The following is a 72,089-nucleotide window of genomic DNA, read 5'->3' as shown; positions in this document are numbered from 1 at the left end:
GGTCCTTTGTAGTAATGGACTGTAATTTGTCTACTGATTAAAGTCCACAGAACTAAATATAAAAATAAAATTGTATGGATCTTGCCACATCACCAATCAAGCGTATACATAACATATAGTCAGAATTATAATCTTTATTTTAACTCTAAAAATGAGAACTGGTATTAGGTGTGCAAGAAATGTCAATCATTTACCATATTGTGCACGAACCAAATGACTTTTATTATTTAAGCCAAGTTTTGACTTTTAGGTCAGCAGCTAATTTGGTATAAGTATCTTAGTGTTGAGGAAAATTACACTGGACTAAATTGTAATCGGTATGATTCCTTTAAATATTAGTTTCTATACATTTGGTAAAAATTGGAGATGAATTTGTCGTAGCCTGAATGTGTCGCAGCTTCTATAAACTGCCGTTAGATTAAATTTTTACCGTTGTCAGTCATTACATCTTTTTTGTCCAACAGGGTTTAAATGGTAAACTTTTAAACATCTTAAGGTTTATATATATTATATATCTATCTATCTATACTAATATTTGTGACTGTCGTTTGTCTGTCTGTTTGTCTGTCTGTCTGTCTGTTCGGGGTTGGCGGCTAAACTAGGTCTGCCCCGAGTCTGAAATTTGTGGTATAGGGGTAACTCGGACCGGGGAGTAACATAGGCCAGGTGGCGTTAGTCTACCACTTCCGGTTTCGGGGTTATGACCCCGAGCGAAGCCGGGCATTCTTCTTATGTAATATTTTATATTTTAAATATTTATATACCTAACAGATTGATTTTATTTCTAAATTTATTTACAGTGATAGTGTTTTTATTTATGCGTATAATTTGTTTTGTGACTAGCAAGTCTCGAAAAAATCACTATATGTTTGGCACAACAATCCCTGACTTGCCATTAAATTCATTCATTCATCATTCATTCATTCGCTTCTATAAACTAGATGGTGGTATGGTTATTTTAGCGATGGAGTCTTAGTGTTTAAGACAGCTAAGTTCCTGTTTCCTGAACTTCATTTGAGTAATAAGTAGTAAACAGACTGTTTACATTATGTTACATGTGAAGGATTAATATCCTACTCCTTGTCACATACAACAGGGGAATCGAAACCACGCAAGGGTCGCCTGTTCAACCTCCTAGATTTTCTCCGGGTCCTCAAGTTTCCTGCAACCGTTAAAGACTCCTACTCGCAAGCGAATTATTGAAATAGAATTGAACCATATGTTAGTCCCGAAATGACCTAGTTTCTCTCTCTCTCTCTCTCTCTCTCTCTCTCTCTCTCTCTCTGTATTATAGTTGTTAACCCAGTTCATAATAGTACATACATATTATACACATATTATGCCAATGACGTCTTCAAAGCAAATCTTTTCATTAAGTGTCAAGTATACATAAATAATAAATGTATTTTCATACTATTCAGTTGGTTCAATACACGTGTACGTATACAATTATGTGCAGCTTTTGTCAATCGTGGGTAAGGTCGACATGTGACGTTGAGCAGTTGTACTTTAAATTGTTATAATTGAAGGTCCATTCATCCATAAACGTAACGCCAACTAAGGAGTTCAAGTCGTACGTCGTTGAACTATGTGGAGTCAAATGTCACTTTCTAATTTAAAAAAATAGACTTCCAGAAAATATCTTTATAGATAACTACTAAAGTATCAGTATGCATATAATGAAAATGATTGGGTGTTATGCTTGTACTGCTCCTGACAGGTGTTTATATATATAGGTTCAGGAGTATGTAGGTTGAGAATGGGTGTGAAATAACTTTATTTTACGTTCGTTTCCACCGAAGTGATATCGCAGACAAGGTAGAGAATCAAATTGGCAAGTATAAGTTCAATAATAATAAACATAACAGAATGAAATATTTCAGACAAAGATCGAATAGTAATAATAATATCAAAAGTCAAACATATATCTGTTAATACATATTTGAAATCAGCGAAACATACTACAGATATTGATTATCCTATTAAATATAAATGAATTAGAAATATATACATTATTATACTTTAGCTACAATCAAGGCCAGGGCAAATAATTTGAAATCGTGGAAACCCTATGGATTAACTCTGGGTATAGTGGAGTAGAACGGAATGAGTACACTGGGGATACCAAGGATGATTCAGAATATGGAACAGTGGAGGCTATTCATACTGTACATTCAGAACATTGAACCATGGAAGATCTTCAGACTGTGCATTCAGAACATGGAACCATGAAGGATATTCATGCTGTACATTTAGCGAATGGAATCATGGAGGATATTCATACTGTACATTTAGAACATGGAACCATGGAATATCTTCAGACTGTACATTCAGAACATGGAACCATGGAGGATATTCGTACTGTACATTCAGAACATGGAACCATGGAAGTTCTTCATACTGTACATTCAGAACATGGAACCATGGAGGATATTCATACTGTATATTTAGAACATGACACCATTGAATATCTTCAAACTGTACATTTTTGACTAGAGTACTAAAGATTAGCATATTTACAATGTACCAAACGACTTTCATTTTAGAAATTGATACGTAGGAGAGTGGGAGGGGCGGTAAGATATCTTTATATTTAATCCAAAATCTCAAAAAGTAATAGAAATAGATGCGTGTGCTACTGAAAGATAGCTAGTATCTCGTCATAGATTATAAAAGTATTATCATAAGAAATACGTCATAGATTATCAGTATTTTATTTAATCATCATTGCCAGATAACATTGATATTTAGCGCATATATCATCATATTTTTAATTTGTCAGTAAATATTAACTTCCGATCTACATCTATAAATAGTTAAAACCCTTTAAATCCGTCGCGGATCGTGGTTTTCCGTTTAGCCAGCAGTTGCTATCGTCTTTTAAAATAGTATGTTACATCATCTTCTTTGAAGCGAAGCGCGAATCCGAAATTTGACTGGATATTCCTTCGAATAAATAGTCGAGGAATGTTTTGGAGAAAAAAAAAACCTAACATGGTAGCGTTTACAGTGTCGGAGAGACGGCATATTCGTTGTTTGTATTCGTTGTTTCATCCGTTTGACTAGCCGAGCAATTTCATGACAAGTTTGAAATAAAAACATCAAAACTTATTATGACCTTTTCATGTTTATAAGAATTGTGATCCAACGGGTTAACTTATGGACAATGATGACAATAATATACTCCCACATGTGGTGGTATATATAATATACATATTATTCATCATTATCTGGAAACGGTTTGTTCTTGATTATAGACACTGAACATTAAACATATCAGTACATATCAGCAATATTATTAAATAATGTATGATGAAATTAATGAAAAAAATGAGGCGTTTTTACGCATTCTGTTTGTTTTTACAAAATAAAAATCAGAAATATTTCGAAATTGATGCGCCGTTAAGTCATCGGTTAAGGTAGGCAAATTTGTTTGTTGTAACTCTAAATAAACATGCAGTTGAATGATGTGCCGTCATAGCGGTGCCATGGAAACTTGTCTCACGTCTGGCCTTTACGCAATTTTCAAATTACGAGGTGCTATAGTTGCATCTTTCTCACATTTTATTACGTTTGATGTTCTAGCCTCTATATTTTCATTCTTGTTTTATGGACTGTTTATTATTTTTCTTTATTTCTTTACTCCTGTCGACATTATAATTACAAAATCGTTTAGACGTTTCACCAAAGTATGAATAAAAGCAGTCAAGGTAAAAACAAAGAGTAGAATGGGTGGAATTGATTAGCGATTAATTTATTTCACGACAGAGTAAGCGGAAGTCTACTTTTTTACGAGTTTTTGACTGATGTCGATGGTAGAACACAAAATAGATTTGGCTTTATCTATATATAGCAGCAGAATTTTCAACGAATACAGATTGTCATTCCACAAAATATAAAATCCAATTGATATGACAATTTTATTTTTTTTTACCAAACTCAAAGAGGTCTAGTGAGTGTGATTTATGTAGTCTGGTTTGATTCGAATATACACCTCTAATTGTTATCTATATTTTACATAATTGTATATAGAAACACATATTTCACATTGATATGGCTTAATCAGAGACATGACGTAACTTTCAAACTAAAAGAAAACTGATAATGACATTTTTTAAAAAAATTAAAAAAGCCGAAAGCTGATCTAAATAATAAACGCAAAATGTTAAATATTTACGTTGTTTGGTCTTTGTTCCTTTTAAATATAACAAATCCTGAGATTAAATAAATTATTGTAGTTATAGACTGCAATAACGAAACTATGTCAGCAATTTGGTAGTATTTCGACATCTTTCAATTTTTTTTAGGCCAAGGCTGTTTGGAGTGGCACACCCCCGCGTTCCACAATGTTATACTTGATTGAACCTTTAGCGATAATATTACAGAGGATATAGGCTATACTATAGTGTATCAGTTTATCTTTAATAAGGAGGAGATATCTCTTCAACATCCTTAGTTTCATACATACCATTCTTCCTTATGTGTTTACAAAACGGGCATATAAAGAAAGATAGTTAGGTCAAACCAATCTTAACCCAATCTATACAATTATATTTTCCAAACCTTGACCTGTGGATTATTGCACCATAGACAAATAATTTAGGTCTAGTGTAACTATAAAGTTAAATACTAGACCACAAATTATTCAAGGGGGATGGGACAAGACTCAATAACCGGTTTGCATATAAGGGCATATAAATTATGGGAGATTAGATAAAGAGCTGGCAGTTCTCACTATAATAGTTAAAAACTAAATAATGTAAAAGGAATTTGCTGACAATTTCAGTCAAATTGGTCCACTCTGAACTGAGAATTTAGCGATTGAATTTTGGGCCTAACCGCGATCATCATTACTAAAGTCGGTGTTATAAAAAAAACATAGTCTCGATTATCCATTTGTTAATTGAATCATCAATGAGCGTTGAGCAGCAGATGGGGGTTCTAATCCAGTAAATATCGCAGACAACTCATTAACGGGGCCCCCAGCAACACCCGGATAGTGGAAAGTATAATGGCTTATCTGTGATTCGCAGAGATTGAGGGTAGTGACCAATGACGAGCTTAGGGCACTTGACTTACGACTAATCGAGATGTATACCATACAGGACAACGGATTCCACTTATCATCTTTGGAAAGTTACTATGAATGTATAACTGGATATGTTGAAGCTTCGTCTTTGATAACATTACCCTGGAAGTAGATGGTAAACATCAACTAATTAGCCAGTCATCGTTCACATGGTAACCCGAAAACCAAAGAAACCAATGTTAATTTTAAATGCCAATAACTTATGTTAGAAATGATGTAATATGTTTTTAAAAGTATATGGTCGTAAACTCTATTAATTGCATTCTAACATAACCGTACCCATAAAGAATTTAAATACATACTGTATGAAGAGCCGCCAAGTTCGATTCTATTAAATGTCATATCGATTTAGTTGGGGTGGTGGGGGGTGTAGCAAAAAGGAGACCGGCTGATTCACATGCCCCTGATACGAGTGACGCAGGCATGAGCTGGGGATATTGCAGAATTCTGATGGCCAGAAAACGGTTTATAACATTTCAGTTTACAGAAATGATACATTGTACCCCAGTGAGGCAAAAAAAAAAAAAAAAAAAAAAAGCACAGCCCAAAGAAAAATATTTGACTATATTAAATACAATTTGGACATTGTTTCTATTTAAAAAAAACACCCCCAGAAACCCTGGTATTAAATATAAGAAGCAATGGAAATGGGTCAAGGCTTGGGTTTTCGTTAATTAGTAAAGTCTAAGGTTATTTTGAATATATTACACTCATTTTCTTTGTGACACTGATAATGCCTCTTTAAAAGATTTCAGCTACGCAAATTACAAAATGAAATGGAATGGGGTTTAACGTCTTACAAACCAACCGAAAACGGGTGTACTCCACGTCTATGCTATAGCGGGTGAGGGGATTTTGCCCGGACAGGGGCGTGTACATCATCGGATTTCAATTGTCAGATTTTTTTTATATCACGTGGACGTCCAACGCCTACCCTCCGGCATCCCTCGCCCCCCCCCCCCCCGCCCAATTACAAATATTGTGTTCAGGTGCTCATGCAAAATTAACGGTAACCACGTCCCTGTATCCTTGCCCGACAACCCGTCTTGCACCAGTGATGAAAGTCCAGAGAAACTTTAATTGGTAGAGGTAAGAATCTTAGTAGAATGGGCCTGTGTTCAAGAACCAGATTATGGACTGAACTTGTTTGTGCGCCAAAAGTGCCAAATTGGGTATGTTCTTTCAGAAAGTTTATTCTAGCATAAATACATCCCATAATTAAGAGAAAAGGTTGTATAAGATGATAATGTGACATTATTTAGAGAGTACGGGTGCAGAATAATCTACCTAATAGGTTCAGACTCCACCAATGTGCACCATATCCGAGGGCGCTCTGAAATGCTGTCATGAGTCAGTCGAATTGATGTAACTCGTCCGCACATATAATTGTTACAAAAAACCCACCTCTTATTATATTTACTATTTCTGGAAGATGCCAACGTAAACAAATGAAGCAAGAAGTAATAGCAATGCGTCTATCATAGTCGTGATTTAAGTCCATGACCTCACAGAAATGCGCGCGTAACGTCAGTCCGCCAAACGTTTACGTAGAGCACAAAATCTGATTATTTTAAGGTGTTTTTGGTCCAATTACACATATTCCTTTGTAGTAGAGTTATTTTAAGATCTTGTTAGTTCTAAAAACAGACATCACCAGGACTAGCAATGAGATCATAAATAATAACCTGCTTCGTCCATTCATAAAGTCAATTTGCCTTAGGCCCATGACGACTTCCAACAATCGAACGTCAATGCCATACAAATCTAAACTAAATCGCCAAGCGCAATGTAACAAAACGAAAGACATACGGTTATTGTCAGAGGCTCCATTGATGGTGTCTAAATATAAATAAATAATGCAATCTTTACACACGTCAGAATAACGTTGTTGAAAATAAAGGATTATTTTCTTTCCGCCTATTTATTTACGTATTATACTATTAAAATGATACAATTGAAACCCACACTTAAAGGAAGTTATTTATTCGAACAACCATTTAAGTAAAGCGACAATTTTATTGAAGTGCATGGTCATGTCGGCATTAAATATAGGTCATTGGTATGCTATTAATTTGTGTCTAAATTTATACTTGGGGTTAGTATTATAGTTCATTTTTAAATGAATCGCCCCGCTCCACCCCTTGATTGCTAAATCAGCAAACATATCCAATCATTGACTCATTAAGTGATAAAATATTGTTTAAATTACAAATGGATCCGTTGAAAGCTACACAAAGTGAACACATCAGTTAAAGGCTACACGAATGGAAATTCATTTTAAAGTTGTAAAGCGTAAATCAGAGCGCACTACTACGAAATAAAATAAAAATCTATTTGATAAAAACAAAAGCATGTATCTTTAAAGAGTATCTTTAAAGATACCACAAAAAATATCAAGATTTTAAGAGAAAAAAAGGTCAGTGTGCATGTTTCTTTTTTTGAAAGGAGTGGATAAATGATCGAGTGGTAATCAAAAAGATAAGTACGAGGTAATATGGACCAAAAACCTAGTGTGGCGTCACCATCGCCATCTTCGAATTGGATTTCAAACGATGCGCAAAGCGCTTGTGATCTGCAGTTCCAGATCCAAATAAGTAAATAAGTAAAATACTGAACCGTAAAGTAATGCCTAACCAATCGAAACAAAAAGAAATCTCAAAGTTCCTTGGTGTATGTATAGTGAACGTTAAAAGGTACGTTAGACAATCACTTAAAAAAAGAATAAATTATGGAGGAATGTTCAGGCCATGACGTCAATTTGAACAGTAAACATAATATTATTCAAGTCAAACAATACACAAGAAAGATCCTAGACCAAGCCGTCTGCACCCCTTCTTTCAAACTTTGAGAAACAATCGTCCAGGATTAGCGTGCATACTGCGTAGAAACTGCAGCGTGTGTCGTCCAATCATAATGATATTGCTGACCATGTGTCATATACATGTCACTTAAGATTTAGCCGGTATGTTGTTATCCGCAATTTAACTTACGTGTTTATTGTTTACTGTTTAAATTAGAGCGTACCATTAAACCACTTAAACGATGGGCTGTATGTCATTTGATGTAATATCTGTATTATATATATAATATGATTATCTGTTGATCCTGACGGCGTAAATGTTATTTGTTTTTGTCTTTTTACAGCGCGATCACCTTTCCTTTGCACGCCAAATGTATAGAGATCTTTAAAACACCGAGACCGTTCATGACCAAATCGCGGCATATTGTTTTCGGCAAATTTACAATCTGGAGAATCTGGTCAAATCAGCAACCTAACATTGTCTGTACCCACAATTCTAAAACATATTATCCCGGTTGGGACAGAAAAGAGGACGTTAAACCCCATTACATTCATTCATTCTGTTTGACCATTAAACCTTAATGTTTATAATAATAAAATGCATGTCAATACCAACGTAAATCTGACCCGGTCAACTAATTCACAAATGTCAGATGTTCCATCAACATAGGAATGTAGAACAGTAAATGTTAATACACGACCAAACCCCCCTCCAAAACCACGTCATTCTGTAAACGTCTTAAAACACATGTACGTAAGGACACCCGTGATAGTGAAGCTTATTTTAAGAACAAAAATGTCAGATCAGTTATTAGAATCACAAAACAAGTACTAAATATCACGCCGGTTCTTCCTTTTCTGATTTCTGAAATAACCGACAGCGATAACCACATCATTAATAATATGACTACGATATTGGCTTGCGGATAAACAGCTAATTATAGGAGGTGTTATGACACAGACGATGTAAAAAATGTCGTATGACTTTAAGTCTATTTACTATTCTTAAAATTGGCGTGATGGTTATGAGATCAGTGGAGTTGGTCACTAATACCGATGTATAGTTAATATAAATAGGTTACGATGGGTTAGGTATCTTTAACTGTAAAGGGACATTTCATCTAGTTTCTGGTTCTTGCTTATAAAAGATATCAGATGGAATAAATGAAACTTTAAAAAAAATGTGACATTAGGCTGAAGTATACCTTTTTATCATTTGAAAATATGCCATTTCCTTATTTGAATATTTTATCCCGATTAAAAGAAATAACATAAAAGATATCAAAATGTGCACAAATTTATAAGGACTAAAAAATTTTCTTTAGAAAGTCATGACAGAAATAACTCAATGATTTTATCTGAGATAATGCCAACCTTGGCTTTGTCAAAGGCCCTTGAAGCGAGCGTTAAAGGATATTATACATGTATAATATTATAAGACATTGCAATTTGGTATATATTTAAAACTTTTTAATTATTATTTTTATAAACAATATGTTATTCAAGGCATTTGATTAAGATTGGGGAACAGGTTTAGGCTATGTATACCCCCCCCCCCCCTCCCCAGTGGTTTTTGTTCGTTAATAACCTATTATAAGCGCAGGGTCAAAACGTTTCTATTAATCCCTCATTAATTAATATTATGATACTTTATTTTTCTAGTCAAGTTATTCGGTACTGTAAACAAAGCATACATTGTGACCCCGAGAACAAAATTTCCAGTGAATTTTTTCAGTGAATGAAGAGTAAGAATGAATGATTAAAACTCATGTGACGAGCTCGTCGTGTAATACGTCAGAGTTGACAATGGTGAGTAAACATTTCGTAGAAAAGGGGTGGGGCATATACAAACATATATAGAAAAGACTTCACAATGTCATGGTTTAAAGCGGTACCCGTTTGGCTTGGTTACTAACTGCTGTACTCCTGTCACCCGACCTCGGTTAAGTATCTGTAACTAGGTTCCAGTTTTTCATATTAAATTAATAACTGGCGTGAATTGATTAATTCCACTTGTGTTATTTCTTTTCGTTATCGTGATGTAATCAATTTCTAATTTTTACCAATATTATTTGTTTTTCAGTTAGCATTTTAGTCGTACTGGATACCGTATTCTGCAGGGCGTATCATAAACTTTGTGACTCTTCAAACGGAAAATGGTATTAGGTGTTCTGGAAAGTGTAACCATATCCAGCTGGGGGATGTTTTGGACCCTGGTTTCGCAAGTCGAAAGGCTATACAAACACTTTACTTACAAAGACATCAAAGTTAAATTATAACTTTAAAAAAAGCAAGACGCCGAGCCAAACCATGTCCCATGTTGAACTGCGAGTATAAAGACGGTTAAACCTATAGTCGTAATAGTTATAAATATAAATGACATATATATTAACACGCGAGACAAGTATACAACGGCGTTTTACACACACGCTCGTGGGGTATATGATGTTGTTTTTAATTGACTCATTTTTTCTAAAATCTAAATTCACTACAAAATAAAGATCACGTTTACAGTACATTTATAGTACATATCTCAATGTCATTTAGTTATTAAAGAGACGTCAAGTCAGAATAAAAGTTTAACGTAGAGTTTAAAGAAGGCAATTAACTAAAAGTACACTTAGCCCCGACACCAATCTAACACATGTTGGTCAAATAATTAGTCAAATTGATAAAATCTAACTTAATATGCCATTTGAAAGTTAAATTTTGTTTAAGAAAACGCCTCGTATGTGCTAGGTTTAAACTGCTAAACAATCAATACTTCGTAGGTTTCGCAACCATGACATTTTGGAGAAACCCAGCTCGGTGTTTCATAACATACCTACCGTGTACACGTGGATTTTATAGGTTAAGCTACCAAGTTGATCAAGTGTGACATATTTTTTATACAGGTTATGCATGGCTATATGTTGTTACACTAGTGGAAATAGAAGACATTGCCATAACATAGGCACTAAAATAGACACTAAAGCTAACCTCTTCCAGGTAAATGTACTAACATTCGGTTGAAGTCTCCTGTTAGTAAAATTCCACTTTGGGAATCATACTGAGAATAAATTTCCACCGGACATGGACTGAAAACTGTTTATACTGCTTATAAAAGTTTTCCAGTTTCTACTGAGTGATAACGGGACTGGCGTTTAATCTTATTTTAAAGAAAAGGTGTAATTTTTTTTATCAGCGACAGTTACACACATTGTACACACAGTTCTATTAAAGTATAATTATGAATTGTAATATAAATAAATTAGCAGTGTCGTATCAATCTATGATAGTTCGTCTTCTTTTAAAAAAGAAAAAAAATCCAAATAAAACAAAAAACATTAACACCGTTATTTTTAGTTTTATGATCACAGGTAAGGTGTGCTTCAATGTGCTACAAGCATACTCAAGAATAAGATGTTGTCCTAAATGCTACCAGATAATATATAGTAAGGAAAATGCAGTTTGTTTACAGTTTGTTTCAAGAAACGAATAATTCCTGATGTTTTTGTTTTCGTATATTTATTCAAGTTATTTTCCTCCTGACGATTTTCGTTAAACAGCTGAACAGCTGAACCTTGCAAAATTACAAGTCCAAAGATATATATATAAAAAGTAAATAAATGAAATGAGGTTTAACGTCCTACTGTTCTGCTCCTATGCTGGGCTAATGAAGACGGACATACGCTATACAGTGTGCTATGAGGGAAATTTTGCCCGGGCAGCGGCATTATCGCCTACTCTTATATCGAATTCCAACTGCCAAGGGATCTTTTACGTGCACTCTAATGAAAAAGTAAATAAATAGAACAAATATATATTAGATTTTCCGTAAACAAACAATGCATCCTTGAAAAATATATTTATTTTCTTAAAGTTCGGAAAACTGTTAGCGACTGTGTGGGAAACACATCACTGACATGGTTTTACTAAACTGTAATAAGCCACTATATAATATGATTGTAATAGATCTAAACAAGAAGAATTGGAGCATGTCACGGTGAACGCATGGTATTGATTGGACATACCATAAACACATATGGGGTGTATTTCCGTAAGAAAATTTCCATTATAGTTTTTACCGCAAATGATAATGACTGTATAATTGTGACAGATTTCGGACTCACAGAGACTGTGAATTTTAATTTGCTAAGAATAAAAATAGCACGATAACATATGGTGGCTGAAAGCGTCCATTTAGATCGGCGGGTTTCTAGATACAACGCGAGAGTCGCCGTTAAGCCAGCACGACGAAAAAGTTTATAGTTAGTTACATGCGCAATGGCTACATTTTACTTCTTGTATATAAAATGGAGGAGCTTTTGGATGAGTTAGGACTTGTAGGCTAGCCTACTTTCTGCCACAGATGGAGCAACATGTGGCAAACTTTTGCACAAAAGCATGTATGAGGTTTACCATGAAAAACTTGAAATACACAAGCTGGAAGTAGGGACAAGTAAACATGCAAGTTTCGGTCCTACATTGCAACCTAACCGACCTCTCAAAATCATGAATATTCACCAAAACCTGGCAGAAAATGTATTTTCAAACCCCTTTCTTCGATTCTACACCAAAAATCGCCATGCAAAAGGGGGGAAAGGGAGAGAAAGACTAAAAATAACTTTCGCCCTACATTACGGCGTAGAAATATTTGGTGATCTGTGTGCGTAAAATGTAGCCATTGCGCATGTAACTAACTATAAACTTCCGAGGCGAGAGTCGCCGTTAAGCAAGTCGCCGAAAAAGGCGCCGATTTTTTCGGCGACTTTTTCGGCGCGTGGCTTAATGGCGACTCTTGTGTTGTGAAAGTCGCGGGTCGCCGATAAGGTAGTACGACGAAAAAGTCGCCGATCGGCGCCTTTTTCGTCGTGCTGGCTTAACGGCGACTCTCGCGTTGTATCTAGAAACCCGCCGATCTAAATGGACGCTTTCAGCCACCATAATAACATTTTAAATTTTAAATGTTTCTATTTTTAATTAGAAGAGGTTTCGCTTTAGTTTTTATATTTTACGCTGACATTTTATTGCTTTAAATCTTCCTAGTGCAAAAACGGAAAATTTGACCTTTCGAGACAAAAAACAATGGTGAATTTAGCAAGTTTACATTTTTATTAAGTGATTACTTTCGACCATTTTCAGCATGTTTTCATGATATAAGAATGGCTGCGCATTCACTTTCAGTGCACATATCTAGAAAACGCCCCGACGGCGGACAGATTACAACTCGGCATCGTATTCTACACAAAAGTTTACTCTAGAAAAGTTGGGTCCGGTTTTGTGTCCATTTGATGTACACTCCCGTGCGCTGAACCTGCGGTCTATTTCCTTATAAGGTGAAAGAACTATAACTATGATCATTTTTAAAGTCTTTAATATGGATCTTCATATTCTTGCCGCGTTAGAGTTAACACCTCACCTTCTATCATGACTTTTCTGCAGTAATTTTATAGACCGTTTTATACTTTTGGTAAAGAAAGAAAGAAAAAAAACAACCGGATTTTAACGTCTACTCGACACAAACTAGGTCATTTCTGGACTAACATATGGTTCCATTTTATTCCAATAATTCGCTTGCGCGTATGCTCTTTAGCAGTGGGAAGAAACCGGAGACACCTTTTTTGGTAGACAGGATATAGTTCTCACAGTATCAAATAGATAAACTTTTAATTAGACGTGTTTCAGTCAATCCATATTATTTTTATGTATTTTTAAGATGATTGAATGATAATTTATATTAATTATAATATTGCTGACTTTCTGAGAATAGGAGAAGTGATTATAGATCCGCTTTAAAGGGAATTGCTATGGTTGGTAGCGTTTACATGATTCACCATGGGGATAGCCTTCTAAACTCAATTTAAAAAAAAAAAAAAAAATGTTTCCCAATTTCTAGGTACACGAATTCGTGTTTTGTAGTCTTAACTAAAATTCTCGTTGGCAAGAACAAGATAAGGGGAAATTTATATGCCTCCAGGCGAATGTATTTTCCTTGAAATGAATATGTTTATAGGTCACATTTAACACTAAAACAAGTGCAAGCCGACATGTTTTCAAATGTAAAAGATTTATTACTTTTGAGATTTGAAAAAAAGGAAAACCTCGTTTCGCAACAAATGGTGTCGGTCCAGTCACGGGCTATTGTCCCATGTCAATATCTATCACTGCAGACACATCCCCCCCCCACCACACCACACACACACCACTCAAAAACGGTTCAATTTAAAGTCATTTTTGATTTTGAAGTCGGTGCAGAAAATTAGGACATTAAGCCCCATTTCATTTCACTTCCCGTCCAGATACCAAAGTTGATTTGACTCCCAATTGTTTTTTAATGTGAACTATTTGACTATGTTTAACCTTTATTTTAGTATTAGTGAATGGGCGACGAGACCTAAAACAATTGATTGGACAGTTGCAACAACATGTGGAAAAACATTAGATCTATTTTAGCTTATGAACTTCTGATATTTATGAAAGGAGGCCGCGAATATTGTAATATGGTGCTGGAAATGAAATCGGGTTTAACATCGTACTTTTCAGCACCAACCGGGATAATGAAGACGGCCAATACCGCGCTGGGCAAAAACACCCCCCCCCCCCCCAAAAAAAAAAAAAAACAACAACCCAAAACAACCCGGGACGGAGGATGGGACGATAAATATAGGTCCCGTGCACTATTGACACTTGGCATTCAATGAAATGAAAAGTGAGTAGGCTATTGGTCCTGCGTTCGACCCCCTCCCCGCCCCCGTGTTAGCGTATCTTGGGTGGGGAGTCTTCTCAACGGTTTCCTCCCACAGCAAAAACCTCTGCGCATGGGTTGAATTTACCAAAAGCCTAGGTTTGTCTGTGGTATCACTCAGAGTTGAAGTGGACGTTAAATCTCCGATTAACCAATGATGAAATGAACTTGAAACCGCCCCAGTCCGGGCAAATTGTTTCACATACCACACTGCAAGGTGTATTATAAATGATAAAGTCTGTTGGTACACGAAAATTTTACATGGTATAGCGTGTCCTGTTACAGGCCCAACACGTAACTGTTCAGTATTTATTTAGTAATGGAGGAGTTATCTCCCATTATTTGAAAAAATTGAACAGCTGATATAAAGTGAGAGAGAAATTGGGATTAACGTTCAATCGACACAAACTACATGTATGTCATATGGTTCAATTTTATTTCAATAATTCGCTTGCGCGTAGGAGTCTTTAGCGGTGGGAGGAAACCGGAGGACCTGGAGAAAACCCACGAGGTTGGACAGGCGACCCTACTCCTTGTCACGTACAACCGGGAATTCGAAACTACGCCAGTTGACTCAATGACAGACCTTATGATACAGCGCGCACGCACTAACTAAATGTTTCTTTTCGTTTGAAAAAAAAGAAGAAAGGCATGACTTTTACATTGTGACGTTATAGTATTGTTTTCGTTTTCGCGTATGACGTCATGTACTGTTCGTTTAATTTTTGTCACTACAGCAACGAAGTTGATAGCTACAGGTTTTTTTTTTTGTATTTGCTGCATCTAAGTGCATAAAGAAGTGTAACATTCCATTTAACATGGCTAAGAAACCAAAAGCCGAGCGAAAAGGCAGTCCAACAGAAAGTGGACGAAGAAAATCATTTATCGGAGCAATGGCTGTAAGTAAATTCTCATGATACGGTCTTGTTTCACTTGACGAATAGACCATAGATTCTCTCAGTCTATGGATATTTTTCTCTCAATTTTCTTTTCCTTGTTTATAGCATCTCGTTTACGATGATAGGCCAATAAAATACGAGTTAGAAATAAGGAATACTAATATACATTACTGAAAGATGCATTATTATGTAAGAGCCAAATCTGTATAATGCAGATCTTTCGTTTGGCCTCAAGTAAGATAAATCATAAATTAGACATTTATTCGATGGTTTTGACATTTAACGGATTTGAACACGATTGCCAGTTAATAAATTAGGTAAAAAATGGATACTCGAGACTTTGTTTATTATCGTAACAACGGTAGCAATAACACTCGAGATTAGTCCTACACTGTTCTTCAAACGGCAATAACTTCGCTCAGAATGACGTAATTTGACTGAAATTTTCAACATTTTCCCTTTTCATTATCTATTTTATTTGACAATTTTAGCTAGAATTGTCATCTCTTTATCTCTAAATATTATCTTTGAATAATAATGAAATATTTTCTCATTTCTATTTTTGTTCAGGATGACAGTAAAAAGAGAAAAGCCAAGAAGGGTGGGCTTGACGAAAAGCTCACAGAGGAACCTTATAATCCTCTTCTAGAGTTCGTGCCACTGTCAAAGAAGCTGCTATTACCCTGTGCATTTTGGGATTCAACTCTAGCAAAGCTGCGTATCAAACAAAATGTGAGAAATGTTCAAGCCCGCGATGTTGTATCCAAACCTCCACCAAAAATGGAATCATTCAGTGTGAAAAAGGTTGTGAAAAAACCAGGATCAATAGTAAAGAAATACGCGGTCGCTCACCCAGTAGCATCGGAAGATGACCTCAACTTGTGGATTCCCAAAGGCCACGAGGGCATGCAGTTAGACGGAAGTGGAGGCATAGTACCTTATAGCATATTGGGTAGCGTTGATGAATATTTGGGTGAAGCCCAGAGACAAGGTCATCTCGTATCCACACCAGTCACACCAAAGCCAAAATCACTTCAGAATGTGAATAATCACACTGAAACAAAGCGCCATAAATACTGCATTGCCAAAGAGTTCAATCAAGAGCGAGCTCTTTCTTGTTTCGATGAGTCTAAAAAGGAAAGACAAAAGTTGGGAATCTTTATTTCACGTATAACAAAACGAAAACCCCAAGATCTTTCAATGGGGGCTAGTCAGAAGAATATTGTTCTTGGGGGGAAAATCAATTATGCTCAGTCTGTGGATGTGTGGGCTTGCGAGAAACGAATTACGAAACCAGTTGGATTCTGGAAGCAGGAGTTGCAACTAGGAGACGAATTAAGGGGGTTTCATATCTCCTTGACAAACACTGAGAAGGACCATCCACCAATTAGGGAACTCATTGTCACCCCTGACTTAAGTCGCACACGAGAGATCTACCAGTCAGGAAATCGTCAAAATGCATCAAGTAGTGTTCCAGATGTCAACAACTTAGGTGTTTTTGGTACTACTGTAAACTCTTCAACTTTCAGTGATATACCTAAAGCTAACAAATCCACTAAAACACTTGAACAAAAACCACAAATCAATCCATTACCAATGGTGAAAAACAAGATTGCTACAGGTCCTGCTTTGGATATAACTGGAAAGATCATCAGGTGGTCAGAGGATGACAAACTCGTGCCGGTAGAACTTGGAATTAGTGGTCACCCAGGAGAAATTATAATGTCAAATCTGCCGATTAAAAATTGTGGCAGCTGCGTGATTCATTACCAGTTATGTAAACTACACGGAGAAGACAAATTCAACTTGGCCCAACATTCAGCCGACAAACTTTACATCGACGATGCATACGGCATCATCCTCCCTAACGAAATCAAAAATATTTGCGTGATCTTCAGAAGTAAAAACCCTGGATTATTTTCAGAGAAATGGCGACTAACGACTACACCAGCATTATCTCAAAATGCTGGTATTATCATCACAGTTTGGGGTATGGCAAAAGACAAGAGGGTTCTCGGTGAAGACGGTGAAGAACTTGTAAAAGCGCTAGAATGTAACATTACTACAAGGATGGCGAATGATATTATTAGTGAATTGCTTGATCGCGTTTGCTTTGAAAGGAGAAAAACAAATCCGAAATATAAAGACTATCCTAAACACCATAAACACGTGCTTCTTACCATACCACCAGCTAATGAATTGTTTGCTCTCACTAACCCAGGTTTAGTTTATCACAGCGGACCTGTTAGTAAAATAATGGAAATTGCAAAACTGGCCTGTCCAGAAACCCCGGTTAATAAATGGACTCTCCCGCTAAATATTATAAGAGACGCAACTTTCACTCTTCCAGATCCTGTTCAAAAGGGTAAAGAAGTCATTCCAAGATATGAAGTAACAAATAAATTAATGTCTCATGTAGAAGCATTATCATATAGCGTACAACAACCACTTTCTACCCAAAAGACGGATATTTGTAAGAAGTTGCTATTAGATCTCCTTGATGATATTTGTGATACAGCTTGTAGACTTAAAAAGGTGCATAAGATAACGCTTGATATGGATTTCAAAATCGAACTCCCTAAAGAAGACAATCCGGTTCCAGTTAAGTCACAACCTAAAACTCCACCGAAAAGCCCATCACGGGACGTTAAGAAAAAGAAAAACTCGGCGTCAATGAAATCCACATCTCAAAGTGCCCCAGCGAAAAGGCCATCAACAGGTGCAAACAGGTTAGGTCGAATCGCAAAAGGAATTGCTAGTGCTAAAAAATCTCAATACGAAAGACGTGCGAAACCTATTATGTATAAAAAATATCTAGAGAAATTAAATATTTGTACATATTTAATTATTAGAAATATGCTGGATAGACTACAGTCGTATTTATCTGATTATTAACTGTATATTTTGTAAAAACACGGCCTTTTCTAAATAACAATATAATAATAATAAAAATAAATAATAGAATAGATTTTTAAATAAAAATATAACATTGCTTTTTTGTGTATATAAATTATTACTTAATTAGAGTGTGTGCAAATCATTTCAAAATTGGCCATTGACCCTGGCCTATATGAAATGGGGTTAAGAGAGAGCGAGGGAGAGAGAGAGAGAGAGAGAGAGAGAGAGGGGGGGGGGGCTTAACATGCACTCGCCACAAACTAGGTGATATAGTTCAACTTTAATTTTGAAGAACTCGCTTGGGCGTAGGGTTGGGTTTTTTTAGCAGTGGGAAGAAACCGGAGAACCAGGAGAGAACCCACGAGGTTAGACAAGCAACCCAACTCCTTAGAATTGAAACCCCGCCACACAACTCAATGACAGGCCTTATGATCTTAAGCGCATGCGTTAGACCCCCTCCTTTTTGGTGTCATTAGTAGATTTTGTGAATTATTCTAATGCCTTCGATGTTACAATAAAAGACAACAGAAAACAGGGTATAATATAATATGCACGCCAATAGATATATGAGCGGGGCGAAACTAAACAATACCCCAATAAAATTGGTTCTTGAAAACTATGGATATTTTTTTTTCCTTGTTCGTATAAATAGTGGAAATTTAACACACTTGATCAAACTTCTGTGATTTAACAATAAATTAAGATATATTGGTGACCCAAAAGAATAAGATTGGTTCCGTTGATTTGACGCCGCTATAAAGTTGTTCCGCGAAGCATTAACTTATTAATTTACATTCCGCGAAGTAAGAGTAATCCGCGAAGCACTACATTACAGGTTTTGATTGGTTGGAAATGCGTGACGTATCATAAGATTGGCTATATAAGCCCGACACTGCGATCACATCACATCAGTACATCAATACAGTGATTTAAAGCGAATAACAGCTATATATACAATTAATAGTCACTAGTGTACACCTTTAGAGGTTAGTATTTAAAGAAAGAAACAAAAGATCGATACAACAACAACAACATTCCAATCACATTAAATTCGTTAAATTCTTAGACAACTTAATTCAATTTATTAAATACAACTTATTAAAACTTTACATTTTATTGCAGAAAATATTCCGGTTAAAAAGTCAAGATGTTGCCTCCTGGTGGATTAATGGAGATTGTTTTCTCATTTGATACAACTGGTTCTATGTCAAGTTGTTTAAATCAGGTCAGAGGTCAAATACAAGACATGGTTCAACGTCTTCAAGCAGATATACCGTCTATAAGAATGGCTGTATTTGCTCATGGTGATTATTGTGATAAATCTACATATGTAACTAAATATATAGATTTTACAACGGATGTTAACAAATTATGTGATTTTGTTAAAACAACGGGATCAACAGGAGGGGGTGATACTGATGAATGTTATGAACTTGTTTTAAGACAAGTAAGAGAAGATTTATCGTGGACTCCTGGTTCAAGAAGATCATTGGTACTTATTGGTGATGCTCCACCACATGAACCTAGCTATCCTCAAAATACTCTTAATATAGACTGGAGAGACGAGGCTGATATTTTAGGAACTATGGTAAGTTCTGCTCACAATGTTAATGTATCTATTATTTGGAATTTTTTATGATTAAAGTAATTAAGATCATACATTTATTTCATATTGGATTGATATTTGAGATTTTTTTTTTCATTTTTCAGGGAGTTAAGATTTACGCAACACAATGCCAAAGTAGCTCTTCAGCTGAAAAATTCTACAAAACTATAGCGCAAAAAACTGGTGGTCATCATCTGAAATTACAGGAATTTTCTAATATTTTTGATTTTCTGATGGCCGTAGCTTACAGAGAACATGGCGACGAACTTTTCCAAGTAAGTTGAAATGAAAGTATTAAGTGTATAGATTATGTCCAAAAAAGTAACAACATGCATTAGTATATGTTTCTACAGCGTACTTAAAACGTTAATAAAACAATATTCCCCCTTTTATCTTTACTTTATACCTTACGATAGTAATACTTATACTAAATTTGTTTGTTATTTCAATTGTAGGTTTATGAAAAAGAAGTAAGAAGTCGATGTGGGACAGGTTTAAATAAAGATTTAAGCGACCTGTTTACAACGTTAAGAGATGGTGATATTGATTCCACAACTGATGATACAACAGTGACTTCTACTTCCCTTCCATTTAAAAAGAGAAAGACATCACCAGGGAAAGTTACTTCAGCTAAAAGGGTTAAACTGAGCGATGCGTCCAAGACAGCAACAGCTCCATATAAAAAACCTACTTCATCTAAAATCAGCAGAGCTATTAAAACTGCAAAGGTGAGTTATTTCCAAACATTTGCATACTTTACAGTCTTTTTTGTTCATGTGACGTGAATAATTTGAAAATATTTGGTAATATATGAATATGCTCTGCATTAAAATAAATCTTTAAAATTATCTATGTAGCTTATTTGGGACTTATGTTTAAGTCCAGTCAGTATGTCTACATGATTAACTTATTTTCTCATTTTGATTTTTTTTTTCAGAGAACAATTAAGGAAGTCAAAGTAGCTTATCCACGTATCAGAAGAGAGATGATTGCCGAAAATCATTTTTATTTGAACGATAAGAAATGGTCACCATGGCAACAAGTAATATCCCATGATGCTGGTTTAAATAAAAATGGTGATTGGCAACAACAAGGTTCTTATTACAGAAAAAAAGCAATATTTCAATTTGATGCAGAGACACCTTCTATGTATGAAGTCTCCGTTCAAGCTAAAAGAAGAAGCAAACGTTACATAGTCTATAACAAAATGGCGCACAGAGTTTCCGGTAAATGGGAAAGACGTCTGTTTGCACAATCTGACATTAAGAAACAAGTTAATAAAATAGCTGATCGAGGTTACAATTTATATGTGAGAAGACTTCCGTTAACTTCTGCAGCTTTAAAAAGGGACACTATAACGGCTTTACGTAGATACGATTATTCATGGAGAAAAATCAGAAATGTACGAAACAACCATCGTCAAGTAAATATCTCTTCAACAATCATATCTGATGATGTGTTATAAACTGAAAACCTGTTTTGTGCATTCAAATTTATTTTCAGATTAATTAGCCGCTGTACGGACCGAACTTTAAATATACTATTCAAAAAAAGTAGGGGATATTTGATTTTTAAGTGTTATTAAAGTCACCTAATGAAACTGACGAAGAAACAAATGACAAAATGAAATGAAGTTCACATTCATCGATTTATTCCAAATGATCGTTAGACTAAGTAAGGCACAGACTGACCATTATAAGGGTAAAATGATACCCGGGGTCAAACAGCAAAGTTACCACAGCATCACAACCAAGTCAGTAACGGGTAAATCCTCCTCTGTTTGCCAAACAAGCATTGATCCGACGTGGCATACTCCTAATGAGACGTCTAAGGTCATTTTGGTCCAGATTGTCCCATTCCTGTTGCAACGCAGCAGCAAGTTCTTGGACATTGGCAGGACGTTGTTGACGTTGACGTAACCTCTGTCCAAGCATGTCCCAGACATGCTCGATGGGGGAGAGGTCGGGACTCAGTGCTGGCCAAGGTAATGTGGTGATGTTCTGTTGTTGGAGGTAACCTGTAACGATCCTGGCCCTGTGACATCTTGCGTTGTCATCCTGGAAGATGAAACGGCGGCCATGACGTCGTGCGAACGGCACAACATGGACTGCCAAGATGTTGTCCCGGTAGTACTGGCCTGTAACACGCCCTGCAACAACATGTAAAGCCGTTCTTCCAGCAACAGTGATGCCTCCCCACACCATAACAGAACCACCCCCAAATCGATCATGTCTGATGACGTTAACGTCTTGGAAGCGCTCGTTTCGACGACGCCACACCCTCCTACGTCTGTCCAAAAAATCAACAGTGAACCTTGACTCATCTGAAAACATCACATTGCTCCAGCGTCGATTATCCCAGTGTTGACGATCCCTACACCAACGACGTCTTGCCTGAATGTGATGATCTCTCAAACAAGGGATCACGCGAGGACGTCGGGCGGGAAGGTGACCCCTATGCAGTCGATTCCGAATCGTCTGGCCACTCACTCTCACACCAGTGTCTGTTTGAAGACGAGCGCTGATCTGATTTGCTGTGATGACACGATTTCTCAAGGCCAAGGTACGGATAAATCGATCCTGGGCTTGAGTTGTCGCCCTTGGTCGACCTGAGCGTGGTCTGTCCTGTACAGATTGTGTATCACGGTATCTGGACCATAGCCTGCTTATGACAGACTGAGAAACATTCATCGTCCGCGCCACAACCGCCTGTGTTGTGCCGATCTGTAGCATGCCAAGGGCACGTAACCTTTCATTTTGGGTAAGCCGACGCATATCAAAATTTGTTTTCTGGTCACTAAAACAATTAAACTGATGTTTCCACCCTGGAATTCAATGCCACAATGACTGTAACATTCAAAGTCAGAGTCGTGCAAATCTTGGGTTGGACCCCCATGATGATCCCAAGCATCACCTGCATTCTATGCGGTAGCTATTGGTGCGTTTGGGCGTCACATGTAACTGGAAATGTTTCTTCTGTTAGGTTCTATAGTGACTTTTTTCGTAGTCATTTGCATATTTTAGTATTATGCCCCCAAAATCAAATATCCCCTACTTTTTTTGAATAGTATATTTTACATGCATGTTTGTTTTGTGACAATTAGCAATTGTACTAATTAAAACAGAGTTAAAGTTGCTATGCTACAGTGTAGTTTTGTGTAATGGGTGACCATGTAAAACTGGAGACGAGATTATGTGAACAAAACTTGTTGTTGTCTAGTCTAATGATATTATGAATTATGATCATATGTAAATTAAATCGCCATGAACATAATATCATTTGATAAAAAGAAAGTGTATTGTATATATTATATATATTTGACCATTATATATTCATATCGTACATTATTCATAAATTAAATAGTTGTTTGTTATATTTGGAATAAAATGTTACCTTAAATCGCATGTAAATAAAACTCGATATTACGGTCATATGTAAATAAAATCGTCATGAACAATATATCATTTAGTAAACTGCCAGTGTATTGTATTTATTATGTATTTTGTATATATTTGACCATTATGTATTCATATTGTACATTATTCATAAATTAAACAGTTTTTTGTTATATTTGGAATAAAATGCTATCTTGAATTTCATGTATTTCTCATCGTCTTCCTTCCTTTATGTCGTTAAACGCCATACAGTCGTCCTGCTTTCATTGCTAACAAAAATAAGTCACCTCGTTAATATGACGACACATTAAATTCCACATTCTGCATTTCCTAGTATCGTGCTAACTTCCAACTTTTAAAGGAGCTAAGTCGCTAATATTTTGGATCTAGATATTGGCACAACTGAGTCGCAACACATACAGTAATGTAATATGAATTTATATAAACTGTTTTGCATTCAATCGTGTCCGTTTTTCTGTGAATTGTCATCAGTTATGTTCGGCGAAATACGCCAGAGGTCTCAACCGCAAGTCAGTTTCTAGCGTCTGGTTATTCTAGTTAACACCGATATTATTTATTGCGCATGCTCTCCAAATAAGAATATGATATCACCGTTTGACATGACTTGTGGAATATGTCTAGCTTCATTCTTTGAGCACCTTGTTACAAATGGCGCTGAAACGCATTGTGTACCAATGGTAAAATGTTTATTTTGTCTTAAATATTGGATATCATAAGCCCATCTTTTCCAGGTAAAATCACAACACCAATGATGATTTAAATTGCAAAGAAAATCGTGTTTTCAATGTCGAAGATTTTGGATGATACTGAGTTACGGACTTAGCTACTTTAAATTCTAGTGATGTGCATCATGCGAGATTTAAATTTGTCTATTGCCTGGATTTTTTTTCTGACTTTGTAAATAATTATTGTTTAGACATGCATCTCATGACAAGCCCACAATAATCAACTCCCTATACCAGGAAATTGATGTAGAGATTAAAACAACTAGATTCTACAAAATAATTATGTAATTTCTTATGATGCTTCTGATGTTTAAAATGTATCAAGTGCTTTGTGATTACCACCTAAATACAGCAGTTGTTTTGCATTTATTAATTCATATATAAAAAAATAATAATTCACATTTATTGCAAGGACTTGTGTATATATATATAAGCCAGGGATAGTAAAACACGACTGTTAGGTGTACCTCACAACTTGATACATTTGTCCATGATCAGTTTGGTGAAGCTTCGTTTATTTTCGAGGACCAAATGATCAGAGAGAGAGGGAGAGAGAGAGAGAGAGAGAGAGAAACTAGGTCATTTCGGAACTAACATACGGTTCAATTTTATTTTAAATAATTCGCTTGCGCGTAGATATCTTTAGCTGTGGCACGAGAAAACCCATGAGGTTCGACAAGCAAACCTACTCACGTACAGCCGGGTAATCGAAATCACGCCAGTTGACTCAATGACAGATCTTATGATACAACGAGCACGCGCTAACCATTCGGCCATCCACTTCCCTCCAGAGGATCAGAGATGGCTTCAAGCAAATGGGTGATGCAAAAACTAGCTGTAATTCAGAACTAACACGGTTATATGGGAAACAATCACTGGTTTATTATACACAAGCACGACGTTTCGATAAGTATCCTCTTATCGTTTTCAAGCAATACTAGTAAACTAGGAAGTCTATATATATATAAATGTACAATGTGAAGCCATACTTAATTAATCAACAATTAATTACGTATAGCTTCACAACAATTATTTAAGTATGGCTTCACATGTAAAGACATTTAATGTCTGGTATTGAAATCTCTGAAGGGGAAGACAGCATAGATCACAACCTCCTGCATATACCTACGTTCGAGCTGAAGTGCTCACTTGCTGCTTAGAGTACTGTTTTGTTTTGTAGTACTGTTTTTGGTCTATGTCCTCTTCTACTTCAGGGATTTCAATATGGAATCCATGGTAGCCATGGTAACGGGAAACCCAATTGGAAAATAAAAGAGGCTGATTGGGCTAACTTCCGTGTAGGCTGCCTTGGGTGTAAAGAAGAAGACATCATCGATGCCAACATCGACGTGTAGGCAACCAACATGACGAGTGCTATTATAGGTGCCACAGACGACTCCACTCCCAAGACTTCTGGAGGGCAATCAAGGATTAGAAAACCTTGGTGGTCACCAGAATGTCAGAAGACGGTTAACGAAAGAAAGAAGGCACTACGCCTACGGAAACGCCACTACAATGAAGTCAATCACCAAAACTACCTGAAGTTGAAATACGCCGCAAGAGACACCATCCGGAAGGCACAAAGCGGACACTGGATGACATTCTGTAATGCGTTGAATCAAAACACGCAAACAGGTGCCGTCTGGAAGAAGCTGAACGCCATGAACGGGAAGCGCAGATCATTCAACATACCAAACCTAAAGAATGGAGATGAGTACGTTACCAACGGCAATGAAAAGGCAGATCTACTTGCAAAAGCTTTCGCTGACGCAAGCAGGGACGAAAACCAATCACCAGAGTTTCTGAAGAGAAAGGAAATCTTTTACTCACAACACCCTTCATTAGAAATTGAACCTAATGAAGGGGCTAAACCAATCAATCTACCCTTCTCTGAGGAGGAGTTAAATAAGGCTCTTTCCCTAAAGAAGGATAGTGCGGCTGGTGAGGACAAAGTAAAGTACTCGATGCTCAAACATCTGCCTAGAAATGCCAAAAGGATACTACTAAACTTCAACACATCCTGGCTGGCAGGAGAGGTACCTAAAGAATGGCGGAAAGCCAACGTCATCCCTCTTCCAAAACCAGGTAAAGAGAGAACAAAGGCAGAGTCCTATTGACCAGTAAGTTTGACATCCACACTGTGCAAAACCTTGGAAACAATGGTTAACATACGACTACAGTTTTATCTGGAGAGCAACCGACTAATCGACGAAAATCAAAGCGGGTTCAGGAAAGGGCGTTCAACAACGGACCACTTGGTGAGACTACAGCAAGTCATGTCGCAGGCACTCCTCTCTGGGAACCTGTTATGTGTCGTGTTCGTAGATTTAACTAAGGCTTTCGATTTAGTCTGGCTAGACGGGCTGCTCTTCAAGTTAGGACGTATTGGTGTAACGGGCATAATGTTTCGGTGGATCAAAAGCTTTCTGAGCGATAGAAAGATACAGGTGAATGTTGGCAGATTCCTGAGTGCCGAACAAACATTAGAAAATGGCACGCCTCAGGGATCGGTTATCAGTCCCACTCTCTTCAATATCATGATCACCGACATACAGAAATCTTCCTACCTCGACGCCAAAACTGAGTTAGCTAAATTTGCTGATGGCAGTACCATATGGAGGAAAGGGAAGAACTTCTGTGAACTACAAAAGAAAATGCAGCAGGCCTTAGACAAATTCATGGCATGGGCAAACGATTGGGGATTCAAAGTCTCGGAGAAGAAAACAGTCGGCATGCTTGTAAGCAGGGATAGAGGGATAAGCAGAATGACTCTGTGTATGAACGGGAAAACCATCGAGTTTAAAGACCAAACCAAGTTCCTTGGCGTAATCTTTGACCGAAGGCTGACCTGGAAACCGCACATCGACGAGACTGTAGATAGATGCACCAAAATCCTAAACTTAATGAGGAAAATAACGGGCAGCACTTGGGGGGCCAACAGAGTCACACTAATGATGGTGTATCGTGTTCTAATACGATCTGTATTAGACTACGGCTCTCTGGCCTTCATGAACTGCGCGCCATTACTCTTAAGGAAGCTTGACACCGTCCAATACAAAGCTCTGTGTATTGCGACTGGCGTAGGGCAAGGGACTGGGAGAGAGGCACTACTGCAGGAAGTCGGGGAGTTGCCCTATCCCTAAGAAGAAAAGAACTAGCGACAAGGTACTGGGCTAAGATCTCGCAAGTGGGCGAAAGATCCCCAACCTTTGTCAGTCTACAAAATACAAGATATGTGAGAGATCCTAGAAAGAAAAGCTTCGGCCAGGGTATCAGGGAAACAATCAAGGAACTGCGACTGGGGGAGCTCGTGATAAATGAACACGACCCCCCAGTGATCGCCCCTTGGACGCTCCCTATACCGCCGGTTAATCTAGATCTACTACAGAAAACCGAGAAGAAAAACAACCCCACTGCTGCACGTGCTTTCTCTCTAGAACACCTGGAAGACGACTGGCCGTCTGATGACTGGGACCATGTGTACACGGATGGCTCACGCAATCCTGAAAGGGGCACCAGCTCGTTTGGAATATACCTGCCAAACGGGGAACAGGGAATAAGCAGGAAACTGCCCAATAACTGTTCGGTGTACACTGCAGAGCTTGTGGCCATTCGTGACGCTATATCATGGATTTCCCATCAAAAGATTAGTAAGTTCGTCATTCCAAGCGACTCTCTGAGCAGTCTGATTTCAATCCAAAATTACAACTCGGACTCAAGACCAGAAGTCATTTTGGAAATCAGGCAGCTGTACCAGAGGGTTTTAGAGAAGGGAAGCAAAGTAGAACTCGTGTGGATTCCATCACATGTCAACATTAGAGGAAACGTGGAGGCTGATCGACTCGCCAATGAAGGTCTCAAGGACACAGCACCACTCCGCACCATAGACTACAGCACCACGGAAATCTACAGTATGGTCAAAAGACACGTCAATTCAATCTGGGAATTAAATCTCGTTGAACTTGACACATACAGATTCCGGCTGGATGACAAGATCTACACAAAGACAACACTCAATCACCCTAGAAGAGATATTTGTAGACTTATATCGAAGCTAAGGGTGAAAGAGCGGCTGCGAGACTACAAACACCAGTCCTGGTAGACTGCGAGGTATACGAGGAGGAGAGAGGGGAACTAGTGAGAACAATGGAGACCAACAACATACCATTCGTGTCTAAGAACCTACTCTTCCCGAGACCAGATCTGAAACTGCAAATCTTCGAACAAATCCACGCCCTAATGGACACAGTTGGACTAAGTAGAATAGTGAAGTAAGAGGGGGTCACGGTTAGACGGGCCCGGCATCTAAACACTAAACTACATAGGGGATTTATACCAAACTGGCAGGATAGTGGAGTAAGGGGGAGTCACGATCAGACGGACTCGGCATCTAAACACTATTCCACCAAAAACAGACACCAAACCTACAGAGTGGGATAGTGGAGTAAGGGGAGGTCACGATAAGACGGGCCTGGCACCTAAACACAAACCCCACAAAGATGACATCTACCAAACTAGCAGGATAGTGGAGTAAGGGGGAGTTACGGTCAGACGAACTTGGCACCTAAACACTATTCCGCAAATAAAACTGATACCAGTGGGATAGTGGAGTAAGGGGAGGCCACGATAAGACGGGCCTGGCACCTAAACACTAACCCCAAACGATGACATCTACCAATCCAGAAGCAGACGAGATCATTTACCAAACGATATGTTTTATATTAAATAAAGGGAAGAACTTCCCACTAAACCAAATCCATGGCCTAAGGCCAAATGGAAAGATTGCAAAATCATATTCTAAAAAACAGGAATCAGGTCGGCTCTCCTATGTCTTGTCTGCGATATCACTTATGTGGAAGCAGACGTTAAACACCAAGAACGAACGAACGGTAGCCTCCTGATTTTCAATGCCTCTCCATGAAAACTTCCAAATGTTTTTATACAACGATCGGCCCCGAAATACAGTTGGTAATGATTTCTAAAATATTTGTGACCAACATTACCTATTTCGCACAAGGAAGGTTGGTAGGAAAGATGGGTGATACCCAGCGGGTGACTGGATTTGCGAACCTACTAATCCTGTGCTTGTTGCGTAGTCATCTTGCTGATCGTGTGACTACGATTTGATGTCATTGAATCATCTACAACCCCCTCGTTCTTAAAACCTGTACATCCCCCAGAAACATTTCAAGTCTTCAAGCCAGGGACGACTAACTGTTTGCGATCGCGGACTTGGCTTTCTACCACCCAAGAACTCGTGGTATGGCCTGTCCGGTTCTCCACGGAACATTTCCAGCCACCAAAACGTACTGAAGATTCTGCCGTGAACCTTCGCCACTATTGACAGCATAGTGATCTTTTACCTGGGAGCTGAAATATGCAACTCTAAATCGTGTATCATTTCATTACTATATCATATTCATATGTGTAAATTGTATGAAACTTGTCCCTGATCTAACACATAGGCTTTAAATCATAAGATCTGTCATTGAGTTAAGTGACGTGACCGCTTGCAGGACGTGACATGGTGTAGTGTTGTTTGTCCAACCTCATGGATTTTCCCTTATCGCTCACGCGAATTACTGATGTAAAATTGTACCAGATGTTAGTCCCAAAATGACCTAGTTTATGTCGAAAGACTCTTAAAATCCCGATTTTTCTCTCCAAAGTCAAAATCTTCCTTGCTAAGGACTGAATGGAATATATAAACTTTGTAAAGATGTCCATAGATATGTATCAACATATGTTAGTCTCATAATCACCTAGTTTGTGTCCAGTGGACGCTAAATCTTATTTCCTCCGTTTCTCTCATGACTAAATCATCCTTGCTAACGAGTAAATGGAATATATTAAATTTGTAACGATGTCTATACATATATATATTTCTTCTGGGGTATTGACAAACGAAACATTATATCCCAATATTGGGTGTTTTTAATTTTTTTTTAGTATTTTTTTGCTAGTTGTTGGTAACATTAAAATGTGGCCATACTCCCCGCAAAGAACGAGCTATAGCATCTCAAAGTTTAGTTTTCCTTAAATTGAATTTTCAGAGAGTGTTGGATATCCGGCCAGTACCAAGGTATCATTAGCAGTAAAAACTTCGAACTCGGTGTGTAGGAGGAACCCGAGTGGTCTACTAATGCCCAGAATTTGGCCTGTCCAAATCAATTATTGTCCGAATAGCATATCATCCAAAGTTGGTTCCAAATTTGCTATTTTTTTTGCTTATGTTTCTATTATATTTGTCCAATTTTCGAGGTCGGTATCAACTGAATCAGTCTAATATTTTGTGGAGATGTATTTGGGTACTAATTATCTCCCAGAAAACTTTTAGTCCAAATCCCCGACCCAAGGTTTGTCACCCTCTGCATGATGCTCTCGCGGACATACTCTTAATAGTAAAATAGATGTAGCATTTGTTGATAACATTGTAGATTATGTAAATGTGTTGAAACTTGATACTTTTATTTTATCTGAAGAAGTTATGGTATTTAAAAATTATATACAATTTTCTGACTTAGATGATATTAATATTACTGCTGTTTGTAAATTTTTCTTATCGTAAACTGATACATTCCCAAGTGTTTATAATATTCTTGTTTCAACTGCAGACTGTGAAAGGGGGTTTAGTCGACAGAATATTATCAAAAACAGATACAGAAATTCTTTAAAAAGAAATACACTTCTTATTTGATGGTGTTAAATATAGGTAATTAAAGTGGTATTCCCTGATTTTGAAAAAGCTTTGGTATGTATATTGTATGCATTTATACTGAAAGTAAAAATGTAATAAAAATTACTGAAAAAAACCTAATAGATATTTTTATTTCTTTTTTGGCGGAAAAAAAATTGGAACCCCGAGTGAGCACTGCTGTTAACCATATTCCTGTAACAGTATTAGTTATGCGGGCACAAGTTGGATTTGTTCAGTGACATTTTTATGGTGTGGGCTTGGTGCATAACGTATAGAATTGAAGTAGAGTAGAGTCGGGCCTGTAATGCCTCTGTAAGACTAATTATAATCTAATTTCTGTATTTGTTTAGCGTAAATGGAATTCGATATAAGAGTAGGCGATAGTGCCGCTGCCCTGGCAAAATTTCCCTCATAGCACACTGTATGGCGTATGCCCGTCTTCATTAGCCCAGTATAGGAGCAGAACAGTAGGACGTTAAACCCCATTTCATTTCATTTCATTTCATTTGACACATTTCAAGAATAAACATAAAACATGCTTAGAATTTTTACACTTCTTTCTTAGCAAACTTCATTTTTAGTGTGAGCACCAGATCGGGAACATTACGTAGATGTTAGCGACTTATGCATTCAGAGATTTTCGTTTGAATACTAATTGTATGAAATACAACTGGAAACATCATCGAACGCGATATAGTCATAATTGTTTTGCTAACAGTTTTGGTTTTATTTTCCATGTCCTAAATCTATTCATTTGTTCGAAACCACACCAGTTGACTCAATGACAGGCCGTATGATACAGCGCGCGCACGCTAACCATTCAGCCATCCAACCCCCCCATTCTGGTTTTATTTTATTATTACTAACTCGTTAACTTCGAAGGGGATAGAAATAATGAAAAATATTTAGTTGTGGCGTTGGGCAGGGGATGGAGTGTGGGGTGGGGTGTATCCGCGCCGTTACTGCAGCTTTGGATGTTCTGATAAAACGAACAAAATATGAATAGCTGTATTCTGCAAGTTTTTCATTAAATAATGCACAAAATTATACGGCTTAAAGCTTCGGTTGAGTCGTGTTCGAATGTATTTTCTAGAGCGCATCGTATTCAATCGGAACCAGACCACCAATGTTTCTTAATCCCAGAAGTTTGCTCATCCACAGTAAATAATATTTCAAATTTTATGTGGTTAAATAATGACGGCTTTACATTAAATTTGATTAGCATAGTTTTCAACAATTACTAATTTTACTGAGGGGTTTAGATCCAGTATACTTTCGCGTGCATTAGGTTTATTATGGGTGAAATTTTGCCCAGACAGCGGCGCTACGGCCTACTCTTATAGCGAATTCAAGCTGTCAAGGTGTTTTTTTTAAGTGCAAAGCCAGTGCGTACACGGGGCCTCGGTTTTGCTTCTCATCCGAACTACTTGACAGATGTCCTTGTCAGGCCCCGTCATGCGCCGCTGACAAAGAAAATGATAAATCCTCTTTCGTTCGTACGATTGTTGCAAGGTGGGTTGGATGGCCGAATGGTTAGCACGTGCGTGCTGCATCATACGGCCTGTCATTGAGTCAACTGGTGTGGTTTCGAATCCCCGGTTGTACGTGACAAGGAGTAGGGTCGCCTGTCCTCCCACTGCTGAAGACCCCTACGCGCAAGCGAATAATTGAAATAAAATTAAACCATATGTTAGTCCCGAAATGACGTTAAACCCCATTTCTCTCTCTCTATCTCACGATCGTTGCGCTTAGGGTAAGCTCGCAGAGAATACAATTTGCGGGGTAGAAATCAACAGATAAACGCTTCGAGGTGCAAATTAACACCAAGGGAATCTCGTTGGAACCAAACTTGGGAAAACCTTAGCATCAATTGAATAATTTATCCAAATTAATATAACTCCCAAACTGTGTACAAATTTCGCAGGGAACTAACGAAGGCGCTTAGGAATTTCGTAATTTTAAGATATGTTTCAGGAACGTTTTATTGTTAGATTTATATTAATTTTAATATATACATATACAGTAGAATCTGTATGAGCAGCCACTCCTATTCAGCGACATCTCCTTGTAAGCGGTCACGATAAATTCCCCCCGTAGAAATTCTGTTGTTTTATCTCTTTATTCAACGGTCACTCCTCTAACGCGGCCAGCGGTCACTATTTTACTAATAAATTCAACAAAACATCGCCCATTCAACGGCCATTGTTGAATGATAGCATCTTGTCGTTCTTTGTAACACCCCCGCTAATCCCGTGAGTAGTAGTTAATTAACTGGACCCCCACTTATCAGGTAAAAAGAAATGTAAACATAACAATCAACCCGGGATTATCTGTTAATTAATCTTTTGTTTTATTAAACGACTAACGACTAACCTGATCATTGTTTTCACGCGTAACGACACATTATTTGATACTGATTGAATAAAATAAAAGTACCGAGTTTTGTCACGATCATCTAGTATCTCTCTAGTCTCTTTATAGTGGGGGTTAGTGGCTGAATGGTTCGCGATTGCGCGTCTGTCACTGAGTCAACTGGCCTGGTCGCCTTTCAAACCTCGTGGGTTTTCACCCACCCACACACACACATTGCTAAAGACCCCTACGAACAAACGAATTATTGAAATAAAATTAAACCATGTGTTAGTCCCGAATGATCCAGTTTGTGTCGAGTGAACGTTAAACCCCATTTCTTTCGCCCTCTCTGTCTCTTTATAGCTGTGTACAAATTTTGCCTGTCCAACCTTGTGGGTTTTTCCGGGTCCTCCGGTGTCCCCCCACTGCTAAAAACCCCTCTCTGTACAAATTAATCACAAGAATTTATTGTTATCGTATTGTTCGGAATAATCCATATAGAGGTACATATGACAGGCTGCTTGAAATGAAGTGTCTATTCGACATTTAAACGGAGTGAACTCGATACTTGGGAGATATGCCATTTCCGTAATCTCTTCTGCAAAATCAATTTACGGATATGTTCACAGGCAAAGAGTGAGCAAAAATAACAGGGGTGAGATTCTAGATAACACTTTATTCAAAATATAACAAAACAACTTGATTTTATAAATAACTAGAGCATGACCTGGCGCTGCACAGGTTGCGCCTATAACTCCAACGCCACATAGCCCATGTTACTTCCATGTCCGAGCTACCCATAATATACACCGAATTTCAGTCTCGGAACAGCCCTAGTGTTGCCGCCAACCGTGAACATGTATAACACAACTTGATTTTATGAATAATGTACAATAATTGAAAATACATGTATAACAGACCAAGGTGAGTATATGAATGATATACGATATGAATGAATAGTATGATGTGTTATATGATGTTGACAAAATGTCAGAATATGTTTAAAGCACAAACTGATTACAATGTACTGTCAGTTTACGAAACTACTGATGATTTTATTTACAATTCACACGTTTTGTTCTAATATTCAAAACTCACTTTTCACATTGTTAAATATTGTTTACAGGATTGCATTGGAACATTGCAACTTTAAGTCTTATTAAGTACGTAAAATGCACAAGAAATACGGTGTCTGTTTAATCCGTACAAACAGCTAATTGACCTCAAAAATGTTGATGCACAAACAAAAGTTTTCAAATAATAGTTTATAAAACATCATCAGATATGGTTATTGAAGAGATATTTACTTGACGATGGTTGTTTCGTACATTTCTTATTTTTCTCCATGAATAATCGTATCTACGTAAAGCCGTTATAGTGTCTCTTTTTAAAGCTGCAGAGGTTAATGGAAGTCTTCTCACATATAAATTGTAACCTCGATCAGCTATTTTATTAACTTGTTTTTTGATGTCAGATTGTGCAAAAAGACGTCTTTCCCATTTACCGGAAACTCTGTGCGCCATTTTGTTATAGACTACGTAACGTTTGCTTCTTCTTTTAGCTTGAACAGAGACTTCATACATAGAAGGTGTCTCTGCATCAAATTGAAATATTGTTTTCTTTTTATAATAAGAACCTTGTTGTTTCCAATCGCCATTTTTATTTAAACCAGCATCATGGGATATTACTTGTTGCCATGGTGACCATTTCTTGTCGTTCAAATAAAAATGATTTTCGGCAATCATTTCTCTTCTTATACGTGGATAAGCTGCTTTGACTTTCTTAACTGTTCTCTGAAGTAAAGAAAACATGGAACATTTATATTAAACGACAGGTTCATGACATTATTTTATGATTTCATGTAAAAATAAGATAATGTCAAACGATTATTAAATAATTATTACCAACTATTTCCAAATGTAATAATATACAAAAATGTTTTTCCGTAATATGACCTCACCTTTGCCTTTTTAATTGCTCGACTGGCTTTACATAACGTAGCTTTAGTATATGGCTTTGATGTTATTTTTGTTATACCGCTGAATTTAATCTTCTTAGCGGAAGGAGTTTTTCCTGGTAAAACTTTTCTCTTTTTAGCTGGAAGGGAAGTAGATGTCACTGCTGTATCACCAGTCGTGGAATCACTACAGCCATCTCTTAACGTTGTAAATAGTCCGTTTAAATCTTTATTTAAACCTGCCCCACACCGACTTCTTACTTCTTTTTCATAAACCTACAATTGAAATAACAAACAAATTTAGTATTGGCATTATTATAGCAAAAGATTATCGATTTTATTAACGCTTTTATTACATAAAAAAAACATGGACACAAATGCATTTAATACTTTCATTTCAACTTACTTGAAAAAGTTCATCGCCATGTTCTCTGTATGCTACGGCCATCAGAAAATCAAAAATATTAGAAAATTCCTGTAATTTCAGATGATGACCACCAGTTTTTTGCGCTATAGTTTTATAGAACTTTTCAGCTGAAGAGCTATTTTGACATTGTGTTGCGTAAATCTTAACTCCCTGAAAAATGAAAGATAAAATATCAAATAACAATCCAATATAAAATAAAAACTATGCGATTTTAATTATCTTAATTTTAAAAAAGTGACAAATATCAACACAACATAAATGTAGCCTACTTATTAAATAATTTAGCTTGAAAATGTCCAAACAAAATAGAAAACGAAATTGTGATTTAAAATTACCATAGTTCCTAAGATATCAGCCTCGTCTCTCCAGTCTATATTAAGAGTATTTTGTGGATAGCTAGGTTCATGTGGTGGAGCATCACCAATAATTACCAATGATCTTCTTGAACCAGGAGTCCACGATAAATCTTCTCTTACTTGTCTTAAAACAAGTTCATAACATTCATCAGTATCACCCCCTCCTGTTGATCCCGTTGTTTTAACAAAATCACATAATTTGTTAACATCCGTTGTAAAATCTATATATTTAGTTACATATGTAGATTTATCACAATAATCACCATGAGCAAATACAGCCATTCTTATAGACGGTATATCTGATTGAAGACGTTGAACCATGTCTTGTATTTGACCTCTGACCTGATTTAAACAACTTGACATAGAACCAGTTGTATCAAATGAGAAAACAATCTCCATTAATCCACCAGGAGGCAACATCTTGACTGTAAGTTTGATTATATTTATCTGCAATACAATGGGAATATTATTGATTCATCACTTTATAAAAAAAAACAACAAAATAAAATTAAAAAAGAAAAACCAAACAAAAAAACACCTATTTAATTTTATTATTTTCACAAAAGTTACTTTAGAAAGCAATTTCTTTTGTATATTAACTATAGTTACCTTCTAAATATTGTAACTCTAAATTATTTAAACTGTCTTTAGTTTTAGTTTTTGACCAATTTTGAATGTTAATAAAAGTAGTGGTCGGGACTTATATAGTCGCTTGAGATGGACGTCATTATGTAGAAGCCAATCATGTTGAAGAATACAGGCTTCGCGGATCGTTTTTACTTCGCGGATAAAGCGTCTCGGCTTCGCGGAATAAATATAGTGACGTTGATGCTTCGCAGATTGTTTGGACCTGCTATGTTTAGGCTTGTCTTTGAATAAGATCGTAGCTTTAACTATGTATCTTGGGGAACCCAGGATAAACTAAATCACCAAATAGATCGATAGTTACGCCACCATACATAATATGACAAGCATTTCCCAGTTCCCGAATTTACTAAATATTTTATAGACATGTTGTATTTAGTATGTTTTAATAGATTTAAAATACACGACCATTTCACAATCCCGATTTTCAAGCATTGATAAATCCAATGTGATTAGCTGGAGCAGTAAATGCTTATCATGGCAGTAAGGGAAGGTGTTCCTCACTCGCACCCAATTAGAAGCGCTGCAATTTTGACATCGTTCACCTTTGAATAAATTGCCTTTTGCCAATGAAACTGTCCATCACAGTCGTCATTTTTCGTTAATAATAATAATAATAAATATCCATTTCTTGAGAGCCAAATCCATCCATAAGCATGATTAACGCGTTTTTAAGAGCAATACCTATATACACGTCTGTTCAAAAATTCAGTCAACATAAGATTGTTTGACTTGGGATTACAAGTAGATCAGACTGTAGTCACCAAAGATGTTAAGGTCGTGACTAATAAATGATATGCAGCACTATCGGTTCTGTTTACGTAGTCAATAGTGGTGGGTATTAGAAATATGCACTCATCTTTACAGCTCTAAAAAAATTAACCACTTACTCATAAGGTTTGAACACACTACCGCAAATAGAAACATAGTTGTTGTTTTCCATATGTGACGGACAGACAGATGGGCAGTTGCTTGGCCAAAGCAGAAGGTACTCCGTATTGAACTCAGCCAAGACATTCTACGAGTTTGAACATTCTATCTCGAGTAGAGGCCTAATTTGTGTGAAACATAACATGTGACAGACACGACACGCCCCCCCCCCCCCCCTTGGCCTAAGACTTCAAAACTTCAGTGTGAAGCATTGGGGTCGCGAGAGGAAGAATCCTTTCGATATTAAACATTCCACCCCTTTACCGGAAACCTACTGAACGTGATAGCGACTATATTTATTAAGGAAATATTTCAAAATTTGGTGTGAAGCATTGAGGTCATCGATATTCAGCGTTCTGCGACTGTCAGTTCCGGAGTTACCCTTATGAATGCGATATTGGCTACACCGTTTAACATATTCTGTTTCCAAATATTCAGATGAGTTATTTTGGAGAGGATCATGGCCACAGACTTAGCTACTTTTAAATATTCTGCCTCAGCCTTGTTTCTATGCTAGAATCCCAGTGGTAAAACAGGGATCTGCACTCTAATAAGAATTATGGGATGGATTTCGATCGGGTTCACAGCCAATATTGTTCACTAAGCCATAACATATCACTGTGCCAAATGTGCAATTATTTCACCATGGTGTCAGATTCGACCACTGGTTGAAAATGTCCGCCATTGTTTGGTTCTTTCGAGAACAATGCACACACTTTATCTATTCAAGAAATACTATGTTAAAAGATGGTAAACTTTTCGTGTGTATGTATGGTATGAAATATATATAACTATGTCTTCAAATGTTGTATACAGTTTATATTTACATTACGTATATATTTACCAATATCTTTCAGATACTGTATAACTTACATGTAGATAATAACATGTATACTGTATGCTAACCAAACACTGTGTTTGGGGCATTAATATACATATAATCTAGACACCCAGTACCTATTTGTAACAAAATGGCAAGCGAAGTCGGTAAAGTAACAACAGTGAAAGATATCCAGGTTGAAATTGTGGAAGATAAAAAGCCTGATGGAGTCATTTCTAGATTAAAATCGTTCGTTAAAAGCAAGAACAAATTGTTAACTTTATTGACAATAATTGGAGTGTCTGTGGGATTTACAGCTGGATTTGTGTTAAATGGCCTTCAACTATCCGACTCTGCGCTCTTATGGATAGGTATGTACACAACGAACCCATTTTAGTTTGTAAATTGAATATGAATTATGTTAAAATCAGTTGTATCTCTGTTGTGAGCGTATGTTGTTGTTAAAATGTATTATGTAAGAGCTAAATCTGCCTGTTGCAGGTTTTTATTTTGGCTTCAAATGTTATATAAATTATGTTTTAGACATTTTATTGACACGTCAAGTCTGTAATTAACTCTTTAGATCATCGGATGCCGGAGGTGTAAACGGATTGAAATACGATCGCCATTTAATGAGTTACTTTAGCATGCGGTTGTCATGCAAAATACCACCGCATTTTGCAAGAGGTAGACAGAGAACAAGCCAAAAAAGGCGATTTTCGTACAATAAGGGGCCTTAATCCAGGATGTTACGGTCCGACGTGCGTCAATATCAAAATGAATTGATCAGGAGCTATTATTTAGGAAGTTAAGGTCCGATATGCGCGAATATCGAAAGGAATTGAGATCTTTGGGATATAAGTATATATTTTAATTGTGAACGGACGAACGGGCAGAGCGACGACAATATACTTCCACATAAAAATGGAGAAACGAGACCGAGTATCGATTAATTTGCGAATTTATATTAACAGCATTATGTCATTTCTGCTAAAATGTCCAGCTTAATCCTAACCCAAAATGAAACAATCTGCAATGTGATCGACCACATATATCCCAGCGTGTTGATGGAGGTGGGTTTTACCGTCACTACTAATCCTTTCGCTGATATGAGCCCAGTGTTGACCGAGAAATGTCCTCGGAATTTCGCAAAGAGTGTCTAGTAATATAAGGAAAAGCGCTCTAGTTTCTCGGATCGGACAATAAACCGGAACGCACTTGTGTACTTCTTGGTTTTTGCAGATGATATAGCAACCTTTGTCAAAAAATAGGAAAAGTCTGACAGTATCTTCTATGAAAATGGGGGAGCTGATAATCATGTCACCGTCAGGTGTTGAACACGTAATCCCGAGGACCTGAAGACAAAATTCCAGTTTAATTTGATGGGCTGCAGACGTAGGGTTACACCACGGGCATTGAACGCAGTCGTGTTTCGGAATGATCCTATATGTATAAGATGGCCACTAGAAAGTACAAACCTGGACACATGTAGCAACAGATTGGGCAAACTAAGAAACTTTAATGAACTTGCGAAACCGCTCCAGGTCCGTTGTTCACGAGTTCTGTTGATTGCGGAAGGAAATATAAGAATTACGTATAACCAAGGGCGTGTGGTTACGGTTCATCCCGATAAACTAACCTGGTTAGAGTTGTCACTATTAAAACACTGTAAACCGTCTGGTAAATAAGTTAAGCATGCTGTTAGAATCTGAATTTTGAGTTAAAAGTAAACTAAGTGGGGGCGGGGGGCGAATGGTTTAGCGCGTGCGGTTTAGATCACATGGTCCGCCATTGAGTCAAGTGGCATGGTGTTCACTCCCTTGGACGTAACAAGGAATAGGGGCGCCTGTTCAACCCAGTGAGTTTTCTCTGGGTCTTCCGGCCCCCCACCCCCACTGCTGAAGGCTCCTACGCGAACTATTGAAAAACAAATCTGACCCATATGCTAGTCCTGAAATGAACTAGGTTGTGTTGACTGGATGTTAAACCCCACCCCCCCCCCCCTCTCTCTAAAAGTAAAATAGCTAGAAAGTTCATTCGGGGAAATGACCCTATATCAAAATGGCGTCATTGACGCCTCAACGTTATTAAAGCTAAAGCCTTGCCAGTGTATATATTATACTTTCTGGGCCAGTATTAAAATGCTGTGTCTGTTTGGGTCATTAATGTAAATGGTATTCTTACATTATCTCACTTAAAGTAAATTACTAGTAACGTTTATATTTACAAAGTCTCTGTTGCACCAAAGATTTTGAAAGTCATCGTTTTTTCCATTAGCCTATATTGTGAACGCTGAATATCTTATGGGAATAGCAGTCCAAAAATGGTTCAATTCCGTTCAGAATTTACAATATGTTGAATTGAAATGCCATCGGTGTATGCTGATCACCAATATAATAAGCTCGGAGCCATTTTGTGGACCGCGAACAGTTATTGATGGACCTATTTTAAGTCTGTCGGGTTGGGTGGCCGAATTGTTAACGCGTGTGCTTTGGATCAGTAGGTCTATCATTGAGGTCTATCATTAATTTTAATGTATACATATATAATGTAATGCTCGACAAGTCTCTTTATATTGGGGGGGGGGGGGGTGGCTGAATGGTTAGCGTGTGCGCGTTGCATCATGTTTGTCTCGAAATGACCTAGTTTGTGTCGAGTGGACGTTAAACCCATTTCTCTTTCTCTCTCTCTATTTTAAGTCTGATCCGACTGAACCCAACCCGGGAGGTTATCTAGCGTTGCTGTTTTGATTTTGTTTTCTTAATTAAATGCAAGATAATCAATCTGAGTATATAATACATAATATCAGCCGTAGGAAATTTGATTTTTTTAGCGAAGAATGCATATGACGCATCGTTACTTTAAATGCACATGTGTTTAATATATCATGCTGATCTACTCCGTGTCACAGCATTAATATATATATATATATATATATATATATATATATATATATATATATGTATATCCAGTACGTATTTGTAACAAAATGGCTTGCGATCTGCGTGAAGTGACAACAATGAACAATGTCATGCCTGAAATTGCCGAAGACAGGAAACTTGAGGGAATCATTTCAAGACTAAAATCGTTTTCAAGGAGCAAAAACAAACTGTTAACTTTACTGACCATATTTGGAGTGTCCGTAGGATTTATAGCCGGGTTTGCATTAAACGGTCTTCAACTATCCGACTCTGCACTCTTATGGATAGGTAAGTGCATATACAAATCAAAGTATTTGGCCTTTGAAGATTAATTATTATAAGATGGTCTCAAGGTTTGGTTTGTATTAATTCAATTTTATTTGTTTTAATATCTTATCGATGACAGATATTTTCTAAAAAAATATCAAAATGAGGATATTATATTCTGTGTACTCATAGCTCTAGCCATTATCTATTTTTGAACTATTATAGTAAGAACGGTCAGCTCATTATCTAAATCTTACATAATGCATGTTTAGGAGGGATTTTATTCTTATATTCAGTAATTCAGGATACATAATCATGGGCTGGTTGACAACAATCATACAAACATCCAGTGTAGATAAGCCGATTTATATAGGCTGTTTCAAGAACACATAGATGTGGTGTCATGCAAGGGTTAATATACGTTTACTTAAACCATGGTCCTCGCGGAAAAAACAACTCAAAGCGGTTACATGATGCTTACGTAAGTCGCCGCGTGCTCAACAAATCCAGGTTGTGAGCCTTACCATCCATACATCGTGTGATTAATAATTTAATGTTTGGGTAATGTCTAATACGATAGTCTAACACCTTGGCCGGGTGACTTAGTCCTACTCGAGGGTGAATGTGGTTTTAATGATAACTCGTATTTACCATACGTAGGCAAATCTAAACATTTCACATACTTTCGTAAGCAACAATGCCGTAGCAAGACATCCTTCGCCCAATAACCTGGCCATCCATTTTGGAAATATACACGTACCGTTGTGAGCACTAGGTAGTTTCCAAAATATTTTAAGATGTGGGCTTCCACGAGGATGATATTGATACGTCATTATCACTACCTAAGTAGCAAAAGAACCGAAGACTACCCGAATCTACATAAACTACTTCCAAAAGATATATTCCTTTTAACAAGCATTGCCATTCATAAACATCAATGGTTGGGATATCGTCGTACACATATCCCTAGCTTATTGACGCAGGACACTGTGGATGGTCAATTTACTAACACTTAAAGGTGTGGCGGTATACAGATTCAAAATCACAGGACAAGAATCTTTCTAGTCTATTCTTCTAAAAACCACTATACTAATTTATTTTTTAGGATTACCAGGTGAACTATACATGAGAATATTAACAGCTACAATATTACCTCTAATTATAAGCAGTGTCATTGTAGGTAGGTTAACTTACGCTAACTGTGCAGAAAAAAGTCTATCTTTCTAGATTAAACGGCAACTATGGTCATTTTGACAGCACATATTGAATAGCATAATAATTGTATAATCGAAAAAGATGTACGCATAATGACTATAGGCCTGTTGGCCCTCTGCTCGAATGTGTCTTGAAAATATGTAGTCGTGGGTATCTGGATTTTGACTGTAATCACTAATAGACCAAGAGCCAGTGACGAAAAAACTGCCTCATAAGTAGAGAAGGTGTGACCATATTAATTGGCAGCTATTGATAGGGCAAATTCAAAACACCCAGTCTTACGAGGTTTCAGTACCAAGGTTCAAATGCCACTCTTTTGTTTTTATTGTGTTAGAAACTACTCATCGTCATTTAAAATTTAACTTTCATTTTATTCACTTAATTATTATTTTATCACACAAAATTAAACATGAATTTCTCTTTATCTTCAGGTGCCGCATCTGTAGACCCTAAAGCCAATGGTAGAATAAGTGCTATAGCGTTGGGCTACATTATTCTTACTAATGGGTTTGGTTCTTTATTTGGTTTGATATTTGCTGTGATTATAAAACCAGGTAGTTTTGTGTTCTTTATATCCCTATAATAATGAAACGTCTTCTCTGCCAAACCTGCTGATGGAGACGGAGACACGCTATGTAGGTTATCTACCCTTAATCGAATTCAAAGGTATAAGCCAACAAGTATCTAGTTCCCATCGATGTTCTTGTTAGTGAAGCCAGCTCCACGGTGATTCCCACCATAATGATACCTTACTATAAAAATGGTGGTAAATAGTCAACCTTTAGCTGGACTTGTTCCCAATTATAGAACCGAATACTTGTGATTTCTTTTATTTGGTCCCTTTATCCAATCTTTCGATTTGTTTTTTTTTTGCTGTTTACACCATAATTAAACAACGTTCTGTCAACACCGTGTTCTGTCACTGACAGATCTTGGTACATGTATATCAACCAGTCATACTCGATCCCCACCAGATCGTATTCTTGGGTTTTAAAATTCACAGAATTCACCTCAAAAGCCAGATTCCGACATACATATTAAAGATTAATATACATACTGCTTTACATTATAGGTTCTGGGCAGTCGGTTGTTGATGATTCAGTTCAACCAGATACACAAAACTTACAGACAGAAGACATATTTGCTGATTTAATCAGGTAATTAGAGAAACTGTACTGGAAAGTATATGAAAGACATGTGTTTAATTTATTTTATACAATTCATGTTTTTGGTAGCATTATCTAGTAAAATTTTCAAAAAAAGCAAGTAGATATGAAGAAAATATTGAAAAAAACCCAGAATTATCATTCTGTTATTCCTGCACTGTCCCTAATTCTCCGGATGCATCATTACATAATATTTCCAGTAATCACGATACGGGTTTACACTTGTCACAAGTACCGGATCCATGGGAGGCAAAGGCAACGTGGGACGCAATGACAACGTGGGACAAGGTCTCCAGTTGAATATAAGATTAAAAGTTCTATTGGATGACCAAACTATTCTAATTTAGATTTGAAAATATGAATGTTATTATCTGGGATCCCATTTTAACTATTGACTGTAACACTCGATAGGGCCTCTTATACATCAAAAAGGACCCCATGTCTTTAAAATGGACTGGCGGGGATTCGTGTCTTGACTTAAGTTTGAAACTCATGTTCTAACACAAAGAGTGTGTTCAGTACTTCTAAGGGGGGGTGGATGGCCAAATTGTTAGCGCGTGGTTTCGATTCCCCGTAAGGTCGCCTGTCCGACCTCGCGGGTTTTCTCCGGGTCCTCCGGTTTCCTCCAACTGCTAAAGCCCCCTACGCACAAGCGAATTATTGAAATAAAATTGAACTGCGTGTTAGTCTCGAAATGACCTGGTTTGTGTCAAGTGGACGTTACCCTCTCTCTCTCTCTCTCTCTCTCTATACTTCCACTTTATTTAACTTGAGTTACCCAGAATATGTAGACCCTACCTCAGAATGAACCAAATTGAATCTATATTTTTAAAATTTTCTCGGGGCTTTCCCAGCACTGGACCCTACGCTATATTTAAACGACAACCTAACTGTGCCTTTAATGTTATTATTGTTCCATTTCTAAATTGTTTTGAATTGTATACCACTTATGTCAGATAAATTTAAAGTAAGTAGCAAATTTGTTAAATGATTTTCTTTTCTGTCAATTTTTCAGGAATTTATTTCCGGACAATATTGTTGGATCTACGTTTCAGAAATCTCAGACTAAGTATAAAATTAAACAATTACCAGGTGTTGAGAATGTATCTGGTATACTGGTTAATACAACCACCGAAGTTTATACTAAAAGTGTTGGTACTATACAGGGCACAAACATTCTTGGTAAGTTTGATTCATGACTGTTTGAAATGGTATATATTGCGCCAAACATATGGCAGGATGCACCACCATAAATAAATATCTCCAAATATCTCGACAATTACACCGCAATATTTATATTTATCTTAAGCCTTAAATCGGTTTCCCACATTTATAGTCACTAAATAAACGGTCATGTTGTACTTAATAAGCTATGACCCTTTAACCATCGATAAATAATAGACTGAAAAATGATTACGAGTGTCGGCCAAAACATCCGGGCACTTTTGAGTAAAAAATAGGTTCCGTGCCCTTGTCTTGAAATTAGTCTCGCTTAACCAGTCTACTGACCATTCTCCGCCTGATTGACAGGCCGGAATATCAAGATTACATTTTTTACGAAACATAACAGAAAGCTGGTGCAAGAAATTGAATTTAGAAACACGCACTTTAGGCAACTCAACAATAATTGTTTTAAGAACCTTGTAAAAGCAAATTGAAACTACTGCTAGCATCATGTTCTTGCGTAACCCGAGTGTTTAAGAGATATTATTTGGACTAAACGGTATAGTTAATGATAAAGCAATTTAAAAAATAAAATGAACGTAATTTCTAAAGCTGCAGTAATAACCCAAAAAGCTAAATATTACTGCTATTCAGAATCGTCAACAATATATTTTTTACGGCTGTAATAGTTGATAGATGTGTAGAGAATTTCGCGTGCGATGGCTATTTAAAGATTCATAGACTCCTGCGCTGAGCGTTATCGCACTGTGTGACTAGCCAGAAATCACTTCAAGACAAGCCACTGAAGCGTGCACATTCGCGGTATCGAGTTCAACTTTCAGTAGGGAAAATTTTCGCTGCATGGGGCACCCTACATGGTGAAATATAAATGAAATGAAATGGGGTTTAACGTCCTACTGTTCTGCTCCTAACCTGGGCTAATGAAGATGGGCATACGCCATGCAGTGTGCTATGAGGGAAAGTTTGCCCGGGCAGCGGCGCTACGGCCTACTCTTATATCGAATTCCAACTGCCAAGGGATCTTTTACGTGCACGCCAATGTGTACACGGGACCTCGGTTTTCGTCCCATCCGAACGACTAGACAGCTGTCCTTGTCAGGCCCTCCATCCTACATCACTGACAAGGGGAAACCACGCCGGAAAATCTGGGTGGACTTTCTCGGCTAATGCAGAGATCGAACACTCGACCTCCAGGCTAGCGAGCCAGCGTCTTACCCACTTAGCCACGTGATCCCCCATGGTGAAATATATGAGACAGGCTAAATTATATGATACATATAGATCACAGATAATTATATTCACAGATACATAAATAGCACAGTTGGAGTGTTTAAAATTAAAACAAATATCCAATATTTATTGCAAATGATATTTAAAATGTAACAAAACTAAAAAGGACTTACTAATATTAATCAAAACAAAAGTTCAATCAAAAACTAATGTCTTTTTAAAACTAATGTCTTTTAAGAATTCTTCATGGGCAGATAATTAGAATTCGTGAAAATTCCGTTGAATTGACCCAGTTAAAATGTGCTTAACTGCGAAAAGCATCACGCTTTGTAATGAAAATATGAGTAAAAAACATATCCCCAGGATGGGCGGTCATATAAATCGGTTGTTCTGTCTTGAATGACCTTCGGTTGTTCATTGTCCTTTCTAACGTTGGATGGCTGAGTGGTTAGCGTGCGCGCGCTGTATAAAGTCTGTCATTGAGTCGACTGGCGTGGTTTCGAATCCCCGGTTGTACGTGACAAGGAGTAGGGTCGCCTGTCCAACCTCGTGGGTTTTCTCCGGGTCCTCCGGTTTCCTCCCACTGCTAAAGACCCCTTTGCGCATGCGGATTATTGAAATAAAATTAAACCATATGTTAGTCCCGAAATGACCTAGTTTGTGTCGAGTGGACGTTAAACCCCATTTCTCTCTCTCTCTCCCCTTTAACTTTCTAACGTGTCTTCACAAAAACAAGGACAAATTTGTGTGACTTTTTGTTTTAGGTTTAACTATCTTATGTGCGCTGTTTGGTGTGGCGACAGGTAGATTATGTCCGACTTTTTGTTTTAGGTTTAATTATCTTATGTGCGCTGTTTGGTATGGCGGCAGGTAGAAATAAACAAACTACAGAACCTTTTATCAAATTCTTTAAAGCAACTGAAACGGTGATCAGTTTAGTTTTAGGGTGGATAATTTGGTAAGATACATGTATATTATATTTTAAAAAAACAGGATTCGAGATATTTATTCTTTGTAATAAAGTGTGTTAATTAATACTCCCGAGCTGTATTAATTATGGTTAATAAGAATTATTAATTCACCAGTCAACATAGTTTTTATTGGTTGACAACAAGACCATATGGAGCGTCCTGCATAGATGGACTTCGGCATTTATCTATTTCTCAAATTTGAAGAAAAAAAAACCAAAAACCCAAACAAACAAAAAAAAACAACAAAAAACCCCCCAACAACAACCCCCCCCCCCCCCAAAAAAAAATAACCCAACAACATAAGTATGTAATTGTTGTTGTATTTTTTAAAAAATACATATATTATACATGTACTTGCTTTTAGGTACACGCCTCTTGGTGTCGCTAGTTTAATAGCTCATGCTATAGCCAAGGCAAGTAGCATTGTTACCAGTTTTACCAGTTTAGGAATGTTCCTGCTTACACTGACTGTTGCTGTATTTGTCTACGAATTTATGTTCATGCCCTTAATGTACTTCATTACCGTAAGAAAGAACCCCTATAGATTCCATCTGACGGCAGTTAAAGCAATAATGACTGCATTTGTGGCATTAAGCACGTAAGTTTAATTCTATTCATTAATTCTATTTCTCCTCTTCTTTCAATTTAGGGTTGAAATTACCTAGCAAATGAGCAGTTCCCTAAGTATGCCATTGGGTCTGTGTGTGTTTCAAGAAATACTTTGTGTCATAAAATGACTATCTAACACTTCAGCTCATGGTGATACTGACCGAAGGAACTTGCCCGTATACTTAAAATATTTGATGCGTACAGCTTGTGTAGGCTACGTTAACATTTTATGTCGGCACATATTTCATGAAGCTGAACTAGGATTGTTATGATATGGTTCCATTAATATGCAGCTTATTCAAAGTAATTATTATAACTTGTATAGTTGAATTTTACTACATATGCTTACATTCGTATTTCGTGTAGCATATAGCAGATCATGACTCATGCTGGCATTACACAATGGGTTCTTTGGGTTGTATTCCTAATTGTTTTCAATTTTGAGTGAAGTCTGTGTCACTACAGACCCGGAACTGTACAGCGCAGTGGACGCTTACGGCTAGCCCCCGGATCCATTCACTTTTTTTGAATTGTCTGTATGTTTGTGTTTTCCTGAGTATGATGTCCTGTCCGTGTATTTGTTTTTGTGTAAATTTTGTGTGGTGCAGCCCCCCTGCACTTACTATTATAATAGCTTCTAAAGCCCAATCGAATAATAATCGTTGTCCTTTATACCCTGTTTATCAGTAAAGCTAATGATTATAATATAAAGTTTATAACCGCTGCTATTATCTATAAAATGCTGCTATCCAATTTGTAAACAAACGTACAGAAAACGAAGCCAATATACAAAAAACAACGTTTTAATTATACACTTTGTTACCTTATTAGTTCCAATACTACCCAGCTTTGGCCACCTTCCACCTTTGCTCTCCACTGGTATAAATAATTATATATTTTCAGGGCCATTGCTATTCCTGAAATGATAAAGTGTGTTGAAAACAAAAACAAAGTTGACCCGAAAGTTTCCCGATTTGTTCTTCCATTAGCTGCTGCACTGAATCGAGATGGTAGTGCCCTCTTTATTTGTGTGACGTCAATATATATTTGTGAAATCACGGGGAATCTTCATACCGGCAATGTGATTATGGTTGGGTAAGTTATTTAAAATTGTATTATGACATTTAAGATTAAGACACAATTTAAAATTCCGGAACTGACTGGAGTGGATTCCCCTGAGAATGGTCTCGTGAAAGGCATCTTAGGGAGTGAGAATGTGTTTTGAAAAAATTACTGTAAGTGGTTTAGTGCGGTCCTCCTGCACTTACTATCAGAGCAGAGTTTTCGTTGTTGCTCTTTGCTCATGATTGTTTGTTCTCTATACTTATTAACTTCTAGCGTTTTTCCGAATTTCTATCCAGTTTATCGCTCTTATTATTGTTATTTTTTTTGATATTCTGATGACTTCAACTGGAAGATTATCGCCACTAAGAAACGTCATACAGACTATCACCACTAAGAATCGCCACTAAGAAACGCCATACAGATGACCCCCGCCCTCGCCCCACCCCGAATTCATTCACTTATTTGTGTCTTGTCCGCAGGTTGCCTTAACGGTTTTGTTTATGCGTAGTGTAGCCCCCCCCCACCCCCAGCAGAATTTGTCCGGTGTGTCAATTTTACCAAAATGATTCATATTTGAGACAAATAATCCCCCCCCCCCCTAAGTCTACCCGCAGCTTCTCGGTCCACCCCTTGTAAAACCAGTAGAAATTTTACTCAACGAAGGAGAGAGGGTTATTTTAAACAATAATTTGCATACCAACATTGTTACCATGTTTTACAGGATTTTAGCGTTTGTTGGTTCATTAGCTATTCCAGCAATTCCAAGTGCTAGTATTGTTACACTGATCATTATAATGTCTTCATTGGGTGTGCCTCCTGCCAATATAGGTTTAATCATGGCCCTTGAATGGTTCACGTACGTATTTAATTTTGTTTTTTTAAATACCTTAACCAAATAAATGAAGATTTAAATCCTCGCTCATGTGGAAATAGTTGACAACGTCTATTTATAATTACCCCACTACATTCATATATCAAATCTCACCCTGTAGGTCAGAAAATACATATGTAGCTGCTGTTCAGATTGTACTGTAGCAGCTCCTCAGATTGGACTGTGTGCCAAATTGGGGATATAATTGTCAGTCTATTGCTTAGATCTATTGCACAGTAGGATTGTATTAAAGAAATAAAAACGTTCGGTTAACATAATATTGTGGTCGGCGATAAGTCACACAATTTTATGCTATCACTAAGTGCCTGGATTGTCATGTCTACATATATCAAAGTTATAGTAATGTGATGATTCGGAACAAGGTTAGGTCAGCTCTGGGTGTACTTCTGACAAACAAACCAAAGGCGTTGCCGAATGTATTTGCAAACGCACACTTTCATAGCGGAGATGGGTTGTTAAGAATTATGTTGATGCCACTATAGAGGGTGATAAACAACTAATTGTAACGGAGAATTGGAGAATTCCCATGCATAGAACATTTCCCGACAGCGACACCACATCTGTGATGGAAAATCTGTGTAGTCTGTCCGACATGTTGTCACTAGGGAGAAATCGGGCTTTCGATGACATTTAATCCTTGCTGTGTGCAGGTCTTGACATTCAGAATCCCAATGTTATCAACTAGTTGTACAATAACCCCGCAGCTCACCCCTGCCGACAGAAAGATGTCACTTCACGTCAACACTTCTGAATTACGGTACTAAATACAAATTTTCACATCTCCGAAATCGTTCTTTAAACGGTTAATTTTGTTTTTCAGTGATCGTCTACGTTCAACGATTAATTGTTATGGATGTATGATGTGTACTGCTATAACTTTCCGCTATACAAAAGATTACATCCAATCTGACCAGGAAGAAAAGGATAAAATACATCCTCTTATAGAAGGCACACATATGTAACACAATGATTGATTTCCCGAACCTAAAATTACTATTATTATATTTTTTACATATAGTTTTCTTTAAAGACATAACTTGGCAGCACATCTTACAGGTTGATGTAGGCCTTCGGGTAGAAATAGGCCGAGTGTAACGAATTTGATAAACACGTTCCCACGTTTGTTGTTTCTAATGTTTATAATATTCAACGTCCCAGAGCTCGTTACTGTTCCTGTCGTCATTAGCCCAGTCGGAGCAGAACAGTAGGACGTTAAACCCCATTTCATTTCGTTACTACACAAGCGATATCTACTGTAGAATGTATTATTGGGTGATAAATGCATTTGGCCTCTAAAAGGAATAACGTGGTTGAGTGTGAAATTCTGTGATTTTTTACTGTAACAATTGACATTTGGAACACAAGTTTTTGATTTTAACCAAATAAAAGATTTATAAGACTATTAGTAAGATCAATTTTAAGATATATTTTGTTATCAGTGGTTGTAAATGGCTGGGTGGATCTGAAAACTGGAATTTGAAACGGGCGGCTCTATTACTACTATTAGCAATTGCTATAATAGTTTTTTCTAATGTAGGCGCCTCACATTTGATACAAAAGTCTTCAATGCATGTCAATTTCATGCAGAATGTCAACTTCCTAGGATCATTAGAAACAGAAGTGACAGTCTCTCACAAGCCCCCTCCCTACACCACTGAAAATGGAAATCACAAGAAAGTTTGTGTTCATCCGAAAATAATTTGGGGGCACTGACCACCCAAAATAAATATCTGTACACCATAACCGACATCAAACTGGTGGCAATAAAAAAATGTATCTGTGCCCTCTACCCCCGCATATCCTTTGCTGGCAGTATCTTTGTAAAGCGATAAGGTAAGGGACGTGGATCGATCGCTGAGTAATACAAGTGCCAAGGGGCGTAACTCCACTTTGACACAGAGGGAGGCAGACCACCATTAAATTTCACCATCTCGGTGTAGTTCGCCTATTTATAGCATTCCTTTTTCTGTCTCTTTTCTCCCATTTTGTATGCTTATTTTTGTTGATTTTTTTGGTTTAGAATGGACGAAGACGGTTTAAATTAACATTTTCTGCCAGGTTTTGGTAAATATTCATGATTTTGAGGCTGCAGGATAACGGGGTTATCAGGTTGGCGACGGTGATATGTACGGCAACTATTTACATGTTTTTAGTATGCTTCTTCAAGTTTGTGTATCTCAAAATTTTGGTGGTCAACCTCATAAAAAGTTTAGTGCAAAGACATGACCATTTGTTCTCTGTCTATAGTGAAAAGCATTCAGCCCAACGAAAATTTGGGGAAAAGTTGGAGGTGGGCAAAGAGGTCAGAATTAACATTGAAGTCAATGGGGAAATTAATGGTGGTCTGCCTCCGGAACCAGTGATACTCACATTCTAATTTAATGTTATGTTTCGACATGAGGTTGCTGGATGCCCTGACTGCCCCACTACAGTCACACTAGCCCCCACCACTTCAATTATATTTAGGGGTTAGGGGGTTTCCACTTCCGACTCTTCTCATTCACTTCCCTCGACCAATTTGCAGTGTAATGCATTATTTCAAATAATTTAATATTCAAACAAATATAGGGTCTGATTTCCCCAGTAACTTACTATTAGGATTCGCGGCATAAATCTAAGGCTTTTCAAAACCCCAAATTTGTATAATATTTTCACGCTCGCAAAACATAAACTGTTCAATCAGGAATATGCCTAAGTACGGTTAAACTTGCTATATGTCCAGAGACCAAGGCAATATAATGACAATAAGGCTGTAACCTTGCAAAAACACTATATTATGCTCTTCGTATAACTATGTTCATATTTAATAAGTTGCTGAGCCTGAAAATTAAAACAGATGCTGCCAAAATGTATTACTTTAGTAAATCGACACATACACTAATGATAAACATTCAAAACAGACCAGTAAGTATTTATTGGGGAGTTCCGTCATATAACTAACAAAGGTTTGTATTCTTCAGCTGTATTAAAATACTAGAACGCCTCTTTTCTGATGAATTTTGACAAATCCAGTTGGCTTTTTCTGCAATTAGATAAAATTATATACCAAATAATACTAAGATTTGGATGGAAAAATCTATTTTTTAATTACATTTACATATTTGCCAAGATCTTTCGGCCTTACGGCGTCTTTAGTAATAATCAAAGTTATCTTGAACCAAAGCATTAACCAATGAAATTGCTTAGCTCTGGTTAGTTTTAGCGGGAAATGAACTCAGTCAAGACGTTCAACTATAAACATCTACATCAAGTTTAAACATTCTACCTCAATTATGTTCCAAATTCTTGACTAATCGAATTTCTTATCGCTACTTAGCCTAAACAGAATATTCCCATCATAGAACTTAGTCAAAGGATTATAATGAATCTATACCCGGAACTTCATCGCCCCCGCTTAATTAGAACCAAAGTTATCGTGTTCCAAAGTCTCAACCAATCAAATTTATTGTCTCTGCTTAGATATTCTGTCCAATAAGATTGAAGTCTCTACTTTGCCAACGCAGAAAATGCCCAGCATCAAACTTTGTGGGGGACAGACGATCGTATACTTTCGTCCAATCGCACCGATTTTTAAAATAGCTCGAAAAAATCACTCGTGTGCCCCTTCACAACGACCACGATTCTACTCGGCGAAACATTTGCCCGATCAATCGCTCATATCTAGCATGTTAGATATTTTCAGCAGAATATTTTTCGCCGGCGATCAAATTCGTTCTGTCGCCCGTGTCCAGCGTATATTTTCGGGCGAACCATTTTTATTAGCCAATCGGATGTAATACTATGAGGGTTATTTTAGTTCTAAGAAAGCTGTTCTGTTTAATATAGAAATTCGTTACCTACATGATGTGTGACGAAAACTAGGGTAATGAGGTAGCTTGCATTATTCTACTACTATGTATTGTTTAATGGTCGAGAGCGAGACATTAAGTAATATATGGTAACAACATGAGGGCCGTGAGGCCCGAATGTTTTTACAATATATTACGCAATGTCTTAAGCTCGAGACCATTAAACAACTTAAAATACAGACACTTGCACGTGCTTTGCAATGAAATACGTCACTCGAGTTCATTATTTTACCAAGTTACGCTTGGCACATTGCCCGTGCGATTATTTGAAATAATGGTACTCCATCATCAAAGGATGACGTCACATCTGTATTTTAACTTAGACTAACTCACCAACAGTTATGTGAGTATCCATTTCTGTAAAGTAGGGTACTACAGTCCAGTCATCTCGTGCACGGATTAGTACAATTAACTAGAAACAGTGCCTATAAGAAACACTTACCAAAAATGGTAATTGTCCCGCCCTAATAGATGACGCATTTTATTTTCTATATAGGAGAGCTGGTTTGATCTACTCTCAGACATCATTTGGAGCTCAGGGGAACGTCATACCCACAGCCTCCTCGCCTAAGATGCCAGGGATACAGATATCATTTTACTTTCTATATATGAGAGCTGGTTTGATCTATAGTCTTGGACATCATTTGGAGCTCAGAGGAACATTATACCCACGGCCACCTCGGCAGAGAGGCTGGGATAGAGAGAAAATGTAGTATTTAACCCATTAGGTCTGAGTTGTAAAGGATGCTAAACTCAGACCGTGGATATTTTAATTCTAACCAAAGTTGTGCTCCAAAGTCTCGACCAATCAAATGTTCATTATCGAACTTTGTCAAGGTATTGATGTAATGAAACAATACACCAAGTTTCATCGCTCTTACTTAATTAGAACTAAAGTTATCGTGTACCAAACCATCAACCAATCAAATTGCTTACCTCTGCCTACTCTAAGCAGAAAATGACCATCTTGTGTTATTATGTACCAAAATAGGGGGGGGGGGCGGGGCGTCGGGTGCGCTCCCAGTAGATCCCCCCTTGGTATATATATTGATTTGGTACAATGGTGGGCCTCTCTTCAGTGATGCCTGGCGCGCCTTGTTGCCGAAATTGAAACTTTCTGAGTGCACGGTTTTCGCTCACCAGAGCAAGGACGTGCTCCAAGGCACGTAAAATAGGATCTGATTAAACACATCAGATGTAAGTAAAATGGACCAGTGTTTCACAAATCATGGCTGTTCTAGTCATTTTTTTCTTAAAAAGGAGGATACTTGATGAACATCTACTTTATTTAAAGTCGCTGATCGTCATTTTTCGTTAAAGTCTTTTGATGGACCCCTTTTTAATCTGAAAAATTCCAATGCGGGTATTTCTGTTCATATTTGTATTATTTTGTTCTTAATTAAATTTTAAATGGTCAATTTGGGCAAATTTTAGCATGGATTAAGCGCAAAAAAGGTATATAATTAGCGTCAACACACCGAGACTATAATGGCAATGACTATGTAAATTATAATAATACCTGTGTACAGAAAGATGGTACATCAAAGACAGCTGGATCCCTGATTCCAGGTGTCAGATTGACAAAGCCAATGGTATCCATTGTTGGCGCTAGAAGAAAAAAAGTAGAAAAATAAAAATCGTTACAAACGAAAAGTCAAAATACAAAAGTCGAATTCCACAAAAACCACACATCACCACATCATTTGGACTCGCCAAGTTCTAACAATCACACAATGAAAAGTGGGCCAACGATTATCTGGTAACATAATAATTTGAATATATAATCGATAGCAGAATTTTGGATTGCCATTTAATATGGAATTGACTCAAAGAAGGGGGTATTCATAATGTAATGTAGATTCAATTAGTTGTCCATGCAGAAAATCAAATGCCCTACTTCAAACTGATCGGTGGGGAATGTTCGATAGATCGGTACAGTCATTAATGTTGGTGACTTTTGGTGTACTATAAGTTAAGAAGGCAGAACAGATCAAATTCTGAAAATGAAGCATTTGGAAGTAGGCTTGAAGCAAGCATACATCGCATTAACTGTACAACAAATTAGTGCGCTGAAGCATAAAATATGTAACGAAAGCATCGCTAACGCTGCAATATACGTACACATACTTGCTTTAAATGATATGGTACTTTTGAAAATGAAGAGAATGAATTGTAAAATGGCTGTAATATGACAAGAGATAAAGAAGGTTAGGCGTTCGCTTTGTTTTGCCAAATTTACATACAAAATATTAACAAATACGTGGGTGTGACACCGCCCCAAGGGGGTCGGGGCATGCACCAAAATAAATAGTTGCTGTCTTCACGGGATAAGGAATAAATATGCAAAGTTCCAAGATGATTCAATTAGAATTAATTCCAGCCTGTATACAAAATAAAACCACAAAAATTGAGAGTGGCTCTGCCACTGGCAGTGGGGGGGGGGGGTAGGTGGGGGTGGACAAGGACCAATGTGCTGTACAACCCTGTGTTGTATCATTCCGAATTGGACCCAAATCTGTTAATAATTGCAACCTGTATATCATTTACAGACAAAATATCATCAAAAAGTGGGTGTGGCACCGCCGAAAGGGAGGAGGGGGGGGAGGGTTGTGCACCAACATCAATAGTTGCCGTCCTTAGGGTACAAGGAATAAGTATACCAAGTTCCAAGATAATCCATTCGTGTCAATTAATAGGTCCCAAATATGAGCGACTTAGCTCCTTTAAGACCTCAATAAAGTGTTAACCCCTGGAGAGATAATGGTAATGTCATATTGGAGCCCATGTTAAACACTAGGAAAATGTCCATGAGCTGCGATTAGCGAAACACTATATACCTATAATTATAATGCACTTAAAGGTTGGGAAAACATACTTATTATGGAAAATGACCATGAATGAGTTTCAATTTTAAAATTTAATTTATTTTCCAGAGTGTAATCTTTTTGCTAACCTGAAAGTCAGATTAAGGGGCTTGGCCTAACTTTTTTACTCACAGAAATTCTTAACACTACTGTAAGTCATGTCCGATGGCTATTTTAGTTAAAGGAGAATGCCATAGTAAAAGTTTAATTTTATCATTTACTTAGTTCATTGTGTAACGCATTTGAGAATTATTTTTTTTTAAGAGATCGACAGAGAACAAGCTAAACATAAAGCGATTTTTCGAACAATCAAAATCAAAATCGGATCAAAGTTGTCGCCTCTAGAGGGTTCACAACCTTGATATACCATATATTTACACTATTTGCGTACGATGGCGGCCATTTTGTCCGGAAACTTTGGTCCGATTTCACAAAATTCGAACTCAGCGATCATTAGGGTGTAACGGTGATATATTCAAACCTTTTGTTTTTAATCGGATAGAAATTGTTACCTCTAGAGCTTGATATACCATATTTTTACACTATTTGCGTGCGAGGGTTGGCCATTTTGTCCAGAAGTTTTGGTCCAATTTAACAAACTCAAGCGTCATTACAGTGTAACAGTGATATATTCAAATGGTTTTTAAATCAGATAATAATTGTGACCTCTAGAGGTACCACAAGCTAAAAACACGATTTTTCGTACAATCAGAAGCCATAATTCAGGAAGTTACGATCCGAAATGCGCAAATATCGAAAGGGTCTAATATCTTTGGGTTATAAATATGCATTTCAATTTTCATCAAAATCAGATGAGAATTGTGATTTTTCGTACAATCAGGGACCATAATCCATGAAGTTATGGTCCGATATATACCAATATCGCGATACCTCTAGAGTGTCCACAAATTAAAAATCACGTTTTCTTTTTAAAAAAACCTGTGAATATATCACCATTACACACTAAGATCTTGGTTTCTTTTGATAATCGCGGATACTGGAACTTAACGTCCTGGATTATGGCCCCTGATTGTTCGAAAAATTGCATTTTTAGCTTGCGGATTCTCTAGAGGTCACAATATTTTTCCGATTTTAAAAACTGTTTAAATACATCACCATACCACCATAATGAAGGTTGAATTCGAATTACGGGAAAATCGAAATGAAATTGCCCGACTAAATGGCCGCTCTTTGTACGCAAATTGTGTAGAAGTGTATAATAATAAGGTTGTGGGCCCTCTAGAGGTCACAATTTTTATGCGATTTTGATGAAACTTGAAACATATATTTATACCCAAAAGATCTCTGTCCCTTTTGATATTTACACATTTTAAGCCATACCTTTCTGGATTATTGCCCCTGATTGTACAAAAATCCCGTTTGTTTTTAGCTTGTTCTCTATCCATCTCTTGCAAATGTGGGCGTATCCTGCCTGATAGCCGCTGGTTCATTTTAAAGCAACGTTTTGCGGTAGTATTTCCCTTTCAGACTATAAAAGGGGGTTAGAACCATTCCATTGGCAAAAAAGAGTTAAAACAAAGGACGTAATCGATAGGGCTCTAAGGATTAATAAGTATTAATATTGGAAAAAAATTTTTTATAAAAATTGTTATAAATGTATTAAGTACAAAGTTAGGACCAGAAAGCATACTTAATCAACACAATGGAGCTATTTGATTTAGACACGGCACAAATAGATACGGCACAATTATATATTTCATAACCAACTTATATTACCTCCACTGAAATTTCCTGCAAGAGTTTCCAATACAGGAATACAATCCTCAGGGGTAGTAACTACAGTGACTCTAGTGTTGTTAACTGTTGCCCTGAAAGAAAGGGCGTCAAATCTATTGTCTCCAATACCAAAATAAATGTTTCCTAGAACTTCAGCATCAGCTGAAAGAAAAAAACAACAAATTGCTTTAAATAAAATAACCGTAAAGTATATATAACAATTTAGCCGAATTTTGACGTTTTCAAGTATTAATAATTAACAGCGGGTTTGACTTATACCATAATCTAAATGAACATAAATATACGTTGGATTAAGATCAAGTATTGAGTTATCCTTCGTTATATTTTTAACAAGTGTAGAATGACATATCAGGAAATGCAATTCTACCAAATAACAAAAGGTTATTCCGTATGCTGAGCCGCGGTCAAAGGTTTATATGAATCAATGAAAAATGTATATGCCTACCTGGTAGACAAACTTTTGTGAATGGTCCTGGCATCGGTGTTCCTGTACATGTTTTCTGGTCGACATTTATCACATATTGCATACCCTTTAAAAAAGGAAAGGTATTATATTGCATTGCACATAAGCAGCCTCAATCTGAAATACATAATTTCCTATTGGAACCCCCGGGATAACTATAATTCTTTATAAAACAACACCTTTAAAGAAACTTATAAAGCAATATTTTTGATAATCTGTAAATTTTTAACATTGCTGTCATTATGTATTACTATTGCAAAATGACGAATATACCCGTGTTAGCATATACGTGTTAGCAATGCATGAGCTAACATATACACATGTATGTTGCATAATGCATGTGGAAAAAAACGATATTCACAATTACCATATAATTCAACTTCCGTGACGATAAAAAGACTTATTTAAAGCCAACTTACCTTGTTAAAGTCCTGTAGGACCTTCACATTAATTTTTTGTCCAGCAGCTTCAGTGTATGTGTTGGCCAAGATCATTTGGTTTGTTTCATCATATGATATTAATGTCTGTGTCTAAAAATTTAGAAAGGACACAATATACAAGGGTTCGTTTACTTGGACGACATTGTGTGATACATTGAACTACGAGTCATATTTTTCTTATCAGGGCATAGGCACTGAAATGTCAATACTGGTCTTGAAATATCACTATTTATCGGTGTCTGTGATTCTCCCAAAACGATAATGCAACTTGATGATCGTGGTTCCTTTATTTCCCACGTATTTGTTTTTGTTTTGCTGTAAAACGTTCCGAAGAAATGTCATGTGCTGATAATACGAGAAGGCGTCTATTTTAAATTCCCTTTAAAGACACGTCATCATTAAATATCCGCGTATCTGTGTTTCTTTTTTTTTTGTATGGAAAATTAAAATAATAAAATAGTCATTGATTTTTTTATTACGTGTTTTGTTTGATTCAGACATATTTTAGTTTAAAGTATTCATTGATCTCTGGTTTGTATTATGTTTCTTCATCCAGGAGGTCTCGAGTTCTTTCCTACTGGTGGTCGAAAAAGTTCCTCGGAGGTTTCCGATGTGGTTTGCCCATGTCGGTGGTGCAGGGCGGAGAGCCTGGCAAAAATAAAATGTGGCAAACAAAGACGTATACGTCCTTGTCTGCAAATGCCTATTTTTAAGGATGGGGTAACTCTGAAGAGTTCAAGGGTTCTCCTAATATTCTAGGCTAGAAATGGCAGAAAACAACAGAGATTAAATTGTCTGGAAATCAAATTTTGATAGAAAAACTATAAATTATAAATAAATAAAACATAAGATTTTTTTTATAAATTCTGTCTTTATTATTAGTTTTCGTTCGAAGAAAATGAAACTGATAGAAACTAAACAAAAATAACACATTGCGGGGAATGTGTTTTTTTTGCATAGATTTATTCAAAGACATCTTGACTATTTGACTACGCAGTTTAGTTGGACATGTTTACATTACAAAGTATGCAACATTTCAGGCAAATCTGTATATACTCCAGGGATTCAATTATCTTAAAATCTAATTTTGGTCGAAAAACTGTAAATAATAATTATTACTATTTCATCAGTGTAGATTTATTAACACAGATAAGCTAATATTTAGTGAATAGAAGACATTTCTTTAAATGGCATATGGATCTATTTTTTGGAACCTTGAAATAGACAAAATGGTTCTAAAATAACTGCAGGACGGAGGGCCTGGCAAGGACAGCTGTCTAGTCCTTCGAATGAGACGAAAAACCGAGGTCTCGTGTAAACATTGGAATGCACGTAAAAGATTCCTTGGCAGTTGGGATTCGATATAAGAGTAGGCGATAGTGCCGCTGCCCGGGCAAAATTTCCCTCATAGCACACTGTATGGCGTATGCCCGTCTTCATTAGCCCAGTATAGGAGTAGAACAGTAGGACGTTAAACCCCATTTCATTTCATTTCTAAAAGCACATATGAATGTATGTAAAGATGATTATATTCAATCCTGCTTGGTGCATTATACACGTTTTTTTGAAATTATTATTTTGTCGTTTGTGAATCAGCCTTTAATAATTACAACCACAATGTGTTGTAGGATATGGTTTTATTTGTTCATTACACCAGCGGTTGTCAGGCAAGATACGCCCACATTTTGCAAGAGATGGACAGATATTTTTTGTACAATCGGGGGCCATAATCAAATTACGGTCAGATATACATGAACCGAGACCATTTGGATATAAACATATATTTTAAGTTTCATCAAAATAGGATAAAAACTGTGACTTCTGGAGGGTCCATAACCATGGTATTACATACTTTTACACAATTTGCGTACAAGTAGCGGCCATTTTGTCCAGCAGTTTCGGTCAAATTTTCACGATATTTGAACTCAACCATCATAAGTGTGTAACGGTGAAATATTTAAACAGTAATTTTAAATCAGATAAAAATAAATTAAACCAACGGCTGTCAGACAGGATACGCCCACATTTTGCAAGAGATGGATAGAGAACAAGCTAAAAAAAAAAAAAACGGTATTTTGCACAATCAGGGCCATAAGCCAGTAAGTTATGGTCTGAAATGCGCAAATATCAAAAGGGACTTAGTTTTTTGGAATATAAAGATATGTTTTAAGTTTCATCAAAATCGGATAAAAATTGTGACCTCTAGAGGGTCCATAATTTTTGTATAAAGGGTCCATAACCTTTGTATTACATACTTATACACAATTTGAGTACAAAGAGCGGCCATTTTGTCGGGCACTTTCATTTCGATTTTCCCGAAATTCCAATTCAACCTTCTTTATGGTGTAATGCTGATAAATCTAAATGGTTTTTAAAATCGGAAAATAAATTGTGACCTCTAGAGAATCGACAACCTAAAAATGTGATTTTTCGGCCAATCAGGGGCCATAATCCAGGAAGTGTGATATGTGTGATTATCAAAAGGAGTCATGTTTGATTAAAAACATATATTTAAAGTTTCATCCAAATCGGATAAAAACTGGATTTTCACCAAATACGAACTCAACCATCATTAGGGTGTAACGGTGATATATTAAATCGTTTTTTTAAAATCGGATAAAAATTGTGACCTCTAGAGGGACCACAATCTAAAAACGCGATTTTTCGTACAACCAGAGGCCATAATTCAGGACGTTACGATCCGATATGCGCGAATATCGAAAGGAAACAAGATATTTAGCATATAATAATAATTTATTCTGTATCAAAGGCCTCCGGCCCAAAGTTCACGTATAATATAATATAATATAATATAATATAATATAATATAATAGTTTAAATAGGAATAAAGACGTCAAATAAGATAGGTTGTTAAATATAAATAATATACAGAAATTTTTAGGTTTGTTTTATAAATTTTTCTCTTAATACGTTTTTTCCAAGATTTTCACACACATTTTCATTTGACATAACATATTTAAATTGACTAATATTATATTTTCTTTTGTTGCAAATTTCTGGTAAAAGTTTTGTTCGTAGATTTGAGTATAAAGGACAGTTAACAATAAAATGGGCCTCATTTTCAACTACCTCAATGCCTATTGAGGAGCAGTATTTACAAATTATATTTATTCTTTGTATATTTGCCATCGACCGGTCTCTATTTCAAGCCTGTGATTGCCACACCGAAAACGTAGTAGTGCCGATTTATATTCGTTTGTTATGTTTTCATTTAAATATGATTCAAATATGAACTGATTTTTATATACACCGTATATAGTGGAACTAATTTCAGACGACCAGGTTTGTACAAAGTTATCATGTACTCTTTATAAACATTTATAAACAAGATATTTGGGTTATAAACGTTTCATTAAAATCGGATCAAAATTGTGACCTCTAGAGTGCCTACAAGCTAAAACGTGATTTTTCGTACAATCAGGGGCCATAATCTATGACGTTTTGGTCCGATACATGCCAATATCGCAAGGGATCAAGATCTTTGGGAGATAGACCATTATTTCAAGTTTCGTCAAAATCGCATAAAAATTGTGACCCGTAGAGTGTCCACAAACAAATTGTGGACGGACGGACAGGGGCGACGACAATATACGTTAACATGAAAATGTGGGCGTATAAAAACGTGATTTGTCGTTCAATCACGGCCCATATTAAGTTACGATCTGATGATACATGCCAATATCGAAATGATAAACCTATATTTAAAGTTTCGTCAAAATCAGATAAAAACTGTGACCTGTTGTAGAGTGTCAACAGACAAATTGTGGACGGACAAGAGCGACGACAATATACGTCCACATGAAAATGTGGGCATATAAAAATAAATCAATGTTTTTTTTTTCTTATTAATAAAAGTACTTATTCCAAATACAATAGTAATAACTTATAAATAATAACAATATGCATGCGAAGGTAAACTTGAAACGTTGGAATGATGCGGATCTGGACAGCTATTTCTGCAGTAATCAAGTTTTCATTTCTAGGTTTTCAATGGCATCACGTTTTCATTTATTGAGATTGACGGACAAATGACTGCTGGTTTCGATCAACGACAATTCAAAATTATATGGCTTCGATTAAAAAATCAAAAACCCTTTAACGTACATGACTAGATAACTATTTTTTCCTTAGGACCCATTGAGCATCATTCATTCTTCTTATAACTATAGTAATCAAAAATGTTTTTATACAATTGGTGTATGTGGACCTTTCATCAATTTTCCTGGTATTCAATTGTATTACATAGGCAGTTGACTTTGTTAAGCCTCGAAAAATACTTACATCAGTTACCGATGAGACACCATCTCGTACCATCCCGATAATGCTTCCTTCGATACCTTCCCATTGAGGTGGAACACAGCATCCAGGCCGTGTTGGCTCAGCTGTTGCGAATCCAAACAGGACGGCTACTACCAAGTACAGCATAACTATGATCTTAATGTTAAAGCGATTGGAGAAAATTACAAGAGGCTTGAAATCCAATGTGCTTAACATGGACCTTGTGAAATCTTTTATATCGTCTTGATTTAATCACATGATTGATTTCACATTGTAATTCTATCCATGGCCCTCCTTCGCAAATCCCCTTTAGCCACAAAAGATGTGATTACACATGATCTTTTCACTTGATATGTTTAATAATTCTTGTAAATGCTCTTTGTCACAGAGTCCATGTAAATTTCCACAGGTCAAAAGTGCTATTGACTGCACGGAAAAGCCTCCAGATATAACAATAGCATTTTGTGAGTAAATATTGGTATACATGTACCTTTGCCAATAACTCCTTTAGTTTGAATCTATTTTTTACTGAAATCTATAAAAGTAATAATTTGTTTCCATTCTTTCTTTTGTTAAAACGTTTATGGAGTATAGGTATAGCTAAACAAGAATATGTAACAATTTAGCGACATGTTTAACTTTTCAGGTAGACACTACTTACAAAACACAACCATCAAATTTTGAAACATAAATTTATTAAAAAGCCATCGAAAATTGTCATTATAGTTAATTTATACTCGCAAATATTGTTAATGCCTATTGATACTCGAGAACATGTTGTAAAGTAAAACAATTCTCATTATCTATTTGTTACAAGTTGAAACGTGTTTATTATATGCAAGGTACTTTAAAGGGCCAATCCGGATGATATTTTGGAGAATACAGCTGCTTAATTTTGTGTTAAAATCCCTTAAAATCCACTACATTAGGACAGAGCAAGTAACTCAATATATGTGATACGTTTTTAAACAACTAAAACCTGTCAGTCTTAATCTGGAAATGAAGACCGATGTCCCAAACTGTATTATGCGGTGTCTGGATAAAACTAGACTTTTATTTTATAAAAAATAATGTGTAGGTGAAATTTACCTTTCGTTATCAAGTACAGCACATGAGTCATTCACTGTACATAGACCTTTGAAGGAACGGGAATCGATTATCAGGTCACCTAACAAAATATTAACCCGAAATTTTAAAAGTGTTACGTGTCCGGATTAGCATTTTTGACGTTCACGTCCAAACGACTCAATATTCTGAGCTGAAATTTTGAGAAAGGGTAAATACACCATTCCTCTATATTTTGGCGCTTAAATTTCATATCTCGGACGTTTATTGTTGAGACTATTCAAATCGGGTTAGTCCCTTTTAACATGCATTATGCAAGAGCAAAACCTGCTTATTACAAGTCTTTCTTTAGGCCTGAAATGTTATCTAAATTATCAATTAGACATTAATTAACTTATCCAGACCATAATAAACTCTCGGTGTCAAGGCTAGCCTTCGATGTTGGCTGGATTAGATTCCTATATGCCGCTAACGGCCATTGATAATTAAATAAAAAAAGTGGATAATTGAGACTATGCTGTTTATTTTAATGATTTTAGTAATGATGACCGAGACTATGCAAAAATTTCACCCGCTTCTTTCTCGGCTCATAGTGGATCAATTTGACTGAAATTTTCAGCAAATTACCTTTACACTATCTAGTTTTTAACTATTATAGCGAGAACTGCCATCTCTTTATCTTATCTCCCATAATGTATCTTTAACCAAAATTATAGTTTTCATATTTACTTTTGATAGAATAGCGATGTTAGTGATTGTTATTAGAGAGAGAGAGAGAGAAATGGGGTTTAACGTCCACTCGACACAAACTAGGTCATTTCGGGACTAACATATGGTTTAATTTTATTTACATAATTCGCTTGCGCGTAGGGGTCTTTAGCAGTGGGAGGAAACCGGAGGACCCGGAGAAAACCCACGAGGTTGGACAGGCGACCCTACTCCTTGCCACGTACAACCGGGGATTCGAAACCACGCCAGTCGACTCAATGACAGACTTTATGATACAGCGCGCGCACGCCAACCATTCAGCCATCCGACCCCCCGATTGTTATTAGAAGTTACAAGTGTAATGCACTGCGAGCACTAATGATATCACTTGAAGTCTGATCATAGCTATTTATATAGTAATCCTAATGCTTATCATAGGAAAAGCGGGTATTACTATTGCGAAATATTTTGATTATGCTTTATACATTCAATATCACAAGTACACTTAATATCTTAAATAAATAAATGCCTGGTATTGTATTACGAGTTGGCCTTAAAGGAGTTAAATCGCTAATATTTGGGGCCTAGAAATTGACACAAATGGGCCGCAACGCATATAATAATGTAATATGAATGTATATAAACTAATTTGCATTCAATCGTTTCCGTGTTTACTCTTAATTTCAAATCAGTTATGGTCGGCGAAATACGCAGAAGTATCAATCGAATAGCAATCTCTAGCGTCTGGTTATTCCAGTCTACACCGATAGTATTTATTGCGCATGCTCTCCAGATAAGAATAATGGGCCACCGTTTGACATGACTTATGAAATACGTTTAGCCTCGTTCTTCGAGTACATTGTTACAAATGGCGCGGACACGCATTATGGTACACGATTCGTGCACCAATGGTAAAATGGTTATTTTGTCTTAAATATTGGATATCAGAAGCCCATCTTTTCCGGGTAAGATCACAACATCAATGTTGATTTAAATTGACAAATAATTCGTGTTTTCAATGTCGAAGACTTTGGAAGATATCGAGTTAGAGACTTTGCTACTTTAATTGTAACACCTGTTTGCCTTTTCACTATTTTTATTCTGGAGTTTAGATGCGCAATATGATCGTCTGTACTAATTTATAACCCGTATGGACTTTTTACCATTTTGTACAAATATATTTTATTTCATCGATGATTTGGACGCCAGAGAGAGAGGGTGTTAACAGCCACTGGCCACAAACTAGCTCATTTTGGGACTAACAGTCTGCGGATTTTACATTCCTCCCAGTCTCTACACCTTTCATAAACTCCTTATAAAGGTATCCCTTCACATTGTCAGATAGTCGGTTATACGAAGAGGTTGTTTTCAATGCCCATCCAGCGGAGAGCGAAGGTTCATCAACAGTACTGGTTTCTGGTATAGTCAATGTCACTGCCTGAGCTTTGGAGGAAACATCTGTTACTGTGGATGCCCATTTTGGGGCACAACTGTGACAGATGCATTGTTAGTACGGTTTCAGTTCTGAATGATTTAGTGCACCCTTCTTCAGAACAGTAGAATCTACAATAATCCTGTCTGGAGCCGGTCGTCCCAGATTCAACACTTGGGTATACTATACTTAGATGTTTAGAATCTAGCCGCACCCTCAATATCCACCGTTCTCACAAATTTATCCATTTTGAATACCTTTCTAGTTCCAATTTGGTATGCTTTCCATACGCAAATGTCATTTTCTCGAAACTCAAAGTCTTTGTATATAGTAATTCCAATCAATGTCAGTCTGTCTACCATCAATTTATCATGAATTATTTTCATAACTAGGCTAAATCAACTGTAGCCTTTACAGCCAGCACGCATGTCATTCGCATTCTGTATATCGTGACCTTCATTGATGTATCTTTGTAGATGAGTTTTCAGAGAAGCAATCTTCCGATCACACATGTCCGTTCCCGCTTGCGACTCGTAGAAATCGTATTGTGATATTATTTCCTTTTGCAAGGGTTAGAATGGATAATAGCTATGTGGCGTAATGATAACCGTCGGCATTGTCCGATCTTAGAAACAAGGTATTCACTTGCGGAAGTAATTTCCATCTCTAAAATTATAGCTTCTAATATCCTCAGCACGCTGAATCAATTTTGGGTACAACTTTCTATAAGGTGTACGAATGCGTGTATATGATACTACAGTAACGTGCCGGGAAATACCCCTTTTAGCATACCAATCTTGCTGTGATTCGCGAAATCGTCTAGGTAAGAATTTCATCAAATGTAACGTGAGCTTCATTCGGAGCGAGATTTTCCAAAATGTGGGGTTTGCCTCGTTCCTGGTTCACACTTCTCACTATATAAGATTTCAGGGCTAGAATTCTGTATTTCGCATTTTGGAAGTCATGGACCAATTCTTCCTTTTTTCCATCATATCTAAAAATGATCTCTTTACCATTTATGACAGTGTCTATTTTACAGATAACAGTTCGTAACCGATGACAGTTTGAGGAAGAGATACCGTGGCTATGACCACAGACTGGTGATTCTGATAAACTGTAACTGAGGCGGTGATCCGCGCAGGTGGATGTTTTAGACAAATGAAGCTTGAAGTCAGTCTTCAAGTAAACCTGTACATATTTTATATCTGCAACAATGTTCTGTTCTCATGCAACAGAATTTCCACTTCCAGACAATGTTTTGCAAATGGACACTTAAGTTTTCTTACGCTTCCGCTTCGTCGGCGGCAATATTATCCATCCAGCAAGCGATGCCTTTTTCGAGGTTGAACAGACTTGCAGAATATTATATAAATTTGTCCTCTTCAAAGGTTCAAAATCTATCTCCGTACAATAATGTTCGTACAGATTGACGATTCGAGACGGAATGACAGTTCTCACTACATTCGGTATTTCTATTTTCTCGCCGTGACTCAATTTCAAGTCTTTACTGCCATAAGCTACGTCCTGTAAAAATTCCGGGCGCGATATAAAATCAAGAAAGTGGTCCACTTGTGTGTCATCTAGACGAGAACGGCGGATAAGATGAAGTTCAACGAACTGGGCTTCCCCAACATCACGAGCATGTTTTCTTTCCAGTAATAACTGACAGTATCTGTCTTTTCACAAATTAGGACGATGCATCAGCGTAACAGTTTCCCTGGAGTATTTACACATTCCTTAGATTCTAATAAAGCCATCAAATCATCTTCCTGTCCAGGTGCTATCTAATGTAGTGCTAAACTAAACTAAGTTTATCGCTTATAATATCTCACAGTGCTCGGTTTTGCCGTTTCAACAGGTTTATGCAATTGTCCCCTGATTGGATCATATCCTGAATTTCGTAGGGAATAATTTAGAAGAGAAAGACTTTTTATTCCTATGACCAGGAGCCCATGATGCACCCGTCACAGTTCTTGATTTTGATGTACTAACCAAAGATGACGTAGGTGATGATGAACCACAAGAAAGTTGAGTATAGTAAATGCTGGTATCGGAGAGTATTCCTCATCAGTTTGACATGATGTTGAAGCTTCTACTGGTTGAAATGGAGTGGAGTGTGGGACTTGTTCAGTGTCTGGTGATGAAACATGTGCTTCTGGCTCGGCTTCTGGTTGTGAATTAAATGTTTCTATATGACCATCTGGACAAGTACGGCAAATAACTAAAATATAAAAGTGATGATAAAATATATACTCAATTTATTCAATCAAATATTTGCCGTCTTTTCATTTTGAAGGCGTTTTTGAAAGAAATAATACAAGTTACATAGAAAAATGTATTACTTTTAGACCTGGATTATATTCACTCGTTCAGAAAATTATTTTGATCGGTTGCGTTGAAAATAAATTGCTAGGGTGTTTTCCATCCAATCTGTTTCCTACGAATCTCAATTTTTGCATTTTTATACGCCCACATTTTCATGTGGACGTATATTGTCGTCGCCTCTGTCCGTCCGTCCACAGTTTGTTTGTGGACACTCTACAGGTCACAATTCTTATCCGATTTTGACGAAAAACTTGAAATATAGGTTTATCTCCAAAAGATCTCGGTTGCTTTCGATATTGACATATATACATGAATCACCCATTCCAAAAAAAGGGCGTGTCACTGTTGCATTGTGGGAGATCGGTGAGCAAACTCACTCGTAGGCCTCCATTACTTTGCATTGGATTTCTCTTGACCAAATTTCGAAAAACGCCGATTTTACGTTAATTGTAGTGATGGGGGATATTTCATATGATGTGATAGAGACACAGATGGTTGATGCACGTAAAGAATACCACAGAAAGCACATTTTGAAGCATACAGATCGCAAAAAGGTAAAATTAAAACTTCAAAACAAACAGCTGTCAAAACTTAACCATACAACAAGACTAATAATAGTAATTAATTTTAAAATATATAAATGAATAATACTGAACGTAATAAACATGTTTTTTTATTAAGCATTCTTAATGTACCCTGTGCTATTTATTTCTATGCAACAAAGTACACTCACAGTTTGAGTATTGACCTGCTAAAAGTGAAAGCGATCAGCTGATTGATAGGAAGGTTAAGTTTTGACAGCTGTTTGTTTTGGAGTTTTCATTTTACCTTCTTGCGATCTGTATACTTCAGAATGTGCTTATTCTTTACGTGCATCAACCATCTGTGTCTCTATCACATCATATGAAATATCCCCCATCACTAAAATTAACGTAAAATCGGCGTTTTTCGAAATTTGGTCAGAGAAATTCAATGCAAAGTAATGGCAGCCTACGAGTGAGTTTGCTCACCGACCTCCCACAATGCAACAGCGACACGCCCTTTTTCTGAATGGGTGATTCATGTATCGGATGGAAACTTCATGATTATGGCCCCTGTTTGTACGAAAAATCACGTGTTTAGCTTGTGGACCCTATAGTGGTCACACTTTTTATAGTAGGACGTTAAACTCCATTTCATTTCATTTCATTTTTTCATTTCATTTCACAATTGTTATCCGATTTTGTTGAAACTTGAAATGTAAGTTTATAACCCAAAGATCTTGGTTCCTTTCGATATTCGCGCATATCGAACCGTAACTCCCTGAATTATGGCCCCTGATTGTACGAAAAATCGCGTTTTTAGCTTGTGGGCCCTATAGAGGTCATATTTATCCGATTTAATAAAAAAACGTTTTATTATATCACCGTTAGACCCCAAGGAGGGCTGAGTTTGAATTTCGTGAAAATCGGCCCAAAACTGACAGACAAAATGGCCGCCATTCGTTCTCAAATAGCGTAAAAATATGGTTGGTATACCAAGGTTGTGGACCCTATAGAGGTCACAATTTTTATCTGATTTTGTTGACACTTGCAATGTAAGATTATGACCCAAAGATCTTGGTTCCTTTCGATATTCGCGCATATCGAACCGTAACTCCCTGAATTATGGCCCCTGACTGTACGAAAAATCGCGTTTTTAGCTTGTGGACCCTATAGAGGTCATTTGAATTTCGTGAAAATCGGCCCAAAAATGACAGACAAAATATCAAGGTTGTGGACCCTATAGAGGTCACAAATTTTATCCGATTTTGTTGTAACTTGAAATGTAAGTTTATAATACAAAGATCTCGTTTCCTTTCGATATTTGCACATATCGAATTGTAATTTCCTGAATTATGGCCCTGGATTGTAGTTAAAATCGTATGTTTAGCTTGTGGACCCTATAGAGGTCATACTTTTTATCCGATTTAAAAAAAACGTTTTAGTATATCACCGTTACACCATAAGGACGGATGAGTTGGAATTTCGTGAAAATCGGCCCAAAACTGACAGACATATGGTAATATGGTATATTAAGGTTGTGGACCCTATAGAGGTCACAATTTTTATCCGATTTTGTTAAAACTTGAAATGTAAGTTTATAACCCAAAAGTCGCGGTTCCCTTTCGATACTTGCGCATATCGAATTGTAATTTCCTGAATTATGGCGTAGGAAAAATCACTCTCTTTTTTAGCTTGTTCTCTATCCATCTCTCGAAAATGTGGGCGTATCCTGCCTGGCAGCCGCTGGTTAACTTCTTTTATTAGTTTTCATGCATAAGGGTAACTATATGCACTGGGCAATTGGAAATTAGTTTCTGTTTCAATGATATAACCACTTCTATTGTGCAACTAGTTAAAAAAGTACAATACAAGAGTCTGGGATTCCAAATTTTGCGTTGTTTTACACCATAAACTTCTTTAAAATAATCACCATTTTGAAGAATATATATTTTACTAATTTATAAGTGCGATTTTAATAGACGTTAGACTATTTGTGACAGAATCAGATCCAAATCAGAGTTATAACTTAGCTAAGATGTTATTTTCTCCAAAATGATGATTATTTTGAACAAGTCAAATTGAGCAAAAAACATCTCTAGTCACCACCACTTTTGAAACCCCAGACTCCCATATTCGATGAATACGAGCAAATAATACTATAATTACCTGATCCACCAGGCAGGAGCGCTCTCCATTTTCGATGAACTTGTTCTGACATACTCTTCATTACGAACATTATTGTAGGTTTCCTTTTGCCTGCGTGTCGTGGATAAGTGCACGTTCTTGAGGCTTGCTAACATAATCCCAGTCCATAGCGATGGGATGGACATACTGTCTTTGATAGAAGGTCAGGTTCATTGAAATCGAAGAGTTCAGCACGTATAGTAGGGGTCGGACTCCCAGATCCGTGACCAATAGTGCTTGATGGCAGTAGGGATATTGTTTAGCACTATCTCACAAAAGGGGCAGTTTTTTTGATGCACAAAGATTACTGCCAC

At 36.9% G+C, this 72,089-nt stretch overlaps 3 protein-coding genes and 2 long non-coding RNA genes across 5 annotated transcripts; 3 read left to right on the top strand and 2 right to left on the bottom strand.

The window, feature by feature from the left end:
* The first annotated feature begins 1,682 nt into the window (after positions 1–1,682).
* On the top strand, positions 1,683–3,111 carry LOC126814245 (uncharacterized). The gene is made up of 2 exons (XR_007677451.2): positions 1,683–1,818; positions 2,027–3,111. It is a non-coding gene; the product is annotated as an uncharacterized LOC126814245 (long non-coding RNA).
* Positions 3,112–19,332: 16,221 nt separating this feature from the next.
* On the top strand, positions 19,333–21,552 carry LOC126814219 (uncharacterized). The gene is made up of 5 exons (XM_050539232.1): positions 19,333–19,399; positions 19,536–20,001; positions 20,124–20,294; positions 20,475–20,747; positions 20,957–21,552. Exons 2-5 carry the CDS (start codon positions 19,561–19,563, stop codon positions 21,482–21,484), a joined length of 1,413 nt encoding a protein of 470 aa, XP_050395189.1. The 5' UTR covers positions 19,333–19,399; positions 19,536–19,560; the 3' UTR covers positions 21,485–21,552.
* Positions 21,553–33,865: 12,313 nt separating this feature from the next.
* On the bottom strand, positions 33,866–36,612 carry LOC126814218 (uncharacterized). The gene is made up of 5 exons (XM_050539231.1): positions 36,559–36,612; positions 35,929–36,396; positions 35,573–35,743; positions 35,170–35,442; positions 33,866–35,002 (listed from the first exon to the last, which is right to left on the bottom strand). Exons 2-5 carry the CDS (start codon positions 36,367–36,369, stop codon positions 34,475–34,477), a joined length of 1,413 nt encoding a protein of 470 aa, XP_050395188.1. The 5' UTR covers positions 36,370–36,396; positions 36,559–36,612; the 3' UTR covers positions 33,866–34,474.
* A 1,879-nt stretch (positions 36,613–38,491) lies between these two features.
* On the top strand, positions 38,492–51,265 carry LOC126814216 (excitatory amino acid transporter). Its single transcript, XM_050539228.2, has 10 exons — positions 38,492–38,715; positions 42,638–42,712; positions 43,179–43,301; positions 43,820–43,904; positions 44,929–45,095; positions 47,160–47,286; positions 47,664–47,897; positions 48,812–49,003; positions 49,695–49,829; positions 50,686–51,265. The coding sequence occupies exons 1-10, from the start codon at positions 38,496–38,498 to the stop codon at positions 50,825–50,827; spliced, it is 1,500 nt and encodes a 499-aa protein (XP_050395185.1). The 5' UTR covers positions 38,492–38,495; the 3' UTR covers positions 50,828–51,265.
* A 1,426-nt stretch (positions 51,266–52,691) lies between these two features.
* LOC126814243 (uncharacterized) lies at positions 52,692–63,724 on the bottom strand. The gene is made up of 6 exons (XR_007677449.1): positions 63,541–63,724; positions 59,218–59,328; positions 58,781–58,865; positions 58,315–58,476; positions 55,233–55,321; positions 52,692–52,887 (listed from the first exon to the last, which is right to left on the bottom strand). It is a non-coding gene; the product is annotated as an uncharacterized LOC126814243 (long non-coding RNA).
* Positions 63,725–72,089: the final 8,365 nt, after the last annotated feature.

This window comes from Patella vulgata, chromosome 3 (assembly GCF_932274485.2).
Source record: "Patella vulgata chromosome 3, xgPatVulg1.2, whole genome shotgun sequence".
In the NCBI taxonomy this organism is placed as follows: domain Eukaryota; kingdom Metazoa; phylum Mollusca; class Gastropoda; family Patellidae; genus Patella; species Patella vulgata.
Note: the sequence above shows the minus strand (reverse complement) of the source record. Positions and strands in the feature narration are given on the sequence as shown.

What these genes read in the sequence shown, in the direction of transcription:
- LOC126814219 (XM_050539232.1), top strand. Translation starts at nt 19,561, where the DNA reads ATGTTGCCTCCTGGTGGATTAATGGAGATTGTTTTCTCATTTGATACA. An exon ending in ATGGCGACGAACTTTTCCAA is followed by an intron (nt 20,295 to 20,474) that starts GTAAGTTGAAAT and finishes TTTCAATTGTAG; the next exon opens with GTTTATGAAAAAGAAGTAAG. An exon ending in GAGCTATTAAAACTGCAAAG is followed by an intron (nt 20,748 to 20,956) that starts GTGAGTTATTTC and finishes TTTTTTTTTCAG; the next exon opens with AGAACAATTAAGGAAGTCAA.
- LOC126814216 (XM_050539228.2), top strand. Translation starts at nt 38,496, where the DNA reads ATGGCAAGCGAAGTCGGTAAAGTAACAACAGTGAAAGATATCCAGGTT. An exon ending in ACAGGGCACAAACATTCTTG is followed by an intron (nt 45,096 to 47,159) that starts GTAAGTTTGATT and finishes TTTTTGTTTTAG; the next exon opens with GTTTAATTATCTTATGTGCG. An exon ending in ATGGCCCTTGAATGGTTCAC is followed by an intron (nt 49,830 to 50,685) that starts GTACGTATTTAA and finishes TTTGTTTTTCAG; the next exon opens with TGATCGTCTACGTTCAACGA.
- LOC126814218 (XM_050539231.1), bottom strand. Translation starts at nt 36,369, where the DNA reads ATGTTGCCTCCTGGTGGATTAATGGAGATTGTTTTCTCATTTGATACA. An exon ending in ATGGCGATGAACTTTTTCAA is followed by an intron (nt 35,443 to 35,572) that starts GTAAGTTGAAAT and finishes TTTCAATTGTAG; the next exon opens with GTTTATGAAAAAGAAGTAAG. An exon ending in GAGCAATTAAAAAGGCAAAG is followed by an intron (nt 35,003 to 35,169) that starts GTGAGGTCATAT and finishes TCTTTACTTCAG; the next exon opens with AGAACAGTTAAGAAAGTCAA.